Genomic DNA, 72,089 nt, shown 5'->3' on the forward strand with positions numbered 1-72,089 from the left:
TTGTTCATCTTGTATTCTAGAACACATATCTCTGCAAATTGCCATGAGAAAATCATTTAACCCATAGGAATAATCCTGGGAAGGTGATGGCAGTGCAAGCAGAGTCTGGCTATAAAGACCAGCCATGCACAAATACCCAAAGGTTAGGATTTACAAATATGAAGTGCTATGTCAGAAACAAATACTGTCACTAATTGATAATAAAAATATACACACGGAGCCCAAAACATGTAGCGAGCTGAATCTCAGAGTTCTAGGCAAAATGGATCAAACCAACAGAAACAGGAGAGCTGCAGTTCTGAGCTTTGTCTGCACGGCAGGATCGCACTCCTAAAGCACTGGTTTTGTCTCCTTTGTGGGGTCTCTAGAAGTCAGTGAGGATGTTGACAGTTGGTTTATGGTCTTAGGTTTGGTTAGGTGCTAAAAACAGTTCAGCCTCACTTGATAAGATAACTGAGTATATTAATTAAATTATAATGGAGAATACAGAGAAAGCAGGTTCCTGAGGTAATTGCCGTACTTTGTTCTCCTACACCTGCAGGTCCATTGAAAGCTCCTTTGTGGTATGTCCTGTAACATTCAGTGGAGTAAAGCAGCAACCTTTGAGACATCAGGAAGGTGGCAGATGTGGCTTAGTTCAGAGCACTTTGAGTCTGAATTCCTCTTTCAGTGGCTTTACCACTTAGTAGTTGTGAAACCTTCAGAAAGTTATATTACTTCCTTGTGTCTCACTCAGTTACATCTGCAAAATGCTAACCTTATAGTTATATGTGTGAATTAAATGAATAATATATATAAAAATCTAGAACACTGCCTGACCCATAGAAGCATTCGCTAAAGATTATATGCTTTTCATACCCATACTGGATAATCTGAGAGATGTTTTGAAGGACCCCAAATACTTTACCTGCTTAGAGGTATGAAGTAAAATCATATCTCTTTTTAGGATTCCAATTAAGTGGCTTGAACCGTTGCACCCATCTGAAATTCCAGCTTCCCTGTTTCCACCCTTCTGGGATAATCTTTGGGAGCTTTGATCTCCTAAGGGTCTATCTTGCTGCTGGATCCAGAGCTCAGGCATGACCCCAAAGAGTGACAGTCTGTTTTAACTGCCACTGGAAACCTGTTTCTGCTTGTGTCAATGCATCACCAAGCTGCAGATCTGGGGCACAAGGAAACCTGGGCGGACAAAAGGCCTCCTCATTCCTGGCATGACAGAGTGGCAATGTCTGAGGAAAGAGGCTAATGCCTCAAGCACCACAGCAGTCCCACCCCCAGGCTGGGGTTCTTCAGTGTCTAAGGAAAAATCATCTTCCACCCCCAATTAATGCTGGCCAGAGGAATTTCATATCAGAGTTGAGCAGATGGTCTGACCTGAAGGATTTTATTTTAATTCACCTATATAGCTGCTTCCCCAGAACCGCTATTCCTTTGACTCTCTGACTTCATATAGGGAATGGCCCCCTGACTCAGTCTCTTTATACTCCCCATGCTAATGTTCAGTAGCCTCCTTTTCTTTGTCACTGAACCTTATTTCAGGGGCACCTCTGACAGGTTGCAGTAGTTTTGAATCAGCAGGAGAAAGGTTATGTGTCTCATCTAAGAAAACTTACTGTCTTGTACAAATTTGCCCCCTTCTCCCAGCTCTGAATGTCAACAGTTTCTTTATTAGGAAAAAGTAAAGTTCTGCCTTTACTAGACATCCAGCTCTATACTTTTATTTTAAAGTCTTTGCTTTGCTTGATAATTGCTTTTTATGGATTATCAGTAGTAAAGGAATGTTTTGAGAGCTGTCAGCAAAGTGTCAAGTAGAATGACTGAACAGCACATATCATTTCCTTGTGACCTTTATTTGATTGTGCATTTGAAGAACTCTACTTTCTCAAGAGAAGGAAAAGAGGAAAAATACTTTCACAGAGAGGAAACATCTTTACCACAAACATTTATTGAATACTACTATAGTATTTTGAATCTATTTTAAGATAAAATTGGAATATATTGACTTTCTCAGAACAGAAAAATTCACATAAAGAAATATAGACATTATTCAATCTTCCTTGGACAGTTTGTTTTTTACAAAAGCCCAAAGCCATTTAAATCATGTCCTAGGGTTTCATAATACCACTCCAAAATTCAGTGTCTTAAGACAACAACTGTTCTATTACCTGTCACAAATGGGTTGACTGAACTCACTTGGGAGGTTCTTCTGTTCCACATGTCAGCTGGGGCTGTGTCATCTGGGGGCTCAACGGGGCTGTAATGTCCAAGATGCTTAGTCAGTCATGATCAGCAGTTTGTGCTGGCAGTTGGCTGGGAGCTCAGGTAGGGCAATCTACCAGCATGCCTTGGTTCTGTTCCGTGTGGCCTCTCCATGGGTCCTGGGCTTCCAGAGGGAGTGTTTCAAGGGAACAAGCCCTAATGTGCAAGCACTTATTGAGCCTTTGCTTGTATCTTGCTTGCTAAAGTCCCATTGGCCAAAACCATTCACAGGGCCAAGCCCAGAATATGCATGGAGGTTCATATTGAGGTTTACCAAGAAATAGGTGATACACCCAGGAATTTCTGAGTTCTAAGCAAAATGGCTGTAGAATTTTAGAGCTAGGAACTTTTCAGCTCAGCTTCTTTGATTTACAGATGAAGAGGCAAAAAGCTAGGGAAAGTGATTTGCTAACTCAAAGCAACAGTCCAAACCTGGACTGTTTATTATAAAGGATTTTGAGTCAGGCTTTGGGCAGGTCCCATCTATGTCCTGGGCAGGCCCAGCCCCTGTCCTTACAATGCTGACAGGCTAGAGGCAAGCCTGCAGTTTAGATCTTTAGTGCCCAATGCCACATTTTAACTATGGTACTTCCCTGGCTTCCCATTGTTAATTAAGTGTGTAATGACTTTATTAAAGTTAGTTTCAGGTTCTAATTTATGACACAGTAGTTATATTTTAATGTACACTTTATGGTACATTGGAGTCCCTGAATAATCAATGTATACTCCCACTAATCTTGCCTGGTTTATAATACTTAAAGAAAATTTTACGATTTTCAACAATCATAAGGATTTATAGTTCTCTAATCTTTGCTTTTGTGAAATATTTTTGTTCATGTCTACTATTTACATGAAGCCAAGTCCTTTGTCAGGAATACAGCCTCTAATTATAACATTGTTCCTGTGGGAAAGTGTAATTTGCTTTTCAATGACCCACTTTATGACATGGTCTCCAGGAATATGCTGTTCTGTGATGAAAAGCAAGTAGAGACTGCATGCTCCTGTAACTTCTGCCCATTGCCTGGCTATGGGCAGGTGCTATAGGCAAGTTCTAATGTTTCGTTGACATGTGAAATCTGAGCTAGGAAGTACTGACAGATTTCACTGAGATGGAGTGGGGGATGTAGATGGAAACAAAATGGGAAATGAGATGGTTCTATGGCTTTCTCTAGAGTCATCCTGTCAGCAGCCAAGACCTGTCTATTGCCCACAAAGCCTCTCACTTTGGTTCTTCCTTCCCAGGAATAAAATGGCAGTTACAATAATGAGGGGCCAGTGCAGTCAGACGGGACACTGGGGTGCTGTGGAGTGACGAGGTAAGTTCTGGGTGGTCCCAAAGACTTCCAGTTAGAAAGGGCCCAATCATGCCTTCTCCAAGGGGAATTTCCTCATTGCTTTGTATAGGGATAATGTACAGAGAATTCCATTAACATGTGCTTGCAGAGGACAGGCATTAAGTAGAATATTTTCAATGAAAAGCTTCCTAACCATGGGCTGCAGCACCAAGGGCCAGGCCCAGTCAGCTGTTCTGTTCCCCACAGATGCTGTAATCTTGACTTTGGCTTCCCAAGTCCACAGCTCCATCTCTTTTATGATACCTTTTGTCACTTGGCCACAAGCATAGCATAGATCATGACTCACGATTAAAAGCACATACTGCACTGAAGAGTAAGGGATAGCATGAGAAATTTTAATAAAGACTCCCCCATCCCTTAACTTTGAACACTAGGCATGGAATCCAGAGTCCAGAGGCTAAGGCCTCCCACAGGATCCCCATGGGTCTCTCTCCGCAGCAACGGGTCTAAAACCTTTCTACGGAGGCCTGATTTGCCCCCTTCATTCAGACGGACTTCAGCCATCTTTCCTATCTGAAGTTCAGGCCACAGGGCATGAGCCCCAGAGAAGAGGGCCAATGAAGGCCCAGCTTCTTCCTCATGACTGTTTTTCCCTGTAAACCTCCACTGTTGGGAAAAGTTCTACCCACAATAAAACAATCTTTCACACAGTGGAACTGGATCTTTCCTGGGGAGTAGGTTCTTTAGTCAATGTATAAGGCAAAATTTGTGCATAAAATCAACTTTGGAAACCACTTGGAGGAGAGTCAGACTGCAGGTGTCACACCTTCCTCAGTCGGCCTAGCAGAGCCTGTCAAGTCTAGACTTGGTCACCATTTCCTCAGCAGAACTCCAGACAAAGCAGCTGTTTGGGTTTAAGGTTTATTTTAACTGCAGAATCCCCTTTACCATGGTGAGATGCTTGTATAGCTTAAGGTTCAGAGACGGAAAACGATGGAAAGAATAGCAAACTCTCAGTTCTCAGCCACTACTGGGGTGGAACTGTCCACACTGTTCACTAGTTTCCACTCTCTTCCACTGTCCCTTTCTCCCTCCTGTCCTCTCTAGGTGTCCATAGAGAGAATCTTGTGAATTTCATGCAAGCGCAGTGGGATGGCCTCATATTATTGTGCAAAGCAGTTTAGCATCTTATTGTGAAGAACTTTATAGTTCCAGAAACAGTATATTTAGATTTATCTTTGTAGGACCCAAAAGCCCATTAAAGTGCTTCCTTTTTCCTTCGAAAACACAAAGCAATATACTTTTAAAGGTAAATTCAAACTGTAGTCTGTAGAGAAAGAGCAAGGCCGCTGGCAGCTTTGAAATATGGCCCTGTGCCCACTCCAGCTTTTTGCCATGGAGATGTAATGGAAATTAGCTCCTATCCCATCTACCTTGTTACAGCCCCCTTTTCCCTGCAGTGTCCCCACTTAGAAACCCTGGCCTTCATCCTACCTCAAATGTGCCTCACACAGACCTGGCTCTGACCCTTCATTCGGGCAATTTGATTTGTCTGGAGTGCTTCTCCTAACCAGTGCCTCATCCCCTTCACTCTGCCTCCTCTGAGCCTTCCCAAACTTCAATCTCTAGATCAGAACCCCTGAGCCGCTCTTGACCACAATCTTTAGTGCTCAATCCCTTTCTCTGTTATTGCACCACAAGGTGTCTTTATGTTCAGCTAACATCAGGTATGTCCTATGTCTTGTGCCAAGCAATCTTCTAAGAATTATTGGCATATTAACAGATTTACTCCTCACAACAAGCTTATAAATAAGTACTATTATTATTCCCCTTTCACAGAGAAGAAAACTGAGGCATGGAGAGGTTATGTAACTTACCGAACGTCACTGGCTATTCAATGATATAGCCAGGATTCTGACCCAGGGGTATGATGCCAGGACCTGTAGTTTCAATCACAGTGTTTTCCTATCCCCCATTTGGTACTTACGCACTGACTCTGTTTCTAGTATTCTTTTTACATGGTGTACCTTTGCTCTCTCTTGTTTAAAGCCTCAAGAGAGAGCAAAGGTACCCCAGAATATCAGGTATTCTGATTTCCATAGCACTAAGGATTGTGCCTTGCATCAAATAGAAACTTAATAAATATTTGTTGGATGATAAAATAACAAAAACATAAATGTAGGTCTTATAAATTATGATTCTCTGGATGTGTTTTGGGTTTACTAAGAGGCCCCTGTTGTTTCTCATGAACATAATAATAACAGTTTACAAAACACTTGAATATGATTTGATTCTCAAGACAAATCAGGATAGGAATGGAACAGATGTAGTGTTATCCCTATTTCACACTGAGGAAAACTGAGACAGCTGCAAAGAAGTTGACTTACCTCCATCATATTTAGTGGTGATTTGGAGCCTTGACCCGTTCTTATGATTTCTAGTTCTTTAATATTCTATTTCTGACTTTGCCCAGGTCTAGCTCAGTCAAATGCAGGCTGTGGTCTGGCTCTAGGTTTGTTCATTAATAAAGCCAAGAAGTTCTATTTTAAACTGATACAAATGGTAGCATTGGAAGAATTGGGGTGGGGCAAGGTGGGGAAGGACACATTCCATTTGTACATTGGACTCAGTCTAAGAGGAGGACAATACCCTTGTGATGATCATGGAGACAGGTTTAAATTAATGCTATGCTATTCAATGATATCTTTATCCACTGTTGAAAGTCAAGTGGTGGGAAGTAGGTAAATACCAGAAAATACAGGAAATAATTTTAGAGAAAGGAAAAAAATGGAAGAATGAGTTATAGGGAGATTTCCAGAATGCAAATTAGAGAATTTTTGTTTGGAGGGATAAGGTAAAAAAGGGAAATATTTTTTCTAACAAGTGAAAATTCAAATCAAAGCTAGAATTTGAGCTGGCAGGCCTTGTTTGGTAACTCCCTTTGTTTATAATGTAAGTTTTTCCCCTTTATGAAGCAGATGCTTATACAAGCATTACCACTGTTGTCAATAATACTGTAACATTTGCCTTCCATCCCTTTGTTGCTCAGGGAACATGTTGGGTTTCGGCACATTTAACTTTGCCATTTACTTCACAAATTGCATCTGTGTAGTGCCACAACTAAGTTGAATAAAAATTGAAGAAAAAAATCCTCCTAAAAACCTTTCCAATAATCATACGCCTGAAATACTTTGGACTGTTTTTTTTTTTTTCTTGAACAACTTGGTTTCAATACAATGATGCTTCAGTAAGAATCTTCCTGCAAATTCAATTCAAAAGGGAAGGCTTTGTTGTTATTAAACACAATGGCAGTTTGTACATCTTCACATCATTATGTTGCTTCTCATTATGGTAATTCATTTGTTTCTGCTTTGTATGGATATCAAATAAAAATCACTTTTGCTTCTGGCAAGTGATTGACATTATGGAGTCACTCTGGGAGCCCTGCTAAGCGGTGCTTGGTGTCATAGCAAACACAATTAGCAAAATGGCATCCAGAGTGGCTTTATGGAGTTGCCCTGTGGTGAGTCTCCACATTTTCTATTTAGCAGGGCTGTAGGTTACTAGGCTTTGCCATATGCCTTCTCTATTTTCCTCTTTATACCATTTTCTATTCAAGTGGAACAGCATGAGGACTTTGTGTGAATTTCACTTTCTCTTTCTTTCTGATGGGCTCTTCCTCAGTACTTGCTGGCCTGAGAGAGTCCTGGGTTATTCTGCCTTCCTAGGAGCCCACATTTCTCTAAAGAAGGGTCAATGACAGTGTCACCAAATGTCCACTCTGATATCACTGTGGACTCCTTTCTTCATTTTTTTGTTGCCCTCTATTGCCACTTGTCAACTATTTGAGAGGTACCAAGTTTTGTATGAAGTTAAAAACTTTAAACTTTAAAACTTTAAAGGTCATTATTAATTATCTTTGTATTGAAAAAGAAAATGATTTACACTCTTCTGCAGTGGACAAATTTGAGGTGGGCGTCAACTATGGCTTTGGTGATTAGCCTAGGTAGAATAGATAGCAGCTGCTGCCTCTTTGAGATAAAAGATAGGCATTGTTTTTGCCTGAGCAAATCCAGGTCTGAATTTAGTTGGAGTGTTCTTTGTGGGGGCACTATGTTTGGTATTAACTCTTACTCATTCTTTTTTCTTTTAATTTAGGTGATACTTTTTCGCTTTTATTAATTTAGTGAATTACATTGTTTAATTTTAAAATCAACTTGTATTCTTGGGATACAGCCAATTTGGTCATAGCGCATTATACTTTTTTTTTGGTATCATTAATCTACAATTACATGAGGAACATTATGTTTACTAGACTCCCCCACATACCTCATTACAGTCATTGTCTATCAGTGTAGTAAGATGCTATAGAATCACTACTTGTCTTCTCTGTGTTGTATAACCCTCCCTGTGCCCCACCCTACGTTATGTCTACTAATAGTAATGCCTCCCTTTTTTTTCCTCTTATCCCTTCCTTCCCATCCATCCTCCCTAGTTCCTTTCCCTTTGGTAACTGTTAGTCCATTCTTGGGTTCGGTGAGTCTGCTGCTGTTCGGTTCCTTCAGTTTTTTTCTTTGTTCTTATACTCCACAGATGAGTGAAATCATTTGATACTTGTCTTTTTCCACCTGGCTTATTTCACTGAGCATAAAACCCTCTAGCTCCATCCATGTTGTTGCAAATGGTAGGATTTGTTTTCTTCTTATGGCTGAATAATATTCCATTGTGTATATGTACCACCTCTTCTTTATCCATTCATCTACTGATGGACACTTAGGTTGCTTCCATATCTTGGCTATTGTAAATAGTGCTACGATAAACATAGGGGTGTATCTCTCTTTTTCAAACTGGGCTGCTGCATTCTTAGGGTAAATTTCTAGGAGTGGAATTCCTGGGTCAAATGATATTTCTATTTTTAGTTTCTTGAGGAACCTCCATACTGCTTTACACAATGGTTGAACTAATTTACATTCCGACCAGCAGTGCAGGAGGGTTCCCCTTTCTCCACAACTTCGCCAACATTTGTTGATTGTCTTTTCAATGCTGGCCATCCTTACTGGTGTGAGGTGATATCTCACTGTGGTTTTAATTTGCATTTCTCTGTTGTTTAGCAATGCAGAGCATCTTTTCATGTGCCTGTTGGCCATCTAAATTTCTTCTTTGGAGAAGTGTCTGTTCAAATCCTGTGCCCATTTTTTAATTGGATTATTTGCTTTTTGTTTGTTGAGGTGTGTGAGCTCTTTATATATTTTGGAGGTCAACCCTTTATCGAATCCGTCATTTATAAATATATTCTCCCATTCTGTAGGATGCCTTTTTGTTTTATTGATGGTGTCCTTTGCTGTACAGAAATTTTTCAGCTTGATAGAGTCCCACTTGTTCATTTTTGCTTTTGTTTCCCTTGCCCGTGAAGATATATTCATGAAGAAGTTGCTCATGTTTATGTCCAAGAGATTTTTGTCTATGTTTTTTTCTAAGAGTTTTATGGTTTCATGACTTACATTCAGGTCTTTGATCCATTTCAAATTTACTTTTTTGTATGGGGTTAGACAATGATCCAGTTTCATTCTCTTGCATGTAGCTGTCCAGTTTTGCCAACACCGGCTGTTGAAGAAGCTGTCATTTCCCCATTGTATGTCCATGGCTCCTTTATCATATATAAATTGACCATATATGTTTGGGTTAATATCTGGACTCTCCATTCTGTTCCATTGGTCTGTGGGTATGTTCTTGTGCCAGCACCAAATTGTCTTGATAACTGTGGCTTTGTAGTAGAGCTTTAAGTTGGGAAGCGAGATCCCGCCTGCTTTATTCTTCCTTCTCAGGATTGCTTTGGCTATTCGGGGTCTTTTGTGGTTCCATATGAGTTTTAAAACTATTTGTTCCAGTTTGTTGAAGAATGCTGTTGGTATTTTGATAGGGACTGCATTGAATCTGTATATTGCTTTAGGCAGGATGGCCATTTTGGCAATATTAATTCTTCCTAGCCAAGAGCATGGGATAAGTTTCCATTTGTTAGTGTCCTCTTTAATTTCTCTTAAGAGTGAATGTAGTTTTCAGGGTATAGGTCTTTCACTTCCTTGGTTAGGTTTATTCCTAGATATTTTATTCTTTTTGATGCAATTGTGAATGGAATTATTTTCCTGATTTCTGTTTCTGCTAGTTCATCATTAGAGTATAGGAAAACAACAGATTTTAATTTTGTATCCTGCAACTTTGCTGAATTCAGATATTAGTTCTAGTAGTTTTGGAGTGGAGTCTTTATGGTTTTTTATGTACAATATCATGTCATCTGCAAATGACAGTTTGACTTCTTCTTTCTTACTCATTCTTTAACATACATCTCATTACCCTGGGGAGCTTTTCCTGATGCCTCCAGGCAGAACTGATCTCCTGCCCACTAGGCCACTTATGGCATGTCCAGTATCTCAACAGCCATGCTATTTTCTTCTTTTTCTCCTTGCCTTCTCCCTTCTGCCTCTCCTTTTCCTTCTATTTTTCTGCTTCCTTCCTGGTAAGAGAATCTAGAGCCTTGTGCCCTGGTAATGACCCCATTTTAGTTTTGAGAGGTGACTCATCATCGGTCAGAGTTCATCAGAAACTCCAGGTGATGAGTTTAGGCATGGCCCTGAGATGCAAATATGGCCAATGAGACTTGAGGGGAAGTCTGCTGGGGGATTGCTCAAACATTTTCCCTCTTTGGTTAAAAGAAAAATGTGTTAAGAAAAACAGTTCTTATTTCTGCTTCTGTGTGAGGATGTGATGCCTGGAGCTGTGGTAGCAATCTTGTGGTGGCGGAGTTAATAGTGAGGATAATAGTCGAGATTCTGAGAATGACCAAGTGGAAAGGTAGAAATAATCTGGGTTTATGATGAGTTGTTGAGATTCTAAATTAGCCTACCTGAAACTTCTTTTAGATAAGATAATAAATTTCTTATCATTTAAGGCATTCTTAGTCAGATTTTCTCCTATTTGTAGCCAAACACTGTAACTAATACACTACTACTCTACTTTGTATCATTAAAAATAGTTTTACTGGAAGATGCTATAGTTATTTTTTTGAAGACTAGCTCCTGATTAGATGGCAGTTTCTTAAGGGTAGGTCTTATTTTGAACCCCCTGTTACCTAGCATAGAACCTGTTGTGTACAGATTCTCAACAAATATTTGTTGGGTAAACACAAAATATGAGAAATGCTCATTGTGTGTCAGGTAATCAGACTCACTGGCTGAGCACTTCTCCATTTTTAGCCCAGACTTTTCAAAAAAGGAAGAAAAGTCAATTGAAAGTTCCCTCACACCTAAATACAGAAGTCAGATACAATCTTCTTTCTGGGCTCTCTTTTCTGCTGAAACTGGTCAAAGTCTCTCTAGATGAGTTACACCTGGGAATATTTAGCTTTTTTACCTTTTTCAGAAAATACATTCTTGAAAAGTTATTTATAAATATAAATTTTGTAAATATAGTTTAATTATGATTCAGTCAATATTTAAAGGAGTCCCATGTTTTTTTTCCACCCTGGAAAAAAAAATGAAAGTGAAATCTGAATAATTATTCCCTAATTTATCCTGGATTATAATTTAATTTATCTTGGATTTTGCATATGTATGTGCAGGGAACTCATTTTTATAAAGAACTCAAATAGTTAAAGTTATTGCCCCTTTTGGGAGCTTGTTCTACTTTTATTAAGAGAGAAGAATGTTAAGCAGGCAAGCTATCATGAAATGGGTTTTCAAAAATTTCCAGCTACTGTCATAGGATGTGTACACATTCAGCTCGATTTTCTAAGTTTTTTAACTACAGTACAAGCCAACTGTATGTCAGCGATGCATCTTTTTAAAACGGGGATAGTGTTCAGAGGAGGGGCTGTTCCCAGGCTGACCCTGAAAAGCCCGGCCAAGCACACCCCGCCTACAGCGAAGGAAAGGAGCGCGTAAGGGCGGCCGCCCCCAAACCCGGCGCTGTCAGGGCTGTCAGCGGGCGCGGAGGCCAGGGCGCGCTTCCCGTTACTGCTCCCACCTCTCGGGGTTTTCTTTAAAATTAAGACAAAACCTTTTTATTTTGTCATTTAAATTTTTTAAAATAACGCATTTAATTTTTTTTCTACCCGGATTGAAGTTTCCTTTCCAGGTTCCTGGGCTCCTCCCTTGCTTCCTGTCTCACCCTGAATGAGACCGGGGTTTGGGTGAGGGCAGAGGGAGATGAAGCCCTGCCAGTCCTGCGCCTTTGCCCCTGCGGGGGAGCCGGGGCTTGCGTGCCAGCGCTGCCAGGCGCCCGTGCTCCCGCGTGAGCTCTGGCTCCGCGTTTCTTCTCCTCGCCTGTCTCTGACGTCCACAGTGTTTTATCTCCTCCAACATGCACTGTACTATACAGTTTCTTTGAAAGGCAGGGGAAACTCACTCCCACCCTTGGAACACAATCAGAACGTCAGGCAGGGTCCGTGGGTAATGGTGGTGGGTGAGGCTGGTCCCTCCCGGTCTCTGCTGGTTGCCTTGCTCTCTCTTTCCTGGTGAGTGAGCTGAGGAAGGGGATGCTGCTCAACGTGGATCCCGAGTTTGTTGAGGGCCGCAGTGCTGTGCTATTCATGCTCTGCATAAAGGTCACGGACTAAAGGGTGAGGGAAGGCTAAAAGCTAGCCTATAATCTGCTCACCAAGCATGTGTCTGCTGGAAGAAGGGGTGCCTTATTCAGCCAATAAACACACCATTTTCAGCTGGCTCAGCTATGCATGAAAAGGCAAGATGCCATTTCTAGTTTGCACACAGGCTCTGGAATGGCTGGCAGAGGTGCCGGCACTGCTGTTATGAACCTGAGACCTGGCCTAGGAATGTACGAGAGGGGGTCATGCCCTCCAGCTCTCTCTCTACCAGAGCTTCTGCTAGGACTTTCCAGACCAACACAACCTGCACTGGCTCCTGCCTCCTACTACTACTGGTTGCTAGAGGGATCACATGTTCTGATTTGAAGAGCGTGTAGATTTTAAAAACTCAGCACAGTGTGGGAGGGGGATCGTGGTCACACTCTTTCCTTTGTACTGTGCAGTGGAAGGACCCATAGACTTGGGTCTCTGAATGCTCTCCCCCCAGATCTCTTCCTTTCCACACAGTCCCTCTGGAATTCCCTTGTCCAGTGCTCCGGTCCCTTCCTGGGGACAATTTTGACCTTCTCCCCTGCAGACACACAGGAAGAGAATGTTTAGGTCTGTCCTTCCAACACCCCTTAGGTCTCACACAGTTGAGAACCTCAGGCTTTGGTCGGATGGAAACAGCGTCTCTTCATCTGGCCATTATCAAGTGTGCAGAGTTGGGAGCTGGTCACTGACCCACGAACTGAGGGTGCTTTGGTTCTGGTTTAGTCTGCCCATGAGCATGAGCTGCTTGGCTAGTTTTCCTAACAGACCAGAGTAACTTTCCAAGCATAGCATTGATGTTTTGGACATCCATACTGTTCAGTTTCATATGAAGAAAGTGTATTTTTCTTGTTAGCATGACTTTGACCTTTTTTAATTTTAAAGCTATAATCCCTGACATTATTGTCCTAAGGAACATTTGACATTTTCATGGCTTATTTAACAAGGGGCACCATACTATCTCTAAAAGGCTTCCTCTTTCTTATCCAATGGTACCAGTACTGATTATATTATTTATTATTTCAGATCTTCACTTACCTCCAACAGAAAGTCAACATGGGGTTCTGTTTATCAAGTCATACTGGCATCAACTTTCAACCCCAATATGAAATGAAAATGAAAATTTGGACTGGCATAGAAGGAAGCCTATTTATCCCTGACATTCCTTTACCTTCATTGGTAGGAAAATCTCTGAAACACATTGTGCATTTCCAAGGGAGAGGAGACTGGTTGGTAGTGACAGCAAGAATGACTTAGAATCTGAAATGCACATGTGAGGGGTACAAGAAATCAGACAGTCTTTTATCCCCCTCCTCTCCTTCCATCCAAATCCTCTCCACTTCTTTCCATTGTATTTCTTGTCTCCTTTCTCTTTCTTTCCTCTCTACCCTTCTCCCAGTTGTTTCCCTTTCCCTTCTCTCTTCCCTCAGTATCACCAGAAGTTCTCCGGAGCCAAGTGAGCAACTGGATCCAGGGCTTTTGAGATGGTCCTTGAATGTTCTACAGTGGCAACTGGAGAGCAGAGGGTGAAGAGTAAGGAGCTCTTTAGCAGCACTGAGAAGGGACGTGGTCTTACTTTCTTTAGCACCTACCTGGGGCCAGCCTTTAAAAGCGTATATAAGTACAGTGCCTGTATAATGTGAAAGGTTGAGGTTTGCTGGTGTGATAAAGGCAGGGAGAATAGAGACTTGGTTATCCTGAGAAGGTGAGGAAAAGGGGAGGGAAGTGCAAGGGAGAGACTGTGAATCCTCAAACTCCTCTGCATCACAGGCTTTGACATCTGAGTCTAATTTCTATCATGAGGCCAGAGGAAACTTACTATTGGATGTTTTAGACAAGGATAAGGGGCTAAGATGGGGATCTGTGGTTGGTTGATTATAAAGAGCTTTTGCTTAATAAAAAAGGAGAGGAGAGAGAAAAAGGAAATTGGAGATCTTCCTTTTCTCTTTTATTTAAAGATCATATACTTCTTGATAGGCCTACTGCAGTTCTTCCTACTCTTTTGAGTTTTCAGGCTCTTCTGTATCAGAGGCAGGGGTTTCCCAAGCTGTGAAGAAGGAAGTGTCTAGAGAGCAGTCCTCACCAGAGGGCTAGTGCTGTGAAGAGCACTGTGATGCTGATTCAGAGATAAGCTGTTTCTTTTTTGGTTATTTTGAAGCATTATTTGTAAAGTGTAAAAATGAGTACAAATTCCCATAAAGGAGTTATTTGCAAAAACAAAATTTAACAGGACTTTAAATTTTGACATGCATGTGAGTTGTACCTATTGTACCCAGCCATTTCTCTCCAGCCCACTGCTTCTCCAATCCCTACTTATTTTCACTGCCACCATACTAGTTTAGGCCATCACTGGTTTTTCACTGCATTATTGCCTCTATTCTTTTACCCTCAAATATTTTTCTGAAATGTCTTTTACAGAGAAAGATCTTTCTAAGAAGAATATTGTATCATGGTACATTCTTGCTTAAAATCTTTCAAGCTCCATGGTTCTGTTAAGGTGAATACCAAAGTTCTTAGCATGAAATCATTCTTAACATCCTGAGACCAGAAAACATGCCTATCTTCTCATCACATGTCTTCAAACCCAGCACATGGAATATGAAATAGTAGGATTTAGTAACTTTTTATTTTTAGCTACCTCTCCCCAAGGTAATTTTAGCCCTCTTGGGCTGCTCCCTTACAAGAAGTGACTCAAGCAGAAATACTATCTGCAGAAACTTAATTTCTATGACCACAGCGACAGAGGACAAGAGAGATGATGGCGATTGTATAAGCATCTTTCATTGTCTGAGCCAGGAAGATCACACTTACTGGCCAGACTGGACAGATGGTTCCAGCCTAACTACAACAGAGCCCGGGAAATGTGATCTTGCATGCTGGGGAGGAGGAAAGTGAAATGGAATTTAGAGACTATGTAACCTTGTATCTGCTCCAGAATTAACTAAAAAGAAACAACCCAGACAATGGGAGATGCACTGTTTGCATCGTGACAGCCTTGTCTATGTCATGGAGGTTTTCTTTACAGCTTTGAGTGAGTGTGAATCATTCCCCTAAATGTCCTGGCTGTTTCCACTCTCAGTCATGCTTGTGAAAGAAGTATTGGCCTTGAATTTTGGGTAGGAAATGACTATTTTTACTATTTGGACCAGGGGAATAGGAGCCCATGACTGTGGGATAAAATAATCTAAAGATTCTCATCAAAGGTTTTGGGAAAGAGTGGATCCCACCATTACACAGGAGTCACCTGAGAGCAAGGCAGGGCTTCTGAAGTTGTCTTTTGGGTTTCTGAGCTCTAGAATTGACAACAGCAATGGAAATGCAGACGGTTCTTAGTACTCACTTCTGTACATTGGAAACTTTCACTACGTCTTTGGCCAACAGCACTGACTGGTCTTAGCCATGTCTGTAGGGCAATTAGAGAGGAGTATCCCTGCTTGGATCAAATCTTCACAGACAGCAGAAGTACGTTCTGTGATACAAGAGACACGAAAGGTCGGGATTGTTGGGATTGTGGAGGGCAGCATGGGAAAAGGGACAGTTAACCTCTAGAACTGATTTGTAAATCATGTACCGATGGTTTAATAGGTCCTAGAAGTTACTTGGATTGGGGAAAAACCTACAGAAAGTTCTGACTTCCTTTCATTGTGGGTATTTGAGAGCCTAGAGTCTCTATGGTGAAGACATGCAAAGAAATATGACCTTATTTTGTAACTTAGTTGGTGAAGCAGGACACTTAAGTTACAAATATAGCGAACATTAGAAGAGCCCTTCACAGTCTGTGCTGACATACATTAGCCCTGACTTTTCTCCTCTGATAATAGAAATTACACTTAGCAAAAGAGATAGAGGAGCACTTTGCAAGAAAAGTTAAACAATGTTATTCATCATTGTTAATGATGAACAGTAACCACAACAATAACAATGACAGCAAACTTACCATGACAATAACAAACACTGCCAACTTATTTGTTCTCAATATTTTCTGGATGCCTACTTCTCTTATTTTAATTCTTGTTTTGCTTTTAAAATTATCTAACTCATTTTAGTGTCAACTTTAGTTGCTGCATTCATCAACTTGGAAAGCCTGTAGCCTTGGACAAAAGTGTCATTTGATATGTTTGATATATTCAGCTCTGCATCAGTAATCTATTTGCAACACGGTCCAATTTGAAAGTGACACATTTGATTCACCTGACTTTTCTTTTTCTAGCACAGTGAAATTTGAAGGAATTCACTAGGTGCTGGGCACTAGTCACCAAGAAGAAAGGACAATAAAGGTGTGTGTAAAGTACTAAAGAGAAAATTGGGTATTGCTTGTAGTCGGACAGAATGAAGAGCCCTATGAAGTTGAACTCCAAACAAAAGGCAGTAACATCTGGAGAGGAATAGGATTTTTCTAAGTTTTTTATGTTTACTGGTTGATTTAGATTTTTCAACCATTTTCTATAATTTATTTTAATAATTTAAGCATGCCTATTCTTTGTAGAAATTGTAAGAGTTTATTTAACATACAATATAGAAAAATAAACAAAAAAGAAAAGAAAGATTCATAATTCTGCCTTCAAAGAGAAATATTATTCTTACTTTGGTATAATTCCTTCCATGTTTTTTGCAGTGTAGACATAAATTTGTTATTGTAATTATTTTTATAAAAAGGAAATAACTTTTACATAAAATGGAAATCCTTATGCTAAGAAGAATGGTGGCAAGTTGAACTTCCACTGTATATTTACGATCTAACTTTTGTCAGATACCCCTTGAATTTCTCTAGTGAAAAGCATTACACTAATTTTTATATCAAATATAAAGGATACCCAATCCTAGCCTCAAGTGCTTATTATGATCTGAGGACGGAGCCAAGGCAGATACATGTTCAGTTAAATCAAGGAGTACCTATTGAGAATTTGTAATTTGACGAGCACTGCATCAGGTAGCCAAGTTGTGGGTACCAAGGAGTAAGTACCTGGATCCTGCCTTCCAAGGCCCTTACAGGATCATGGATGACAAGAGACATGACTCACAAACAATGCAATAAGCAAAGATCCTAACCATTGTTACCAAAGATAAATACCTCAAGAGTTCAGAAGAGAGAGCAAATCATCAATGGCTGAGGCCACAGGGAACATTTTATTAGATGGGTGATTTTTGAGCACATTTTTTAGGATTAGGAAAGTATAAACAGTGAGTGAGGTGACAGAGCACCTCAGCCAAAGGCCACCAACCATCCTACCAGGAGCACTGAGGGAGAGCAGGGGTAGCAGGGATGGGGGAGCCAAGGAGAAAAGTAGGTTCCGTCAGAGTCATCCAAGGCAGTGCTTCTCCTCTGCTATCCATTCCTAAGTGCTAAAGAATAGGTTTCTTTTTTGAACCTCGATCCCAGCAGTTTTACAAGTGATCCGTTTTTTGTAAAAAGATTCAGTCTCATTTATTAAATGAAACCCACAAGAAACTACAAGGATCATTGTAATCTAGGCCCACAATTTATTTTTGACCTTGCAACATTTTTTCTCTTTTTTTTTTTTGTTAATTCCACTAAAACGAACATCCAGTAACAGTCAATGTTCAGAAACTTTATTTTTTAGATCAATCAGAGAGACTCAAACCAATGTAAATATATGATTAGAACACATTACAGGAAGTTTTATAGAATGAACAGTAAGTAAGAGTACAAATGTCAGATTCTGCCGCTGTCCAGCTGGGTGACCTTGAATAAGTGACTTCATGTCTTTGAGCTTAAGTTTCCTCCTCTGTCCCACAGGGAAAATGATTCCTACTGCATGGGGTTATTGTGAGGATTAAATGACACATATGTAACAAAATCCCTAGCATAAGCAATGTGCTTGATCAGTGGTAGCAACTACTATGGTAGACAGAGAATACATGAAGTGACTCACAGCTTGCTACTGGGTTAGTAAGGATTAGAACTGCCTGGAAAGTAGAGCAATTTGAATGTGCTGCAAACTCCACTAGAGCAGTGTTTTAAAATGGTGGTTGGACAATGTAAATCCAAGAATGGTATAAACTCCTAATGAGTAAGCATTAAACTCTTGAACATAAACACCTGGAATTCAAAACTTATTAGATGATCAAGGATATCCAACCACCCTCAAAGAACTGTCTTTTATCATGAGAAGGGTTTATTGCTCATCTTCAGTATTACAATAGGAAGACACTTTGACGTTATACTCTAATGAGAATTTATAGCATTTATTTATGTTGCAGATTAAGGGAAGATAAAATAAGTATCTGTTAAATACTAGATAAGTTTGGAAATTTCTAGAAGCTCAACCAGTTAATTGCCCAGATGAAAGACCAGTTCACCAATACAGAGATGGACTGCAGAATTTTGAATATTTTCTGGACTGTGAAAACTTTCTACATGTTCTATTTGCTGGGATATAATCTGTCTCACTACCCCTTCCTGTTAAAAAATCTGGCTAACTGCTGTTCATCCTTTGGGGGCTTCTCTGCTCCCCCAAACCTTGGTTTAGGGGGCTCTCCTGTGTGTCTTCACAGCATTTTTTCTTTAGTTAATGCTACCTTTTTTCACATTTAGAGAGGCTAAATAGTGGGAATGTAGCTGAATGGTATAAACTGTTTATACATGTGTGCTATAAATATTTAGTATAAAAGTACTTTTAGCTAAAAGAAGGATTCTCCTCTCCCCAGAGCCCCAGGTGTCTCTCAGCTTTTTGTAAAATATAACTTCTGCATCTCAAAATTAGGTAAGATCAAAATGTTCCAGGCAGTTTCATCAGACCTTATTCCTATTCGTTCTGAAATCAGGTTTTCAGTCTGACAACAGTATAGGCTCCAGATGGTCTGTATAATTCAAGTAAACCATGCATGTCATATAACAAACCTAAAAAGTATATTTGAAAATGTGTTTTATGGCCATTACCCAGAAGCCCTTTGGCCAGACCAGGTCTGATGATTTGGATTTCTCTCACTGTACTACTGATTAAATGATGCCCCCTTACCACCTGCTGCAACAGGAGTAGGAGGGGTATTTCCATGGTGCTCTGGGATGAAATTGCCTATTTGTGTATCTGTTTTCCCTGTGGGACTGTGAGTTCTGTAAAGGCAAGGACCACCTTGCTTTCCTGTATCCTCTGAGCTCAGTACAATGCCTGTTACATACTGGTGCTCACAAATATTCATTCAGTGCAAGAATGAAGACTTCATCAGTAATGTCCTGGGTAGTCCTTTAAGCCTGAGCCTAAATTATTAGAAGCTGAGCGCTGACTTCCTCTTCTTTAAGGTTAGGAAAGTCTCAGACTTCAGGATGTTATCATTGCTGAATCACTTCTCCAGGGAGGGAGGACATCTGGCTGCCCTGCCTGGAAGTGTTGGCCAAAAAGTTTTTTTAATGCTGCTAAGAAATCAAAGCAAAGCAAAGCAAAACAAAATGAAACTGTTCTTCCCATATCAGAACTACACTTTAGGTTTAAGACCTTCTGAAACTGTATATAAAATGTCCTTTCTTCCCTAGAGAAAGTGTGCTTTATTTTTATGAGATTATCAGATTCTACAACCCATAGAAGGATAAGAATCATTGCTCCAGAGCCTTCCTTAAAATGGGCTCAGAAGGATCCCTTTCAATATTATCTGCAGGTGAAAAGCAGTGAAGATGCCACTGTTAGAATATTTTATTTTTGTCATGTATCTGTGTCATCTCTGTGCCTGGTGATATTGTCTTTGCTCAGGGGAGGTGTGGTGGATGCAACTCCACTTTTTCTTAATTTTACAATAGAGGTCAATGGCCTGCTTAGCTGTCCTGTGCACCCTCCCTCTTCTATCATCTTCCCTACTCAAAATTGAGAGTTAGGATTCTGGTTTTACCACATCGAAGCTTTGTGCTTCAGCAACTTGCTTACCCTTCCTAAGGCTTGATTTCTTTATGTCTGAAATAATGTTTCTCTCCTCTTGGTATAATGTTCTTAACTCACAAGGTTGTTCATTTGTTAATTTATGCTCTCAGCACATATTTATGGAGGGCCTACTATGTGCCAGGTACTGTTCTAGTGGTGAACAGTACAGCCAAGGAGCAAACATTCCAGGGTAAGGAGTCAAACATCAGGATAATATCAGGACAGTAATGAGTGCTTTGTGAAGAACTCAAATACAGTGATGCAATAGACAGAAAGTGACTGGGTGGCTAGGTTAGACTGGGTCCTCACTGAATGCCTCTCTGAGCAGGTAAGATTTAGAATCTGGAGATCAAGGCAGAGGAAGAAGCAAGTGCCACAGTCCTGAGGCAGGCATATGGGCTTGATGTGTCTGAAGAATGCCAGTGTGACTGCTGGGATCCAAGTGGTCAGCAGGCATGGCTTTGAAAGTCATGGTAAGGGACTTTGGAATGGATTTTAAGTAAAGTGGGAATCTTCTGGAAACATTTTAAGCAGGGGAGTGATGTGCTCTAAAATATTTTGTAAAAGATTCTCCCATTGCTGGGTAGAGAATAAACTGTAAAGAGCCAAGAATGAAAGCAAGGAAACTCATTAGGAGGCTTCTCTAGAAGTCCACACTACCAACAACAGTGGCTTGGACCAAAGTGGAGGTGTAGAGATGGGGAAAAGGGATAGATTATCAGTATGTATACAAAGCACCTGGGCCCACACCTGATGCACAGTGAGCACTCAATACACTGTAGCTATATTATCATCATTATTACTACTGGCTTGGTAAAATGAAATTGGACCAATTAATGGACCAAAATAGCTATGGTTTAAAGACTGTTATTGAATTTAGAGCAAATTAGGTAGGGTGAGCAAAATATTATTTCTATGTGGAGATTTAATTAATGCTACTTTCCTGACACTGTCTTGGGTGTGATGTTTTCAATATTTTTCTTTGTGTTTTGAAAGAAATCCATCATCTGCTTTTCTCAAAACACACTGTTTAGTCATTTTGTAGTGAAAGAATCCTGATTATCTTCAAATGACAGATGTGAAACAGTGAATTCTAAGTTGTATGGAAGAGGTAATATATTGCATTGCTCTGTAATTTATTATGAGCAAGGAGTTGGAAAAAATTAGGGAGTTAGTATCCAGGAAAAAAGCAAAACTAAAAACATGACATGGATAGATTAATATATTTATGCATACATGTCATGCAGGTTGATGCCAAAAAAGCCAAATGAAGAAGAAAGATTCTGAAAACAACTCACAATTACCACGACCACTAAGCTCTGAGTCAGAGAAATATGAAGACAAGCAACATTCATACATATATAGTTGCTGTGGAGTTATTTCAAGTTAGGAGAGAGAGAGAAAAAAAGAGTGAGAGAGCTGTTCTTTTTCTTCTTTCCCTTTTTTGGAAGTGAGTCTTTAGCTCTACACTTTAACAAATGCACATATCTTTCAGTCTCCCCTTATCAAGCAAGCTTGTATTTACAAGCTTAATTATTCTGAGACACAGAAGACTTAAATGAAAGACAGACATCATTGCAATCCTTTAAGGTCACACTGATCTCTTCAAATGTTAGAATTCACTAGAGTAAGGTTGGCTTTTCAGCTAAGTGACCCCGCCACTTTAGAGTCATCTCCATAATGAGTATAAGGGTAGCATGTGCCTTGTAAGAAAACACTAAGTTCTAAATGATAATAGTCTACTAAGCCAGAGAGAGTTTGTTTTCAAAATGAAGGCACCAATACTCCCCAGGCAGTGTGGCTTTTATTCAGGTTTACTGAGTACCCACAGTGGGACAACAATTTTCACAGTAAATTTTTGCTACCTTTGAAATTCTTCTTTTTTGGGGGTGAAAAGTTCAGATGATTAAAAAAAAGTGTCTGTTTATCAGTAACATAATACAAAGATAGCTGCATCATTAGAGATATACCTTTAAATCAACTAAACAAAATCATCTAATGCAAGAAAAACCCAGTATCCCCAAAGGTATGTTCTGTGTATCACTAGCTCTTCAAGGCATCACTTGAAAGAAATCTCAGACATAATGATTGCTGTCTGACCCTCTCATATCTGCTAAAGTCCCACATTAAGCCCATTCTACCACTATGGCAAGGTCATGGCAGCCACAATCTCATTAAAACAATATACGTAAGTTAGCAGAACAAGTACAGTACCTGCAGCTACAGCTGGTCCCCAGGCGTAATTGATATTTATCATCTCCCTCCTCTGCCACCCACTTTAGCTAGGTTCCCTCTACCTTTGGCCATCACTTTGCTGCTTTAGATTGCTTACCCGATGGAATTATTTATGTTCACCTTTATCTCTGAAAGTCTGATTCCCTGGTTATCATGCCCTTGTTAGGCTATAATTGCTATAGTTTCCCATTTCTCATCACCATCAGGAATAGAAGTACCATGAGATGCCTAAGTGGATCTCCTGAGTTCCTCCCTGCTTCCATTATGTAATTGCAACCCTAGTGCCTCTTGATAATTAAGGAAGATTTCTCCAAACAATATAGTAACTTCTTCCCCTGGTTGCTGGTCCACAGGCATGAAAAGTTCTGAGTGACCAGGTGGCAGTTGTGGCTACAGGTTCTGTGGAACCCTCACCTTACCATCTTCCCTGGTGGAAGGGCAACCACACTGGGAACTGGGACCTCTAATCCAGAAAAACCTAAGGTGTAGGACTGGGAAGCACAAATATAAAATGAGTTGCCGGGAGTGATGGAGAGAAGGGCTAATTTTATCTCCATCCCTTCATCCCTAAACCCATATATTTTAGCTATTGGGTGCAGCACCATATATCAGTTGTCGCTCAGTGCATCTGAAGTTGCTCCCAAACCTGAAGGGTTTTGTTTCTGAACTGCTCTCTTTTCTGAATCTTTATTTAATAGGCTATTCCAGTATTTTATCATATCTTCTGCTTCTGGATGAGTTGGCTTTTGTAGGACAAATGGACCCTGTGGTCATGTACTCTTCCCATTGGCATCCTTTGCTGTAAAATATGTCCCTTTATCAAAGAAAAGTTATGTGGGAATCCCATGGAGGTAAATTAGGAGTTCTAAAAGTCCTCAGGTAGTGGGCAGGGAAGGCAAACACATAGAGGAGGTTTCATTTCTGCTGTCTACAAAGTGGAATGTCTCAGACATGAAGAGTGGCACTAACCTCTGTAATTCTACCTAAGCTGTGAAATTGCTTCCAATTTAAGCTGTCTGCTTAACTGATTAGCTTGTTTATTGTTTCTTAACTATCGAATGTCCACAATGTATTAAACTTTAAAATTTTATGGAAAAAATGTTTACATTATGCAATGGGCTTCTGCATTTCAACACTCAGGCTCCAAAGTGAGATAAGTGCTTTCATATAATTTTGTATTTTTGAGGGTGCTGTTTTTACATAAAGTCACCCTAGGATATTGAAGATCTGATGAGCATACAATGAAGGATTTGTTTTGTTGTTGTCTTTGGAACTAATTAAATACATGGACAAATGAGTCAAATCAGAGTGCTCTTTAATTCATCTAAGAAATCTGAAGGGAATGAGTATATTGACGTCTTAATTGCTATAACTCACCCTGGCTCTCCCAGATCTAGGTACATCATAATCATAATGCATATAGTTTTTTTCATTTTGTTCCTAGACTGGTGACCCAGAATTAATTTTTTTTCTTCTATTTGGGAATAAATTCATATTCCTATATCTAAAAATACCAGAAAACTTAGTATTAAGTTTTTCTACAGGTATAAAAATAAGAATGAATTGCTGAAGATAACATCACATTAGAGGTTCAGCCTGTGCAAATCAACATGCTGGCTGTATTGCCTCCCAGAGACCCATGTGGTGAGGCTCATGCATGTTTCTTTTCACATGGGAGGGGAAGTGGGGGCTGACTTGGAGATACACATGACCATCTAGATAGTTCCTTTCTGCATTTGTTTTTGGGGGATTAGGTGGGTGAAGATTGTCCTCTAAATCAGGAAGCTCCACATGCCTTCAGAGTAGATGAGGCTAGACTAGGAGGATGCAGCAGTGGCATTTCTGCTGGGTGCCCTGCTCCAAACCAACTAAAGTAACCTCTTTGTGCCTCTGTTTCCTCACCTGTAAAATGGTGACAATAATAGGAAGCTTCCTCATAAGGTAGTCATAAGGACTAAGTGAATTAATACCTGTGGAGTATTTAGAATGCCCTCTGGCTCATCATAAGCATCAAGCATTAGCTGCCATCGTCATCCCTTTCATCATCCTCATTACCATTATCTCATGTGTATCCTCCAGGTGATGAAAGTAAAATGAACTTTAATAAATATGACTCCACTGACTTGTACTTTAACAAATTTCAGGTGGCCTACAATGATAAATACTTCCAATAACTGACTTTTGTAATTATACACCAATTTTCCTGTATCTTTCTTGATACTATTTCTGATAGAAGGTGTATGGGTTGAACTGGGTCCTCAAAAAGTTGTATTGAAGTCCCAGCTGCTTGTACCTCAGAATGTGATCTTATTTGGAAATAGGGTTATTGTAGATGTGATTAGTTAAGATGAAGACATATTGGTGTAGGGTGGACCCCTAATCTGAAGTGACTGCATCTTTCTAAGTAGAGGGGAATTTGGGTACAGGGATGCCCCGAGGGAAGATGAAATGAAGACACACTAGAGAAGATAGCTGTGAGAAGGTGGAGGCAGAGATTGGAGTGACTCATTACCAAGCCAAGGAATGCCAAAGATTGCTGACAAACACCAGGAACAAGAAGAGGAGGGAAGGCTTCTCCCCTGCATAAGCCTGCTGATAATTCTATTTCAGACTTTTAGTTTCCAGAACTGGGAGACAACACATTTCTGTTGTTTTAAGTCACCCAGTTTGTGATACTCTGTTACGGCAGCCCTGGGAAACTAATACAGAAAGGGATGGAAAAAATACCTTCAAGGGACTAACAGAGCACTCAGACTTAATCAGTCAGTCACTGGAAGCCTAAGGTGATGTTCAAAGGCTGAAGTTATTACTTTATGTATTCTCTGACTGTTTTGACAAAATCCTACCAATCTTATCTTTTTCTCCTTCCATTCTAATTTAATCCAAGATCTGCTTTTTATGGGAAGACCTTCCTCACCACTGTAGAAGTGGTAGGCTATGGAATACATTCTTTCCGATCAGACATTTGAAAGAACCTACTCAAGTTTTGTGCTATATTTTGTTTGTCTGTTCGTTCATTCATTCATGTTTGTTTGTTTGTTTGTTTGTTTGTTTTCATCAGAGCAGAGTGCCAAAGCAACCGGCAACCTTGTTTAGATTGCCCAAAGTCGCAACCACTCCTGCACACGTGTGTCTTTAGAAAAGAGGAGACATAACTGGTCTTCTGTGCTGATTTCCCCACCATGATTCTCCCTCTCCCTACTCCAATATCATTCAATTATCTTCAGAGCAAAAGCAGCCTCTCTTTGTCCTGCAGGCATCAATTAGATTCCCCCACCCACCCAGTATATTTATACCACTTAAGATTTCCTAGTTACTAGTTCTAAAAACAGATACTAGGTACAGATAATTTGTTAGGGCTAGTCTAATCTTCCCAGTTATCTCAGATCTGGGGTGGCCAGGCCAAGATTTATTTGTTTTCAAATACTTTTTTTCCTGATGACCTGGAAAATCATCAGAATTACCAGTAAGTGCTATTTTCGCTTTACACAAATGGCCATACAGTCAAATTCAAAATTTCACAGATGTCTAACTTTATAGTAATAGAAGAGAGAGGCAGAGTTTATGAAAGTATCTTTCAGTCATTTGGTAATTTTCTTTTGAGTCATGTTTACTTCCCCCTCAAGTTTTACAGGATGATAAGGTTTTGTCCAAGTTAGCAGGCACATTTTTTTTTTTTTGGTGGGGTGGTTTTCATGACTGTTCCCCAAAACACATTCTTCAGAAAATTTGTAGTAAGCATTATATTATTTTCCTCAGTGAAAATGAGTGACCATTCATGCTCTTGATTCCACTGTGCTATTTTGTATACTATATTGAATACAAACGTGGCCTTAAAAATATATAGTATGCTTTTTCAGAGGTCTCAAACAAGGGCATGAACAAGGGCACATGCCTTTGCATCAAGCAGGATCCTGCTTTGCATATTTTTAAAAGAGAGCTGTTAGAGTAGCTTGGGTTCCTCTGGTCCTTGATTAAATCTTGATTAAAATCAGGGTTTAGAATGGGAAGCAGTCTTCTCCTTCCTTTCCCTGCTGTAGGTAACATCACTTGATTGCTTGAGACAGTTAAAGGTGCTTTGGAAGTAAAAGGACAGCAAGATTAATGGGCAGGCATCTCCATAGTAACAGCAAAGCACTCTGGGAGACAGAGCCACTTGGGGGCGGAGCTACACATGCCTGGGATTTCTGCTCCCATGGCAACAGCAGAGTGTGCGGTGGGGGTGAAGGCGCTACAAAATTTAGAAAAGGTCCTCTTAGTGGAGACAATGTATAATCAGAGTTGTCAATCTATTTTAAAATCCGAAGTTAAATAAATCAAATTTGAGACCACAAGCAGATGCAAAACATTTAAAATACACTGTACATCCACTGAAAATTTCTGAAGCATAAGCACAAATATTGTAAGAACTATCCAATTGTGACAACTTGTTAGTTAAAAAAAAATCCAATTACCAAGATTTTTGTCCCAGAGTAGTTGCAGAAAATTACACAATTAGAGCAATTTTTCTCAGCTGTTCCACTACAAAAAATGGAAGTAATTATACAAAAATAGTGTAAGATACTTTTCACAACTGAAAGTTAGATTTTTGCTTTCTTTAGAAGAAGTTGTTTTCACTGTAGATAACCATCTCAACCAAAAGTTGAAGAGAGACATCAGTAAAAAGAGAAGGCAATAGCTGAAAGAAGAATAAAGAATAGAGCCAAAGGGGAGTGAAATACTAAGTGATTTGGGAGAAGCTAAAAAGAATTCATAAAGCCCTAAGAACCTGGCATTCCAATTAAAACTAGTAAAAGAAGTTAGACACAAAATCGTATTTCTCCCACTTTTGTTAATGTCAGAGTTAGAGTCTTGAAAATCTCCTTTATTCTACATAAAATTATAATGTGTTCAGCGAGCTAACCGTCTATTTAGGAATGGCATAATTTTCTATTCAGGCCTTTTGAGTTAGGTCTATACAGCCGATAAAACAGAAGGTTGGAAATTACCCGATGAATTGGGGATAGGTTAATTACTAATCAAGTCCATTAAGGTAAATCTGTATGCTTATATCTGGTCTTTATTAAGAATACTTGTTTCCTGAAAGTATTAACTGACTTTTTACTGAATGTTTACTATGAATTTAGAAGACAGGTATTAATGATTAAACCCAGTTTCTGCTCTGGGTTGTATATTCTTTAACTGCACTTTGTGCCCCATAGGATCTGGATGCCAAATGTCATTTAAGCATGGGAAGGATGTGCCAGTGTCTCAGAGAAGACACCTACATCCTACATCTGGAAAAGATTTACTGTTGAACATCTACGGGTTGTCTGCCTAGCATCAGCACCCACAATCTAGGGGCTGTCCTCCTCCCCTACCATCCACACAGTTAGCATTATTGTGCTATAACCCTGATTCCCTGTCCATAGTTGATTGATCTAAGAATGGACACCAAAGTCCAACTTGGCTAGTCAAAATCTACCTAGGATTTTGGGATTTGGAATTCAGAGAGTTGAGTCAGTTTCTCACCAGTGGCTAAAGCTGTAAGATGTAAAACTCTGGAGCTGTTAGTGACCATATTTTTATCATGTGGATAAAACCTCAAGAGAAAAGAATAAAAGCACCACAGAAAAGCAGAGACAAGAAGTAGAGACTTGATTTAGAGGGTGTTCAACCACCAGTCCAAATGTTTCAGAAGTACAGCAGAATCTGCGTTTCCTGTGACTTGGTTGAATCTGCCCAATAAATCTAGAAGCAAAACATATTAGTGGGAAATTCAGAACACTAGGAACAATGAGAGAAAATTAAATATCTCTAGAGAGGTGGAAAATAATCAGCCAAAAGTAAAACTTTGCAAGCTTAAGGTCAAGTGAATGAGCTAATCATAGAATTCCAGGCATAGGCCAGGGAGTAGGAGACAGTGTGCCAAGGGTTTTAAAAAAAATTTTTTAATTTTTATTTTGGTATCATTAATCTACAATTACATGAGGAATATTATGTTTACTAGACTCTGCAAGGGTTTTTTTTTTAAATAGGATCTCTAAATTCTCATAAAGTAGGCAATAGTTTATGTCCTCTTAAGGCTAGCCTCTACAGAGGTATGATTGGGCATTAATATGTCACCTGAAATCTTTATCATTAAGTGAAAATGTATGCTGCTTCCTCTCTGGTGTTGGGAGATGCCTGGAGGAGGGAGAAGAAAGAGTGCTGGGGAAAGGTATTTGGCTTTCTGCTTGTGATCCATGTGAGTCAACCATGGGTGGTGGCTCAAGTTGGCCACCCTTAGCAAAGGTAGAATCCGAGATATAAGGAATAAAAATCTCAGTATTGAACTAATCATTAAACTGGCCTAACAGATAACAATGAATTTCCTATAAAGACCAGAATTGTGCCACTGGAATGGTTCCAAGGACTATAGGGATGAGTGCCAGACATGCTGTGCTCTCCAGGTACTTCTGGGACTCCCCAGGGAAGCTCTCATATCCCTAGTGATTAGCTCTGGCTGTTGCATGACACAGTCTAGTTGGGCTGCGTCCATAACACTGGGAGTGAGAGAGTACTTCCCCAGAGTGCTTCTCCAGGGCTAAATAACCTCTGCTCCATCAGTTCAGATGTCACCATTGTCGCCACCTGGACACCACTGTACCCAGAAATCTCCAGGTCTGTGGAGCCAGAGCTCACTTACTGTTTCTCAAGGCTTGCAATTTTTAATGTTTTACTTGCAAATTGAGAAGAATAAATGCTCCGTACGTGCTATGCTTACCTGCAGGAAGTGCCACATCAAGGCTCCTGTGCTCCCCAAATTATAGGGATGGATATGATAGTTCTTTAGACTTATACATGAAGCTCCTTTCTGTCAGTGGGCACCCAGCCTCTGAATGGGCTGTGTCTAGGTGAGTTCAGGTAGCAGGCATTGTGCTTTCTTAGAAGGACCACCTACTAGTGGCAATCAGGATCTGTTGCTGAGTCTAACCTCTTTTCTTCTCTCAAGAGGTTTCTTTATTCCTGGTCATCTTTGGGCTAGCACAGACGCATCTATATGGGTCTGATTTGCAGTGGAGCAATGGAGTCAAGTCTTTTTTTTCAGTGGATGCTCCTTAGCAATTCTATATATCAAAAGATGAAAATGGGCATGCCCATACTATTCAAAACTTTAAAACAATCACCCAATGCTAAAGGTAGATACTTTTGCTTCAGAACACACACACACACACACACACACACACACACACACACACATTTTTTTTAAATTTTTTATTCAGGTATGATTGATATACACTCTTATGAAGGTTTCACATGAAAAAACAATGTGGTTACTACATTTACTCATATTACTAAGTCCCCACCCATACCCCAATGCAGTCACTGTCCATCAGTGCAGCAAGTTGCCAGAGATCCACTGTGTCCCTCCTCTGTGATACACTGTTCTCCCCATGATCCCCCACACCACAGAACACATATATTTTTAATAGGATTTAACCTCTGCCTGATGGATCCCTGTCCATAAAGCACACACTATCAACAGGACTAGGCCCTGAAATGAAATAATCTGCCTTAGTTACTCAAAGTGGCTGTGTGTTGGTAGTGGTGGGTAGATCCACTTAGTCTAACACCTTTTGCCTACCAATGAATCTGAATAATTTAAGGAATAAATAAATAGGAGAGGCAGATCAAGAGCCAAAATATTTCCACTATTCCTGATGGAGATCATATAGGAGGGTATGACTTCATGTCTATTGGACAAGACTATTAGGTAGACTTAACCTGCCAAGTTACTACAGTGCTGGGCTGGGGCAGGCCAAGAGAAGGAATGGTATTGCTGAGCTAAGCATCTCTGGTTTTCTTTCCAAATGATTTGACCCCATGAATCATCCTCCTGCATTAGAGGTGGTATGAGTAAAGGCCCATTGACAGCCAGGGGTATGTTCAGAGGTGGAACTCAGGAATAGGCGGAGGCCTTTCCTTCTCACTCTTGTCTGCTGCTTTAGAGCTGGTGGGGGTAGTTCTTGTACTGTTTGGCTTCAGATTGTGTACGCATTTGTTTGCTTTTCTGCCTTACCTGCACTTTCCTAGATTGTGTTCCCTCCTCAGGACCTACATTCTTCATTCTCATGCTCCCGTAGTAATCATAAAGTACCAGTTATTGTTAAGTGTGGCTCTGATGCTGGCAGACACCATCTTCCCCTCAAAATATTTTCTCCCTCTGTGTCTCTGAGGAGAAATCTTCCCATTCAAAAGTGAGCTCCAAAGTGGAGAATGTAGTAAAGTGGATTAGCAAGAACCTGCAGGGGCCCTAACCAACTGCAGTCCACTTCAAAGACCATTTGCCCACTGAGTCCTCCTTCCACTCATGGCCTTGCATCTAAAGATTATGCTCCCCTAGAATATTCTGAAGTGGCTACTGAAGAATCTTGTGAAGTCAAGACACAAAGAGCCATTCTGTTCTCAGAAATGCCTACATTATACTACTGAGAGTCTCACACTTAAACATTGTATCTCCTGCTCTCTATCCTGCTGATTTCTCTCTGGCGGGACTGCCACATGTCTTTGTGCTCTGTGCCGCCCATGTGCATATGGTGCATGCTAAATATAAATGCTGTTTGGCAGGATCCTTTTTTCTTTTCCTTTGTTTCTGAAAATGTAGTGAAGAAAATGTGTAATGTGTGCCCTCTTCAAAAAGAGAAAGACTTTCAGAATGTGGATTTAGCTTGGCAGCAAGCACATATTTTATGTTATCATTTCAGTGTGTGGCAGTAGTGACAGAGTGACTGTACGCTGCTTTGTCAGGTTAAACGCAGGCCATGGAGCTACTTTGTATCCTCTCTTCAAGGGAGGTCAGGCAACTTCATGCACTGCTAACCCATCTGACTGAGTTTTGAGGGGCTGGTTTTCAGATACTGCCAGTCCTTCTTTCTACTGGCTTCCTAGGTCAGTTCATGCTACAGTAACAAACAACTTCAAGCTCTCAGGGGCATGACACAATATATCTTTACTTCCTATTCATGCTGTGTGTCCAGTGTCAGTTGGCAATGGGGCTCTGCTCTGTTCATCACAGTCACCCAGGCCCAGGCTGATGTACGTTTTGCCCTGAAAAGTTTCTCCATCACAGCATCCATTGATCAGGGTGTGTCAAGTCACCCTCTGGCTGTGAGAAGTGACATGTGTCACTTCTGCCCTTTCTTAATTCAACAAAGTAAGTCCCTCGCTAAGCCTAGCTTCAGAGAAGAGCAGAGAAATATGTTCACAGGTACCTGAAAGGCAGAGAGGTATAAGTATTTTGCCACAGGTACTAATGACTACCACATCACCTCCCAGAAATGTGAAAAGAATGGGCAATTACTCATATTATTATTGAGGTGCCCAGATACTTTCTAGGTGCACCAGTGGTGCTGTTGAGGGAACAGAGCGAGACACCAGGGCTGAAGTTCTTCCATAAAGGCATCTCACAGAATAGCATTGTCTTAAAACAGTGCTTAGATTTTTATAGAAGTTATAGCTTCAAGAAACTTGCATTAGGGATAGTAAGGTGAAAGACACACAGTACACAGATGCCTGCTCCACTCTCAGTCTCTGGAGCTTGGCCAAGGTCTCTCTCCTACACACAGTGTCACGTGCAGAAGGGAACAAATGTGAAAGCCAGTAAAATGCTGTTTGAGCCTTTTAGGAGCTGACCTGCATCCTGCTCCCTCTGCCAGGCTTACCAGCATCCCTGTGGGCTCTCCTCCTGCCACTTCAGACTGTTCTGATTTCTTTCTGGTGGGATGGACCTCAGTAAAGCCGTGATTGCAGGGAGTGTGGTTTGTTAGATCTTAAGGACTGTGAAAAGTCCCAAAGCCACTTAGCAGGTGAAGAATCGTGACTGTGTCTGTGCCAACTTCAAGGGCCTAACGTCTTTGGACTGATTTCGGTGAGTATAGGAAAAACCTGAAAGAGGATCTCAGATTCAGAGAGCAGTTGAGAGGGCTCTGCCTAGTGACACTGATCATAGCTGGCAGGGGGCCACTTGAGGGGAGGCAGCCAGCTTATTGCTTCTCATCACCTGCTCCAGACACATCACTCCATGTATTTATGGAGGAGAGCTAAAGAGAAGAGCAGTGGGCTCTCTGGAGAAACTGAAGAAAGGTAGCAGGACAGATTTGACTGTTTGAGACTGCATGGCACAATGTGAATCTCAGCAATTTTTAGCAGGATTCTGCTAATGAATGTGGAACCGAGGGACTGGCAGCTCCATTTCCTGTGGTATTAACATTTTTTTCTTTATTTTAATGAGGAAAATGAGATTCTTCTCAGTTTCCTATCACTGAACCCGGTTTGGGAGGGCATGACATTTAACAGCAGTGCTTTGAAAAATATTAAGCATTATACAAATATGAGGAATTGTTGCTGTTATTATTCTGATGAGGCACACATGCAGCTTTGAATCAACCTTAATATTGAGGGGTATTTAAGGGATTAGGAGGGACTCTGTAACTATTGGGTAGTGAGTCAGGGTGGCCTTCGTAAAAAGGCCCAACTAATCTGGCCATATTAAATCCATTTTTAGAAGCTAAATACCCAAACTCTGAGTCAATAAAGTGCAAACGCAGACATAGATCAAAAAACTTGATCATCTCACATCAGAAGCAACACTCTCATATATTATAAAATATGTCAGGCAGTTACTTCTAATTTGAGGCTGTAACTTGATTATCTTCTGGGTGGAAGGAGGAAATGGCTTTGGGCAGCAGAAATGGTCCCAAATTTCTTCATATGTAGGTGCAGCCCAAGTGAGTGGGAAGGGAGGACTGCCATGATATGGGGCACTTGGGGAGGAATCCAGATAAATGAGCAGAAAAAGATGTGGGTATCTTAAAATCAGCCCGCAAAGGCTTTGTAACTACAGAGAAGCCTTATTCATTTGGATGAATTGGGAGTTAAGGTCAGTATGAACTCATGAAAATCTGAATTATAGTTTTGAAAGACATCTACTTTTGTTGTTTTTCAAGTATTAAGAAATGCAAAACTAATGGATAAGAGAATGGAACCAAATGTAGGTCCATCAAGCCAGCTTAATTGTTCTAATTATTGTCTGCATGCAAATGATACTACTCTAAAACACTTCATTCTTATAATAGGTATACTGTTTGACTTTTATTTTTTTAAAATATTAATTCATGTAGAAAGTCCTTTTTTTACTGTTCAGAATAAAATCTCAACCATGTTGAGGAGGATATACCCCGTTTTTGATGTGCTGGAACATGTTGGAGCCATCAGGAATCAAACGTCTGTCTCTACTGTCCTATTTGTCTTATTGGTCCATGTAGTGGACAGAGGCTGCATAGCTTTTTGAGAAATTCAAAACCATCCTCTAAATCCTGGATAAGGAAGCCAGATTTGTTTGAGAAAATACCTCAAAACTATCTAACTCTTTAATATACACTGTTTTCTCACCTGCAAATTCAACCAGGCCAGTTCTAGGCAATAAAATAAAGTAGATAAGCTCTCATTGATATCCTTTATGCTTCCAGCTTCTCGTTGCCTTGCTTGGTCCTTATTTCCCTCTGTATTCTCTCTACTTTCTCTCAGGCAAGTATACAGAGAAACTTCAAGTCCCCAGGAGGCAAAGCTCATAGACATTTGACTCCTTTCAGTAAGCGTGTTGTTCTGAAGAGTGTCTGGGACCTAGTGACGCCTCAGTACCTGATACCACCAGAGTGAATCAATGTATTGGTTAGCTATTAGGGCTGAAAAACAAATTCACATTAAGCAATAAATATGGATAGTAAATTAATGTGTTGGCATTATAAAGGGAATAATCCTTAAACCCAAGGGAATGGGTTCTGCTTTGGATTTTAGACACTGGAACAGGCAGGTGAATACCTCCACCCGAGGTGCGTGATTGCTGACCTTGCTTACCTGGGTACAAGGTGGCTCTAAAAAATAACAGCAACAGCAACTAGTGACTACCAGTTATTAAGAACCTACTCTGTGTCACGTGTGTGATGTACCAACACTTTATTTTGTGTGATCATCACAGTAACTACTTGAAGTAGTACTACTTTTGTTGTTTTTCAAGTATTTCTCTCTTTAGAGGCAGGGAAATTGACACTGAGCAAAGTCAAGTACTTGCCCGAGGTCACACTGAGATTAAGTGTGGGTTTAAAGAACCAAGTTCTGACTGATTCCAAATCAGTATTCTTTTCATGTCACTACTCCACCTATTCTTTCTATAATTGGAACTTAATAAATGTTTGTTCAAGTGAGTGCACCTTTACCCTGTTCCATTTGAGATCCCAAATGGAATCCCAAATATTTTAATTCCATGTTAATCACTATCATCAACAACTGCCATCTATTGAACACTGATTACAAGTGAGGCACTAAATTCTTCTAAAACAAGCAGGTGTTCATATTGACTTTGTAACCTACTGCTGTCATGGAAAACTGGATTCCATCTGTAATTCCTATTTATTAATTGTACAATACTTATCTTATGAATACACCCAGAAATCAGAAACAAGTTCTTTTTCAGACCAGGTTCAGATTATTATTATTTTTTATTAAGGTATTATTGATATACACTCTTATGAAGGTTTCACATGAAAAAAACAATGTGGTTACTACATTTACCCACTTTTTGATCAAGTCCCCACCCATACCCCAATGCAGTCACTGTCCATCAGTGTAGTAAGATGCCACAGAGTCACTGTTTGCCTTCTCTGTGCTACAGTCTTCCCCATGACCTCCCACACCATATGTACTAAACATAATACTCCTCAATTGCCTTATCCCTGCCTCCCAAACCACCCTTCCCCACCCCTCCCCTTTGGTAACTGGTAGTCCCTTCTTGGAGTCTGTGAGTCTGCTGCTGTTTTGTTCCTTCAGTTTTGCTTCATTGTTACACTCCACAAATGAGGGAAATCATTTGACCCTTGTCTTTCTCCACCTGGCTTATTTCACTGAGCTTATATCCTCCAGCTCCATCCATGTTGTTGCAAATGGTAGGATTTCTTTCTTTCTTATTGTTGAATAGTATTCCATTGTGTATATATACCACCTCTTCTTTATCCATTTATCTACTGATGGACACTTGGGTTGCTTCTATATCTTGGCTATTGTAAATAGTGCTGCAATAAACATAGGGGTGTATATGTCTTTTTGAATCTGAGAACTTATATTCTTTGGGTAAATTCCTAGGAGTGAGATTCCGGGTCAACTGGTATTGCTATTTTGAGTTTTTTGAGGAACCTCCATATTGCTTTCCACAAAGCTTGAACTAGCTTACATTCCCACCAGCAGTGTATGAGGGTTCCCCTTTCTCCACATCCTTGCCAGTATTTGTTGTTCTAAGTCTTTTTGATGCTGGCCATCCTAACTGGTATGAGGTGATAGCTCATTGTGGTTTTAATTTGCATTTCCCTGATGCTTACTGATGTGGAGCATCTTTTCATGTGTCTATTGGCCATCTGAATTTCTTCTTTGGAGAATTGTCTCTTCTCTGCCCATTTGTTAATCGGGTTATTTGCTTTTTGGGTGTTGAGGCGAGTGAATTCTTTATATATTTTGGATGTTAACCCCTTGTCAGGTATGTCATTTACAAATATATTCTCCCATACTGTAGGATGCCTTTTTGTTCTGCTAATGGTGTCCTTTGATGTACAGAAGCTTTTTAGTTTGATATAGTCCCACTTCTTCATTTTTGCTTTTGTTGCCCTTGCTTAAGGAGATGCATTCAGGAAGAAATTTTTCATATTTATATTCAGGGGACTTTTGCCTATGTTGTCTTCTAAGAGTTTTATGGTTTCATGACTTACATTCAGGTCTTTGATCCATTTTGAGTTTACTTTGGTGTATGGGGTTAGACATTGATCCAGTTTCATTCTCTTGCATGTAGCTGTCCAGTTTTGCCAACACCAGTTGTTGAAGAGGCTATCATTTCCCCATTGTATGTCTATAGCTCCTGTATCATGTATTAATTGACCATATATTCTTGGATTTATATCTGGGCTCTCTAGTCTGTTCCATTGGTCTATGGGTCTGTTCTTGTGCCAGTACCAAATTGTCTTGATTACTGTGGCTTTGTAGGAGAGCTTGAAGTTCAGGAGTGTAATCCCCCTCGCTTTATTCTTCCTTCTCAGGATTGCTTTGGCTATTCTGGGTCTTTTGTGGTTCCATATGAATTTTAGAACGATTTGATCCAGTTCATTGAAGAATGCTGTTGGTATGTTGATAGGGATTGCATTGAATCTTTAGATTGCTTTAGGCAAGATGGCCGTTTTAGCAATATTAATTCTTCCTATCCATGAGCACAGGATGTGTTTCCATTTATTGGTATCTTCTGTAATTTCTCTCATGAGTGTCTTGTAGTTTTCAGAGTATAGGTCTTTCACTTCCTTGGTTAGGTTTATTCTTAGGTATATTTCTTTTTGATGCAATTGTGAATGGAATTGTTTTCCTGATTTCTCTTTCTGCTAGTTCATTGTTAGTGTATAGGAATGCAATAGATTTCTGTGTATTAATTTTGTATCCTGCAACTTTGCTGAATTCAGATGTTAGATATAGTAGTTTCGGAGTGGATTCTTTAGGGTTTTTATGTACAGTATCTGCAAAGAGTGACAGTTTAACTTCTTCCTTACCAATCTGGATGCCCTTTATTTCTTTGTGTTGTCTAATTGCTGTGGTGAGGACCTCCAGTACTATGTTGAATAAAAGTGAAGAGAGTGGGCATCCTTGTCTTGTTCCCAATCTTAGAGGAAAAGCTTTCAGCTTCTCATTATTAAGTATGATGTTGGCTGTGGGTTTGTCATATATGGCTTTTATTATGTTGAGGTACTTGCCCTCTATACCCATTTTGTTGAGAGTTTTTATCATGAATGGATGTTGAATTTTGTCAAATGCTTTTTCGGCATCTATGGGGATGACCATGTAGTTTTTGTCCTCTTTATGTTGATGTGGTGGAAGTTGTTGATGGATTTTCTAATATTGTACCATCCTTGCATCCCTAGAATAAATCCTACTTGATCAGGATGGATGATCTTTTTGATGTGTTTTTGAATTTTGTTTGCTAATATTTTGTTGAGGATTTTTGCATTTATGTTCATCAGTGATATTGGTCTGTAATTTTCTATTTTTGTGGTGTCTTTGCCTGGTTTTGGTATTAGAATGATGCTGGCCTCATAGAATGAGTTTGGGAGTATTCCCTCCTCTTCTACTTTTTGGAAAACTTTAAGGTGGATGGTTATTAGGTCTTCACTAAATGTTTGATAAAATTCAGCGGTGAAGCCATTCAGTCCAGGGATTTTTGTTCTTAGGTAGTTTTTTGATTACCAATTCAATTTCGTTGCTGGGAATCTCTCTGTTCAGATTTCCTGTTTCTTTCTAGGTCAGCCTTGGAAGGTTGTATTTTCTAGAAAGTTGTCCATTTCTTCTAGGTTATCCAGTTTGTTAGCATATAATTTTCATGGTATTCTCTAATAATTCTTTCTATTTCTGTGGTGTTCATAGTGATTTTTCCTTTCTTATTTCTGATTCTGTTAATGTGTGTAGCCTCTCTTTTTCTTGATAAGTCTAGCTAGGGGTTTATCTATTTTTTTCATTTTCTCAAAGAACCAGCTCTTGCTTTCATTGATTTTTTTCTATTGTTTTATTCTTCTCAATTTTATTTATTTCTGCTCTAATCTTTATTATGTCTCTCCTACTGACTTTGAGCCTCATTTGTTCCTGTTTTTCTAGTTTCATTAATTGTGAGTTTAGACTCTTCATATAGGATTGTTCTTCTCTCCTGACGTAGGCCTGTATTGCAGTATACTTTCCTCTTAGCATGGCCTTTGCTGTGTCCCATAGATTTTGCGGTGTTGAATTATTGTTGTCATTTGCCTCCATATATTGTTTGATCTCTATTTTTATTAGGTCATTAATCCATTGGTTATTTAGGAACATGTTGTGAAGCTTCCATATATTTGTGGGATATTTCATTTTCTTTACCTAATTTATTTCTAGTTTCATATACATTTGTGGTCTGAGAAGCTGGTTGACACAATTTCAGTCTTTTTTAATTTATTGAGGCTCTTTTTGTGGTCTAGTATATGATCTATTCTTGAAAATGTTCCATGTGCCCTTGAGAAGAATGTGTATTCTGCTGCTTTTGGTTGTAGAGTTCTGTAGATGTCTGTTAGATCCATCTGTTCTAATGTGTTGTTCAGTGCCTCTGTCTCCTTACTTATTTTCTTTGTGGTTGATCTGTCCTTTGGAGTGAGTGGAATGTTGAAGCCTCCTAGAATGAATGCGTCACATTCTATTTCCCCTTTTAATTTTGTTAGTATTTGTTTCACATATGTAGGTGCTTCTGTGTTGGGTGCATAGATATTTTATAATGGTTATATCTTCTTGTTGTATTGACCCCTTTATCATTATATAATGTCCTTCTTTGTCTCTTGTGACTTTCTTTATTTTGAAGTCTATTTTGTCTAGTACAGGTACTGCAACTCTTCCTTTTTCTCCCTATTAGTTGCATGAAATATCTTTTTCCATCCTTTCACTTTTAGTCTGTATATGTCTTTGGGTTTGAAGTGAGTCTCTTGTAGGCAGCATATAGATGGGTCTTGGTTTTTTTTTCCATTCAGTGACTCTATGTCTTTTGATTGGTGCATTCAGACTATTCACATTTAAGGTGTTTATGATAGGTATGTACTTATTGCCATTGCAGGCTTTAGATTTGTGGTTACCAAAGGTTCAAGGGTAACTGCTTTACTATCTAAGAATGTAACATAACTCACTTAGTATGCTATTACAAACACAATCTAAAGGTTCTTTTTTTTTCTCCTCCTTTTTCTTCCTCCTCCATTCTTTATATATTACGTATCATATTCTGCACTCTTTGTCTATCGCTTGACTGACTTTGGGGGTAGTTGATTTAATTTTGCATTTGCTTAGTAATTAACTTTTCTACTTCCTTTACTGTGTTTTTATTACCTCTTGTGACAGCTATTAAACCTTAATACTTCCCTCTATAGCAGTCCCTCCAAAATGTGCTTTAGGGATGGTTTGTCGGAGGTAAATTCAGCTTTTGCTTTCTGGAAATTGTTCAATCCCCCCTTCAAATTCAAATGATAATCTTGCCAGATAAAGTAATCTTGGTTCAGGCCCTTCTGCTTCATTGTATTAAATATATCATGCAACTCCCTTCTGGCCTGTAAGGTTTCTGCTGAGAAGTCTGACGATAGCCTGATGGGCTTTCCTTTGTATATGATCTTATTTCTCTCTCTGGCTGCTTTTAATAGATGGTCCTTATCCTTGATCTTTGCCATTTTAATTACTACATGTCTTGGTGTTGTCTTCCTTGGCTCCTTTGTGTTGGGAGAGCTGTGCACCTCCATGGCCTGAGAGACCATCTTCTTCCCCAGATTGGGGGAAGTTCTCAGCAATTACCTCCTCAAAGACACTTTCTATCCCTTTTCTCTCTCTTCTTCTTCTTCTAGTACCCCTATGATATGAATATTGTTCCATTTGGATTGGTCACACAGTTCTCTCAATATTCTTTCATTCTTAGAGATCCTTTTTTTCCCTCTGTGCCTCAGCTTCTTTGTATTCCTCTTCTCTAATTTCTACTTCATTTAGATATGTCTCCTCCACTGTATCTAATCTGGTCTTAAAACCTTCCATTTTATGTTTCATTTCTGATACTGCATTCCATAATGATTGGAATGCCGACTGGAATTCATTCCTGAGTTCTTGAATATTTTTCTTTATCTCCATGAGCATGTTAATGATTTTTATTTTGAAATCTCTTTCAGGAAGATTGATGAGATCATTTTTGTTTGACTCTTTCTCTGGAGTATATATGATTTTGCTTTGAACAAAGTTCCTTTGATGTTTTATATTTGTATATGGCGCCCTCTAGTGCCCAGAAGCTCTACTCTCTGGAGCTGCTCCAGTCCCTGGAGCAATGTTGGGGGTTGCAGGGGAGTGGTGTTGGTGCCTGGGGGGAGAAAAGAGCTGTTTCCTACTTCCTGGCTGCTATGCCTGTATCCACTGCCAGAACCAGTGGGCGGAGCACACAGGTATAAGCCTCTATGCTTTGTATTTGTAACTGCTTAGGCAGAGCTTCTCTCTGGCTGGCCTAATGCCAGGGAAGGGTTTGCCAGTTTGTTAGCCGGGTGCGGGCTGGCGGGAAGGAAGGTGCAGCAGGCTGCATATCACAGTGGGGGCCTTGGAGCTGTGAAGCCAGGCAGGGGGCTGGACCTCTTGAAGATTGTGAAAGTTCCCAACCTGGTGGGCAGAGTGCATCCTGAATATTTTGTCTACCTGTCCTTTCTCCTGAGCAGTAAGCTCTGTGCAATCCATGCCCCTTTAGCAGCCCTCATGCTGTTAGGAAGTCTCTCAGACTGCCCACCTTTCTTTTGTCCCAGAGCAGCTGGATATCAATCCCTGTTTTCCACAAATGGCTGGAATCTCACTCTCTCCAGGTATTCTGTCTGTCTTAGCTTTCCAACCTCCCCTAACACCAGAGCACAATGCAGTGTAGGTTTGTTCTCCCACAGCAGATCTCCAAAGCTAGGTGTTCAGCAGTCCCAGGGTTCCACTCTGTCCCTGCTCTGTTTCTTTTCCTCCCGCTGGTGAGCAGGGGTGGGGAAAGGGCTTGGTTCCTGCCAGATCATGGCTTTGGCACATTACCCTGTTCTGTGTGGTCTGTTTTTTTCTCCAGGTGTATGCAGTCTGGCACAGCCTTCTTTCAGGATTAGTTGTATTAATTATATTTTCACATTATATGCAGTTTTAGGAGGAGGCCTCTGTCTCACCTCTCATGCCACCATGTTTAATCCTCTCTTCCCACATTCTGATTATTATTGTAGCCATACCATACACCATGGTGCTTGCTATCCAAGAACCTGCAGTCCACTTGGAGGCACAGCATTTATGTTTATCAGGATGTAAATAATAACAATGTAAATGCATTTATGACATACCCAGATTAGAGGTGCCAACAATAAATATCAGAGTTCAGAGACAGGAGAGTTTAATGGACTAGAGCAACTGGAGAGGGTTTCTGTGGTGGAACTGGTGACAAGAATGCAGGTATGACGGAAGGCAATGAGTAGTTTTTTCTCAACAGGTTCATTCACTGGACAGTTTCTACTCAGTTTTGGCTTGGACCTGGCCACAGAGGGCCCTCTAATGGCAAATCTCTGTGCCTCACATTTATTTTGATGTTAAACATGTGAACTGTTATATGTTTGTAAAAAGGAAATAGTACTTTCTCAGCTAGAGGAATTCACAATTACAGGATACTGGAGAGTTAAATCCTATAACTAGCTGGTTCAGAGCCCTGGATAGAATTTTCACTAATAATAGATTAGCACATCAGTATACATCAATCAAAGAGAAACACATCAATATAAAGAGAATCAAAGGTTGGTCTTTAACTTGAAACTTTTATGAGAAAGCACTTTATGATCAATTTTCTAGCTATCTAAATGTCTGAAATTGTCACCAAAATGTTGGTACTTTCTTTTTAAAAGAATGGCATCTATTCTCCACTTTGCTGTCTGTGGGGGCCTGGCCTGAAATAAATGTATTGTAGTAGATCTCCCAGGTTATTCTGTTTTAAATAGAATCTTCTATTGTGCATGATGTTATGGGTTTTGCTACTGATAATAGAGAAGTTTTTCTGGGAGTCCCAGGACCTATTATTTGAGTCCAGCATTTCTGAATGTTTGCCTTTACAGCATTAATCTCATGACATACTTCACACTGGACGGGTTCTATACTCAATTAAGTTTCAGCAATGTTTTTCGCTTGGAAACTTGCAATGCACCATAGCATATGCCCAGGCTCTGGTAAGTCCTGTTGCAGAAAACCTTTAAAATTTTGCTTAACTTAGTATTTTTTAAATTTATTTGACCACAAACAATCCCTGTTCCCTCCTCCACTTTTTCCCCCAAGAAAACACCTATTACACCCAAGGATCAGTCAGTTCTTGAGAAATGGAAACCATGCTAGCTATTTTATTGGAGAAATGCAATTTAAGAAATTGGTGATAGGTGTTACAGTACTGAAAAACATGAACGAGAACAGATATAACTGAGAGCTAATAACTGCAGTAAGGGAAGAAGGTGGCACTATCAGAACCTAAATCTTGGAGGGCAACCTAAAGCCTTGCAGGGCTGGGACTGCACCTCCCAGGAGGGAGCATCACCCATCTGCTGCGTTAGTTCAGGACCTTGAAGCGGAGCTCCTGACAGCCAGGAGCTCAGAGAAGGGGCCTTAGGAGGCTGGGATTTTGCTGCTGGCACTTCAGAGTGGAGTGTGATGAGGCTGCTTCTGGAAGTGTGGAAAGAAGCTGAACACAGGAAACGACAGCTGCTGGAGCCAGGCTTTGCAGCGGAGCGAAGCTGACAGGTCCAGCCAGCAGGCAAGCTGGAACCAGTAAGTCTGTTCTCCCTGCTCCTGCCTGCCAAGCTTTCTCTAGCGCCCCCTGTTGGCAGGATCTACGGCGGAGCCAGCAGACAAAGGAGGAAGGTGGCTTTCCCAATGTGCCAGTATTGGATTGTGGGTGTGGAACTCTTAATAAGAACAATAATACATATTATATATAATGATATGATGGTTTAGTACTAGTCACAGCCCTTTCCTTTTGGTACTCAGAATCCACATATACCCTTCTACACTTAGTTGAACTCCTGCAGAGAAACAATGACAACTTTATGCTTTTGCCTAAGATGTGAATATCCTCCTTATGAATGAAGATAGTTCTGCTCTCCCAAAAGGGGTGCTGAAAAGTCCTAACAGGCAGTGTCTCCACCTCTGAGAAATGTTAATTCTTTCTCAAATTCAGTCATGGACCCATCAGAGTACTTGTTAACCAAAGACTAAATTACAAAGTTACCCACCACAAATACATTTATATAAAATAGAAAAGTAGAAAGGGAAAAATAAATTTGCTTAGCAATATTCAAAAACAGGTTGGCACATTTGTTAGGAAATATTGTATTTTTAACTACAACTGTTTAATTTTCTTCAAGGTTAACTTAGATATCAAGCTTCTCCATCCTATTTGAGCCCAGTTATTCATAGGATGGAGTAAAGTGGAGAGCTGCCATTTCATCAGTGAATTTAAGATGTGTAGATAACCAGAATACAAAATTTATTTAGGCCACTTTTTTTTCTTTGCCTCATGCTTATCACAGTTGTTTTAGATGGAAATTATCTATTATTGATTAAGTGCATTTAAAAAATCCAGTATCTATCTCAATATCTCGCCATTGTAAGTTTTCTCATTAATAATGGGTCCTGAGTTACAAGCTAGAGATTTCCACTGGTGGTGCTACTGATGTGTAGAACCCTGGCATTAGATGTTACAAAATGGAGGCTTTTGCACTATCTGGGTGTCATAATGTAGGTTTGAGATTGGCAGTTGCACCAGCTTTCAAAAACAACAAGTGTGACCCTTGCAGGCTAGGTTCCCACAGCATTCTAACTTTCTTTGGGGGACTAATAGATGTCTGAACTTGTTTAGGTAGAGAGCTAGCAACCAAGGGAGTGAGGAAAATGGTATAATAAAATCATAGAATTTGGTTCAGCTATTACTAATAGCACTGTATCCCTGGTGGCAAATAATCTGCATCTTGATGTGCCTCACCTAAGAGTATGGTTCTTCCTTGTAGAATTGATCTCAATGATTGCACCATGCCACCTTTCTCAACTGACACAAGAAACTTAGCACACTACCTTCTGTGTGGGAGTTTCCAGTATCACAAATCGCAGTCTTTTAGACCTTCATAGTGTCATTTGGAGACAGATATGAAGTTTTAGCTATTGTCAGGTTATCTCATCAGTCATGAATTTTCTGTTGGGGGCTGTAAATTCTAAAACAATAATGGCTTTTAGGTCTTCTGGATAAAAGTAAATGTGGTACAAAAAATTACGTTGGTAGAGCCTCTAAAACAAACACTTCATATGAAAGTTTGAGTAATATAGACCCACTTAATATATAAAATGAGATTTTAGGAAGGGAGTCAAGAGGATGTAGGTCCTTGAATATAAAGATCACAAAGAGGTTGGTTCTGTCATGGTGTATTGCTCACCAGTTAGTTCAAAATTTTGGGAGCTGGATTTTTAATTCTTCCTCTGGATTGGGAAATCCTAATGAGTTTAGGGACCTCACATCCTGGGGGAGTTTCTAGCTCTTCTCCCTCCAGTAACTTGGTGTGAGCTGATCTTCCCTGGCTTAGATCAGCACCTACTGAGAACCCAGCTTGATTGACCTCTGCCTGGGGCATTTGGGGAGTGTCCACAGCCTGAAGCAATCTGTCTCCTACCTCCTTGTGTAAGGGGGATGCTTGCTTAATGAATAGCCATTGTAGCAGGTGTAGCTGCTATTCCCAGAACTCTATTTCTATCACTTTAGACTGTAATCCCAGGATTGTATGTGTCAGATCCAACAACCTTTATACAAAATCTGGGATGGAATTAAAACTGAGTTAGAGAAAGAGTGTTTAGCACTGTGTCTGTCACATGGTAGGTGTTTAATAAGTATTACTACTATAAGGCACAGATTATGTTGTTACATTATATAGATGATGTATTATTATACTATGTTAACAATGTATCAGTGTTATCTGTTACATGTTATAAAATGGTCAGAACTTCCTAGTGGCAGAATAATCTAGAATAATCAGAACAATCTAATAACCCTCCTGGCCTATCAAGCCCACAGAAGCCCATTCTTATTGGATGCTATCTAACAACTTTGGCCCAAATTCTTGTAGGATTCCTAAGGAATTACTTGGAACTCGGTGACCCAGCAGAATTTCATCACAGTTCATGGATGGTGTTCAGGGGGCCTTGGTTTGGTGGTTTGAGCATGTAGAGTTGGACAGAAGTTCTGTATCACAGGTCCTTTTCAACTTTCTTACCACAGATTGTCCTCTGTGAGTTTGTATAATCATTGAGTCACTTTCTCAGGTACCATGGCAAAGTGTTTTGGGTCCTCTCAAAAAAATTTTTTTTTCTTTTTGGTATTCTTGCATATTTCAGGTTGGATGAACAAATTGGAGAAAGGTAAGTTCCTTTTTTTTTTGAAACTGTGATCTCTCATTTTGAGAATTATTACAGACTTCATTCTCCAATCATAAGTCCCTTTGGAGGTACGTAGAACTTTGGCTATGTTCATGAAAGAAACTCATTAAAAGAAGTGACATACCCACCTATTCATTCATTCAGCCTCATGAGTCTCTATTTTCCTTTGCCTTTTCCCCCTTTTTCACAGTTTTGTGAATTACCAATGTTGTTTAATTATATGAATATAACTATATGTATAACACTGTTGAATTAACAATGTACTCAGCACCCACTGCATACCTGGCCCTGTACTGGGCACTGGAAATACCGTGGTGAACAGGCCAAAGTCCCTACCTAGCTGGCGAAGACAAAGAGTGAATGGCAATACCTAGTGGGGGTGGGGGTGGGAGGAGCTATGAACTAAATCAACAGGGTGAGATGACTTTGAGTGATTGCTGGGGATGGGCGTGACTTCTCATTTGGTGACAGGAAAGAGTCTTCTGAGGATGTGAAACCTGAGGTGAGATCTGGAGCAAGAGAAGGAACCTGCCTTGGGAGGATCAGAGGGTGAATTCTCCCATCAGAGGGAAACAAACTCAAAAGCTTTGAGGTAGCAGCATGCACTTCCAACCCACAGGCTCTCCTTTCCTAGATGAGATGTGTAAGCAGCTCTTCTCTAAATTCATGTGAGGAGGATGGATGGGAGAAGGCTGGGATATAGCCTCTGGTCACCTGTGAATGCCTGTGGATATAAGTGGTGCTTCTTACTGATAGATGTGCTTTAAGTGCTCTATATACAGTCAGGGGACTGGGTGATTTTCTGGAAATATCCCTCCATAGTCAAATTTTTCAAGAACTAAAGATAGCAAATTGGCATTCTACCCACACGTGTTCTTTTGTAGCATCCAAGGACACTACCATAACATGATGGATAATATTATGACTGTCTCAGTTATTTGATGAGTTATGTTAGGAAAGTGAAGCAGGTTTTATCTTGGTGAAATGCTTGGTGGAGGCAGCAGTATTTCCAGTCTGACTATCTAGTTACATTTTGTTTTCCTGTTTCTCAGTTTGTTTTTCTCTTCATGCACAGGTGAGTACAAACAACATAACATCTTTGAAAGAATTAGGACCTCTGTTTGCTTGTTATTACCATATAGGAGGGACTCTGGCTAGAGAGGAAGGGGTTCTGATAGCCTTTTCTCAATCTCAGTACACAGGCTAGTATGAGGAATGAATATTTATGGGACCTTATATGGCTGATGGGAAGAAATACTGCAACAGCCAGCTTCCCTTTGGCCTCCACCCCTACCCAGCAACATCCAAAGGAATAGACAAAAAGGCCCGGTAAATACATGATCTTCATTATTCTTGGGTGCTCAACCAAAAAACTGATATGGTCCCCTGGAGACCTAGAGCTGACCACATGGTAGCCTCTTACTTGCTTCTCATTGTCCTTTATTTCTATTCAGCTGTAACAAGGCTATACTTCTAGTTTATTTGCTGTGGCTAGAGGCAGGCTTTCATGGCTTAGAACATACAAGTTATCCTGAGTGATCTCTCTGGTCCTAAACCCAAACCTGAGTAGTTTTCACTCTGTTGGTGTGAAAGGTCCAACCAACAGGAAAGGGGAAGGAGAAAGAATATTTCTTCCTAAGGGCCCAATGTAGAGCTAGTCTAATGTGCTCAGCCCATGCCTCTTCCAGGGGCACAGCTCCCAGGCAGTAGAGTTGGTCCACTTAACCATTGCAGCAGAGGCCGATTAACTCTGATATTCACACACTTTGAGCTCACTGCCCTTCAGTGGCTTGAGCCCTTTCTAAATAAATATTCACTTTCACATCTAATTTTGAATTTGAAATTTTTCATTCTTTTTCGAAAGGAGTGCTCCCCAAATTGCATAAGATCGAGGTCCCCCAAAGCTAGGGCCTGCTTCTGCATGCCAATGTACCACCACAGGAAACCACTGAAGGCCAGTTCTTTGAAGACATGCAGGTGCAGAGAGGAAAAAGTGGACTATGAATATAAAATTAAAATATCTGCAATGCCAGGGCCAGGGCTCCAGGTAATTCTACTGTGGGACCCTTTAAAAAGCATGATATAGGGAAGGATGAATAGGTGTAAAAATAGCACAGAGAACTTCTGCATATGTTTCATCCAGATACCCCAGCTGTTAATTTTATACATTGGCTTTATCATTCTCTCTCTTTATGCACACACATACACACACACACACACACACGCACGCACACACACATACATTCTTTCTTTTTCTCCTCATCCACTTCAGAGTGGGTAACAGACAAATGATCCATTACCCCTAACACTTCAATGTATGTTTATTAAACAAAAGACATCTTCTAATAATGGACACAATGTACCCATCAAAATCAGGAAATTAACACTGATTTTATGCTAATGTATAATTCAGAGATCCATTAAAATTTCAGCTATTTTCATAATAATGTTTTCTTATAGATTGAGAATCCAAACAAGAGTCATGTGCCGTATTTAGTCATTTTTTTAAGTTTATTTCAAACAGGGACAGTTCTTCAGTCTTTTCTTGCCCTTCAAGGCCTTCATAATTTTGAAGTGCCCAAGCCAGTTAATTTGTAGAATGTCCCTAAATTTGGATTTGTCTGATTCTTCCTTAGGATTAGATTAATATAATGAATTTTTCCAGGAATCCCTACAGAAGTGAGAATATGAACATGATGTTGATTTGTTCAGTTTCTGGTGATGTGAACCTTTTCTACTTGGTTAAGATACTATCTGCCAGATATTTCTGCTGTAGAATTAATTAGTGTTTTGTGGGGTACTACTTTAAGACTCTGTAAATAACCTGTTTCTCAACAATTTTTCTCCCACTAGTTTAAGCATTCATTGATGATCCCTGCCTAAATTAATTATTACCAAGATGATTCCCCAAGTAACAATTTTTCTAATTTCATCCTTCCTTGTACATATATTAGTTGACAATCTACTATAAGGTAGACTTTTTTCTTTATTCACTATGTATTTATTTATATTTGTGTAGATCCATGGATCCCTATTTTATTCAATGTGTTATAATTCAATACTATCATTATCTAAATATTCAATTTGTCCCAGATTTGGCTGGTGGAAGCCCCTTCTGGTTGCCTCCTATGTCCTTTCAACATGTCCCTATCATTCTGTGAGAACTTCCTTACATTCCAGCACAAGTTATTCAGGCTCATCTGTACTTTTATTATTCCAGCTCTGGAATCACTGTTCTCCAAGGATGCCTGATGCCTTTTATTGGAAAACTGTATTTAAAAACCAAGATCTGGGACTAGGTGTGCTCATTGCTATGGGGGTATTGCTTCTAGGCCCTTTTAGCAGAGCTAGAAAATATATGTATTCACACACATACACATCTATAGTTACTTTCATATTTTTTATCCATATAAATTAAAACCATTTCTTTATACAGATACTGCCAATTGCAATCTGACATAAATAAATAAATAACAGTTTATTCTGGCCTTTCCCTTTTCTGTATTTGAAGACAATAAGAATCCTGCCTCTCATTAACCTCAGTCCTCTACTTTCACACTCCTTTGTAATATTTTCAGTCCCCTGTATGTAGTCAGTCTCTAGATCACATGTGCTGTCTCCTTAGCCCCATGCTACTAGCTCATGCCAGCTGAGAATTAGCATTCCCACCACATCCCTATTGAGAGTTCCCCTGCTCCAGTCCTAATGATACTTAGACTGAGAGCTGTCCTCCTCCTGGCCTTCACTGTTCTCTGGTTTAGAGCTGTCCACTGGCCCAGCAAGTGATGACACCAGTTCCTACTGGCTGAAAGTTCTTCCTCAGCCTTACTGCATAGAGGCCTGGAGTTCCCTTTGGCACCAATGATAATCCATTATGAATCGAGATTTTTTTCCCAACTAGTTACCCCATGGATGCTCACTGAGAACTCCTAATGGTCTTGGTGGCTTACTGAGAAAGGGTAATACCTGAGCCCCAGAACTGTGCCAACTCATACTTGTTGGGCACCGGACACAGGTTTAATATCAGATCAATAAATTAGGGGAATCTTCCCCAAATGTTAAGGTATCCTTTATTGACCAGGGAAGGAAGAGTCAACAGATTATGGTTGCATGTAATTATGATTGACATAAAATCATGTTATGCTTAAATCCTGCACTCTTCATTGTCTACTTGCTCTCATATCTATTCCCACACTCTTTCCCTGCTTTGTCAACTTAATTCGAATGAGGTTTGTCCAATGTGAGGCACTGACGAGACTAGAGAGTGGGGGAAGAAGCCAGGGTAATTTCCCCTTTCCCTGTACCTTGGGCATCATCTCTATGAAGTGTCTATATTTCTTTTCTGTGACCCTAGTTTCTGTTTGATAGACTTGTCATGGTTCTAGATTCTTCCAACTGACCTATGTTCCTGGGTTCCAATAACACTAGCTTCTCCCTTTGTCCTACAAGCTGCAAGGGTGGTAGTGGCCTCCTGATATTTCTAATTTCTTGATTGCCTCCTTTCTGGTTCTCAGTTCTTGCCTCATCCATGTAACCAATCCTTGAATTAAATTCCTTCTGCTTTAAACACCTAGAGTGTTTTATGTTTTCCTAATAAAATAAATAAAATAATTACATAAGCCTGGAGCTGTTGTAGCTAATGTTCCTCCCATTTGGAGAAAGTCTGTCTAAGAATGAAACCAACACAAAGGAAATGGAGCCAAAAGGCATCAAGATTCTGGTGACTTTGAATAAGTCCTTGATCAACCAGTACCTGCCTGAAGCCAGAATGACCCTGGGACTTTCCATTTACTTGAACCAATCAAACCATTTTTTGTTTTAATCACGGTTATTACATTTCTGCTTAGATATATTGACTGTCAAATTAATTACAAATTACAAATTAGAGGCCATTTTCTCTTTGATCCATGCAGATGACTCAGGTTCCATTTGAAAATCATGTTTCTTGATGGAAGACATCTCATTGTATAATTTACTTATTTGTATTTTTTAAAGAATATAATTTCTTATAGTCTCTGCCTTTTATTGGTCTTTCTGTCTTTTAGTGTGTGATGCCCCTTTTCTCTTCTGAGCTGCCACATTCTGACAGGGTCTCATATATCCGCTGTCTCAGTGGAAGGGACAAAATAAAGAATTTATGTCATCCACATGACAGACCTGAAAAACTAGCCTCTCATTTAAATATTGCAAAAAATTGAGTTATATTCTACATAAGTGACAGGAGAATGGGACTCTTAATCTATGTGAAAGGAAATTGGATTCAAGTTGTTTTATGTCTTGCAGATGTTCAACATTATTTTTGTCAGCTTGTAGTTAAGTTGAAGAGAGACATCTTTCTCAGAATAGAAACATAAAATAATAATGTCCTCCAGCATCATCTCATCATGTTAAGCCATGAAATGGATGATATCCTGATGTGAAAGATGCAAATGATACCAAGTTTTGAAGTATTTGTTGGTAATAGAAGAAAGGCTGAAGTTTCATTCGACAGTACACTGCTTCTGCATGAAAAAGATAAGGCATCCCAGGGAATCTTTTTCAAAAGGGAAAAGAGTGATTCTAGGCCACAGTTTCCTAAGAGATTTATTTGGACATGAATTCAGTAAAAATTTGGGTTTAAAATGTTCCTGCAGAAGGTTGGCACCAGGATAAATGAGGACTCAGTGTCCATGGAGGCTCACTCTTGACACAAAGGCTTTTGGGCTTCCCTGGGTGAGCTAGTCATGGTGTGCAGTGGCCTCTGGCCTTCTCCACTCTCTTCAGTAAGTGCTCTGGCTTCTCTCTCCTGACTTAGGTCTATTCATCACCCTCTGTGGCTCTCAATGTCATACCTCAATCATTGCATATCTTCTAGCTACAAGTTCAGCTCTACCCTGAATTAATCCAGGCAAGTTGGGAAGCTATCTCAGCAGCCCCAGATCTAATCATTGAGAGCTGTGGTTAGTATGCTGCTTGAGTGGCTGGCTAGGGCTGGCTGGTGGCTGGAGGGAGAGTATAGAGCTCCCCCTGAGCTCTGGAATGGTGGTTTCCCCTGAGGACTGGATTGTTGTCTTAGTTTCCCTATCTAACACTGCACTGCATGAACTAGGGCTGGGATTCCAATCGACTTAGTTGGGGCCTCAGGAAAGACTAATGGATTCTACTTCCCCTACCAGCCTCCACAGCTTCTTAGAGGACCGGGCCTTTGGGCCACAGGCCGCCTTGCTTCTCTTCATCTTCCTGTGTTGCTAATGTATCAGCATGCCATACATCTGATTAATGACAGTCTGACATGTGCCTCAGGACTTTGGATTCTCCTGGACTATATACAAGCATGAGAACATAGTTAACCCATGAGTGAACTACTTTCTACTTTCCCCCTAAATCCTATGCTTCAGGAACATTTTAATGTTATGATGGCTTGATTTAGAATATATAATTGGCATTTCTAATAATAATATTACTTTAACTTATTCACAGATTCTGTACTAAGAACTTTACATTCATTATGTAATTCAAACTTGCAGGAAGATACTCATTTCATCAGAATTCAGATGAGCAAAGAGTCCCTAAGAGGTTAATTTCCCTCAGATCATATAGAATTGGGGTTCCAATCCATGACTGATGTTAAAAACTGCTTTTAACCGTAACATTATCTTGACTCATTTATACAATGGGCATGTGACTTATGACTTTTTATAATAAATCACAGTACAAAGGCAATCTCACTTTGGGTTAAAATGAAAATGTTGGGTTTCTATTTTGTTTATAGGAAGGAATGGGGAAGGAGGTGGAAATGTTATTCTATTTAAAATTTATTGTGTAGTTGTATTTATAAAGACTTAAAAAATATAACAAGAAAGGCATCCAGATTGGCAGAGAAGAAGTTAAACTGTCTCTGTTTGCAGATGACATGATATTGTACATAAAAAACCCTATAGAATCCACTCCAAAACTACTAGATCTAATATCTGAATTCAGCAAAGTTGTGGGATATAAAATTAATACACCAAAATCTGTTGCATTCCTATACACTAATGATGAAGTAGCAGAAAGAGAATCAGGAAAACAATTCCATTCACAACTGCATCAAAAAGAATAAAATACTTAGGAATAAACCTAACCAAGGAAGTGAAAGACTACAAGACACTCATGAGAGAAATTAAAGAAGATACTAATGAATGGAAACATCCCATGCTCATGGATAGGAAGAATTAATATTGTCAAAATAGCCATCCTACCTAAAGCAATCTACAGATTCAATGCAATCCCTATCAAAATAACAACAGCTTTCCTCAACAAACTAGAGCAAATAGTTCTAAAATTCACTTGGAACAACAAAAGACCCAGAATAGCCAAAGCAATCCTGAGAAAGAAGAATAAAGCTGGGAAGATTATGCTCCCCGACATCAAGTTCTACTACAAAGCCACAGTAATCAAGACAATTTGGTACTGGCACAAGAATAGACCCATAGACCAAAGGAACAGACTAAGAGCCCAGATATAAACCCAAGCATATATGGTCAATTAATATACAATAAAGGAGCCATGGATATACAGTGGGGAAATGATAGCCTCTTTAATATCTGGTGTTGGCAAAACTGGACAGCTACATGCAAGAGAATGAAACTGTATTATTGTCTAACCTCATATACAAAAGTAAACTTGATCAAAGACCTGAATGTAAGCCATGAAACCATAAAACTCTTAGAAGAAAACATAGACAAAAAATCTCTTGAATATGAACATGAGCAACTTTTTCCTGAATGCATCTCTTTGTGCAAGGGAAACAAAATAAAAAATGAACAAAGGGGACTATAGCAAACAAAAGATTCTGTACAGCAAAGGACACCATCAGCGGAACAAAAAGGCATCCTACAGTATGGGAGAATATATTTTTAAATGACATATCTGACAAGGGGTTAACATCCAAAATACATAAAGAACTCACACACCTCAACACCCAAAAAGCAAATAACCCAATTAAAAAATGGGTGGAGGATATACAAAGACACTTTTCCAAAGAAGAACTCAGATGGCCAATAGGCACGTGAAAAGATGCTCCACATCACTAATCATCAGGGAAATGCAAATTAAATCCACAATGAGATACCACCTCACACCAGTTAGGATGGCCAACATCCAAAAGACAAACAATAGCAAATGCTGATGAGGATCTGGAGAAAGGGGAACCCTCTTACACTGCTGGTGGGAATGTAAACTAGTTCAACCATTGTGGAAAGCAATATAGAGGTTCCTCAAAAACTTAAAACAAAAATACCATTTGACCCAGGAATTCCACTCCTAGGATTTACCCTAAGAATACAGGAGCCCAGTTTGAAAAAGACATATGCACCCCTATGTTTATCACAGCACTATTTACAATAGCCAAGAAATGGAAGCAACCTAAGTGTCCATCAGTAGATGAATGGATAAAGAAGAAGTGGTATATACACAATGGAATATTATTCAGCCATAAGAAGAAAACAAATCCTACCATTTGCAACAACATAGATGGAGCTAGAGGGTATTATGCTCAGTGAAATAAGCCAGGTGGAGAAAGACAAGTACCAAATGATTTAAATCATCTGTGGAGCATAAGAACAAAGCAAAACTGAAGGAACAAAACAGCAGCAGACTCACAGAACCCAAGAATGGACTAACAGTTGCCAAAGGGACAGGGTTTGGGTGGGGGTGTTGAGTAGGAAGGGAGGGATAGGGGGAATAAAGGGCATTATGATTAGCACACGTAATGTAAGGGGGGCACGGGGAAGATGGTATAGCACAGAGAAGACAAGTAGTGATTCTGCAGCATCTTACTACGCTGATGGACAGTGACTGTAATGGGGTATGTGGTGGGGACTTAATAATGGGGGGAATCTTGTAACCACAATGTTGCTCATGTAATTGTACATTAATGATACTAAAATAAAAAAAAATGAGAACATAAATGCACAAAGAGGCTGAAGGAGAAGAAGCAAGACAGAGCCAAAGGATAATGGAAGAATGCCAAAATGGGAGGGAGGAAACCAAATAAACCCCCATAAAAGACACAATGTAAAACCCAGTGAGCAACTGCCTACCTTTGGGGTTAGCCCATTCCTCTGTCTCTGGAACATACTTTCACTTTGCTAAATAAAAAACACCCCTATGGCTTTCACTCTCAAAAAAAAAAAAAGAACATACAAGAATATCTCATATATTATCTAGTATACATTGTCTTGGCAATCAGTTTCATCCCCATCAAGTTGACTATAGATTCAATGAAACAAAAAAAAAATGACGTGAAATGTTCTTGGGGTGAAAGCATTTATATCCTACTTTATTCCCATGCTGGCAGATCAGTCACTAGAATCCTGTCATCTCAGAGGAAGTCTGCATGCAGCAAGCCAGTCTCTGCCTCTAGGCCTTTCTACCCACCAGCCATCTCAGTCTCTGTCCTCAGCTCTGCCACCACTCCAGACTCTGCTCTCCTGCAGCCCTGCAGCCCAGAGCACTTGGTGGATCTCTTTACATAAAATCAATAACAACATATTGCCCACACGAGTGTAGTGAGCAAGCCGAGCAAGGCCAGGTGAGAATCCTGGCCATAGGAACCTTCACTTTTTCCACACTCCACCCCTCCAGGATGCTCACCTCTCAATCTATATCCCCTCAATCTTCTTCAGTGGTCACTGTGTGAGAACACTGGAACACTGTCACCAAATTCCACAATAACAGAAGCTACAACAATAGACAATTAACAAAAATTCTGACAAATTATTATAATCCTCAAGACTGAGGGGGATCCATTGCCACCAAGTGGTCATCATGGCTGTATTCAAACCAGTTCTACTCAAATGAGTTAACCAAAAAGACCATAGGTGGGCCTTACAATACCCACCTTCTCCATCTTCTCCAGCAGAAAGTCTTGCAGACACACAGGCCCATCTTGTTGCTTTGTCTCTGACTTCTGCTTCATCCTCAGTGGCTGGAACACCTGCTCCAGTCTCAATTGTTGCCACAGCTCCAGTAAGATTCTATTTGATTTTCCATCCAGTTTTTCTCTGTCTGCTCCTGTCTTCATCAAATCAACCCACATCTGGGTCCTCGTGACCTTCACGGGGCTCTTAATATTCTTCCTTCAAGTAGCAGACCATATTTCCTTTTGTGCTTTAATTGTTTGAGCCTGCATATAGGAGCAGAGCATGGACTGGGGAGGGGGCTGCACCTCTCCTGGAGGAACCCGAGGTTGCCACCTCTTTATTTTCTTTCGGGCTTTCTACCAGTTTTCAACCAGGTGGGGTTTCAACTGAGGAGAGGCTGATGCCTCTGGCACTGGCAGGGCCTCCACCCTGAGCTGTTCATCAGACCTCTGCTCCTCCATTTCGGGGGCTGACAGCTCCACTCCATCGTTCACCTGTCCCAGGGCACCTGGCAGCCTGCACCCTTGGGCTGCTGCTTCTTGGGCCACTTCCTGTGAGGCCACCATGACATCCCTTACCATTTCCACAGCACCTCATAATGGCGCCATTTCAGTTGTCAACAAATTTTTTACCTCATCTCTGACACCTTGCAGCTCACATTCTCATGCTGCCTTTTCTCGTGCTTCCTACAGGAGGACATTTTTCTCCTTTATGATTTTCTCAATATTGTGAGAAAAAACCACCCCGCAGCCTCACGGGCACTCTGTTTCTCTAAGGAATTCCCTGTTTTGTTGGGGTCAACTTTACTGCCTCAGGTGTTGCCTCCACCCTTCCCAGTCTTGGGGTCGGGCCCAGTCCTCTAGGAGGCATGTCCACTGGGGGACATTTGACTGTCTCCCCACCCACAGGTGTAGCTCACTGAAACACTCCTCCTAGGAGGGCAGCCTGCTCCATTCTTCCATCTACAGCTGTGGATAAAGTGAAGGTTCCTGTGGGCAGGACTCTCACCTGGCCCTGGTCAGCTAGCTCACTACACACATGTGGGCAATACGTCGTTACTGACTATAGTGAGTTTGGAATTATAGAGGTGAGGGGCACTTGGTGGAGCTCTATACATAAAGTCAATAACAACATATTGCCCACACGAGTGTAGTGAGCAAGCCGAGCACATGTGGGCAATTCGTCCTTACTGACTATATAAAGAGCACTGCTCAGTGCTCTGTGCGATACAATGGTACAGCTGCAAGGCTGCAGGAGAGCAGAGCAGAGGCTGGAGTGATAGCAGCACCAAGGACAGAGGCCCAGAGGTGGAGACTGGCTTGCTGCATGCAGATTTGCTCTGATTGACCTGCCACCGTGGAAATAAAGCTGGGTATAACCCTTTCACCCCAAGAACGTTCTACTGTCATTTCTTTGGTCACAATGAATCCATAGGAAACTTCCCAGGGCAGAAACCCATTGGCAAGACAATTGGTGAAGTCATCAGGGTTCATCGGTGACCAAGGAAAAAGAACAGGCTGTCCTCATGGAAGGAGTGTTTCAGTGGGCTGCACCTATGGACAGGGAGACATTCGAGTGTCCCCTGTAGACATGTGGTACTGTGAAGGGTTGGGGGACTGGGGTCCACCCCAAGAGAAATAAAATTTGTTGCTGACTGGGGTGGCGTCACTACTAAGTCCTGTGGAAATAGTAAAGGCTCGACAGGAGGCAGCATGAGAGAGCAGAGGTCTGAGAAGGAGCAGCGCAAGAAGCAGCAGCACGCAGGCTGGCAGGTGCCATGGGACAGGTGAAGGATGTAGTGGAGCCATCAGCCATAGAAATGGAGGGGCGAAGGTTTGACAGTCAGGTGGGGGTGGAGGCCCTGCCGGTGCTGGAGGCATAGGCCCCTCCTTGGTTGAAACCCCACCTGGTTGAAAGCTGGTGGAAAGCCAGAGGGACTCGGCAACCGCGGGCTCTTTCAGGAGAGGTGCAGCCCCCTCCTCAGGTTGTGGAGCACTCCATGCTGTGCTTCTGTCCTCAGGCTCAAGCACAAAAGGAAACATGGTCTGCTTCTCGAAGGAAGAATTTAAAGGGCCCTGTGAAGGTCACGAGGACCCAGATGTGGGTTGGTTTGAAAAGGCAGGAGCAGACAGTAAGAAAGAAATTGGATGACGGGAGCTGTAGCAACAATTGAGACCAGAGGAGTGGTTCTGGCTGCTGAGGATGAAGAAGAAGGCAGAGATAAAGCAACAAGATTGGCCTGTGTGTCTGCAAGACTTTTTGCTGGAGAGGCTGGAGGAGGTGGGTATTGTGAGGCCCACCCATGGTATTTTTGGTTAACTCACTTGAGTAGAACTGGTTTGAATACAGCCAGGATGACCACTTGGTGGCAATGGATTTCCTCAGGTTTGAGGGTTATTATAATTATAAGTCTGATCAAATCATTGTCTGTGTTTTGTGCCATTTCTATCAAATTATTCCAAGAGAAGGACTTTGCTATAATACACTTTTTAAATAGATACAAGAGGGAGCCTTGGCAAGAATTTTTAGCTTCTGTTCTTGTAATTGAAGGGAGAAAGAGAGGGGTCAAGGGAAAAAGAGAGGAAGAAATAGAAACAGAAGAAATGATTCATTATCAGACCCTCTGCAAGCCTAGGATATTTCTTTTCTCTCCTGGTCATTGTTTTTGCCACAATCCTTCCATTCTTAGTTTTGCTCTAGAAACCCCTCTCCTGTCACAAACCCTGGCCTCCTGGAAGGTCCAACCCTGCTTCTTTCTATTAACTTCTGCCCCAGCTACCGGAGAAACTTCAGGCAGCATGGTGTTTCTGCAGGGAGATACATTCCTGGGATTCAACAGATGCTTTTATAGCTTCACCTAGGGTTCATGGGGAGAATTTGGGGGAGAGAGGGTCAGTGAATTTGGAGGGGAAATATATACTTTTATATTCACCAATCTCTAAACAAAATTTATCATTTATTTCCATTTTGAATGTAAGCCAAAAAAAAGAAAAGCTCCTCTAAAAGACACCTGATGGAAGTGATTTGTAGTGGTATGAGATTTCCCTTGTTAAGAACTGGGTAGATACTTCTCTGATAGTTTATTTTTCCTGTCATTTAACAAGGATAATACCTTGTTCCCTTTATTCCCAGCTTTCTGTGGGAAGAAGCAGCCCCTGATGAGGTGGAAGAACCCTCACCTGGGGATCAGTCAGTTTGGGTTCCTACCTTTGTTCTGGGTATTGGTAAGTTGAAGGGTTGCACTTGGTGATGTTCATCCCTATCCACTTTGTCTTCTGGGAATTTTTGAATGTTGGATGAGAAATGCCATTCAATAAATGTTTCATTTCTGGTGAGAAAGTTATAATATTTCCCTCACCCTCTATAATTCCAATATATGGATGAAGTGGAATACTGGCTGTGGGGAAAATGGAAGTTCTGATGACAAGTATCTTCATCTGACCGTAAAATTATTTGTGACGTGATTGGCCTATTGCTAGGCTAATGCTACCACACCTGTTGGCAATTACTGACCGAGTCACTAGGTAAAGTGCTCTGCCCAGTGCTCTGCATGGAGGCAGAGGTGGAGTACGGGCCTGCAGACTGCTGGATGCAGACATGATTCTACTGCTCAACCCGCGATCATGAGAATAAAGCCGGGTATAAACCCTTTTATCCCAAGAACATTCTGTTGTCATTTCTCAGTCTCACTGAATCCATGGTGAACTTGCCTGGAGCTGAAACCCTCAGTCAAGACACTGGCCATGAGAAGGATGGCATATAATCCTTCCTCCTCTGCACCCCCAACCTTTCTAAAGTATAATTCTATGTAGTACAAGCTGGCCATGGAAAAATACCACCTGGCCTATTTCTTATAAGTGCAATTCTTACAATTTCTTAAAAGTGCTAGGGAGACCTGTGGAATGCTTTGAACTGTGATAGCTAATATTAAGCAAAAAGATGCCCTTAATGTAGTCAACAGAGGGATCTAGTGGAGTTGGTTCTAAGTCCAGCACAGGCACACTGCTCTCACTGCTACCATCTCAGGCACTGTGGTTGAGCTGTCCTGTAGGCAGACAGAGAATATACCCATACATATACACTTCTCACTATAACTTTGATTTCACACTTTTTATTTCTAAAAGCCGAGAGGAAAAACTGATTGAAGGTAGTTTTATGGATTTCTGAGATCTGTTAGAGATGGGGAAGGAATACTAAAATTCATAGGCTAAAGCAATTGTTTCACTGCCTTCTCATTATCTTATGCTATGAACCTTCACTTTTAGGTTAAACTTACTCACAAATACAGTTCTCAGTGTTCCTTGAAAACCTCCAATAAATGTTTTAAAATCCAGGTTAAGGGAAGATTCAAAAGGTGAGTTGAAGAGAGCAGTGCCCAGTCAAAGTTCCTGCCAGCCTAAAGCTGAGGGGAGAAGTGCCCCAACGCACTGGAAATAAAGATGTAGTGTGATTATGGGACTCATAGCACATTTTTCAGTGAAATCACAGATATTCTAACACAGAACCAGCAAATCATTTAAAGATTCAAAGATGACTAATAACCAGAATGGAGCTCAATGGATAAACTGCAAAATAAAAGTAATATTACTACTACTACTATGACTAATAATAATAATGAGAAAAGAGTGGGGAAGAGAGGAACAATTTTTTAAAGTTGATGTAAAATGTAACACAAGAAAAATTGCCTATAGAACTGGAGAAAGAAAGGGTACAGATAAATAGTTCCTAGAGTCTTAGACAGCCTGCCCATAACAGAAATTTACAGAGAAAAAGAAGCAATAGAAAGTTTTAGAGAAAAATTAACAGCTACAGAAAAAGATGGGAAATGAACTAAGAGAAATGGAAGAGAAAAACAACACAGAAAGAATAAATATGACTGCAAAAAGTTATAGTGGCAGGTTTGACAACATCTCCCAAAATGAAATGAAAAAGACCAAAGATATTAAAAAGCTTATAGACAAGATACTGGATATGGAAGAAAAACAAAGGAGATCCAATATATACTAACTGACATTTCTGAGAAAGGGAGCACAACAGATGGAAAAGAAATGATTTCAATAATATAAAAGAAAACTGTTTCCTTCAATAAAAACCTGCATCAGCACATTGATGGGTAACAGCATGATCCAGTAAAGGCTGGCACAACACAATCAACACCAAACCATATCCTTGGAAAGCTAGCAAATAGGAGATAAAGAAAGATTTATATGGGCATGAAGAACAGAAATTAAGTCACAAAGAAGGGGAACGTCTGGCTGATTTCAGACTTCTTCATAGCACTATTCAGTGCCAATGGATGGTGAAGGAATGCCAACAAAGTTCTGAATAAAATAAACTTACTAAATAATTTATTAATCATGTAAATTCAAGTCTAAAGGCAATAGGTAATCTTAATAATGGAAGTACTTAGACAATAGATAGGAGTCCTTGGAAAAAATAATTCCTGTGGATCAAGAGATGATTCATAATAAATGTAACCACTTTATTGAATAGGTTGAACTTGAAATATCCAAATATAAAATCTTCATGTTCTCCAAACAGTCTTCAAACTGACCCAGTCACATCTTGCTTTCTTGCTCTTTTAACAGTATCTTGGCCTGATTCCATCACTTTTCCAGGAATTCAAGTATTCAAAATCCAATGGCTTCTTTTGCCTCATATTCAATTTAACTCTCACTTTGTTTCCACTCCGAGGTTGGGCACCCATGGCAGATGAGCATTACAGAGTATACCAGAATAAAATATACCTCTTTGACATATGAATTATTTTGAGCTAAATGCAAGTGCAAACCAGCTGATACAACTCTTTACCTTCCCCTAACTGCCTAAAAACAGGGGACAAATTTTCTCTTTTGTGAAAAAATTTATAAGGGGAATTTCCACTTGTAAAGATGTGTCTTTACCAGAAAGAGAGCTACTCCCAGAGACAAGTCTTATCACTTGAGAGTCTTATCTGCATAACAAGATGTGTCATTTCCTCCTATGACTTCTTCCCACCCCAGAGGATTAAAACCTCTTTTCCTTTCTTTCACCTAACATGGCATATAAGACTCAATTGTCCACCCCCTTGAGCCACATTTTACTTTGTGAGCTTTCTTCTGTAGTACATAATTAAACTTCTTTATTGTTAATCTATGTTTTATCAGTTTTATTTGCAGGTTCCAGCTATTGAACCTAAGAGGGTAGAGGGAGAAAGATTTTCTCTGCTCTATACAGAGGTCTTTCTTTCTTTTTGCCCTGCTTCATATCTCTTTCTTATTATGCTCTTTTTCTTTTGAGTCCTTTTTCCTCGGATGTGTTGTGAGAAGGAGAGATAGGAGAAAAGGGGTGAAAGTCACTTAGATGGTGCTTTTTGGTAGTTTTAGGTTGTTATTACCTCTGATTTACTCTGTATGACAGAGATTCAAATGCTGGTGTTCTCAGGAGGTGCATTAGTTCTTTGGAGTCCTTCAGGGACTCCTTCTTCCCCTGACAAGTAACTGTTGCTGTGACGAGACTTCTCTGATTCTAGCTCAGCTCCTGCATCTGGTGATCTACTCCACAGTCTCCTGCTGCTGGAATTCTCTTACTTCGCAGGCTGTCCCCTCAGATGGGATACTACTCAACCAGACTACCTCCTGGGCACCTGACCACCAGGAAACTCATGCTACTAAACGTCTTGCCACTAAATATCTGGGCTCCAGGTTGCTTTCCTCTCTGATGCTTTCTTTCTCCATGTTTCTTTTTGTCAACCTCAGTTGGGCACAGAGTGAAAGATCAGCAAGTGCACAGATGCCCAAAGAGGAATGAGAAGCTTATCTCAGATTTTTTCAGGCACGGCAAAGCTCTACAAGTGATTTTGGCTTGCTGTGTGTGTGTGTGTGTGTGTGTGTGTGTGTGTGTGTGTGTGTGTGTGTGTGTGTGTGTGTGTGTGTGTGTTCGTGTTTGGAGAGGAATGCAGAGGAGGAAAAGCACAGCATAACCCTAGCTGATCCCCCAATTTTCCTAGTGGAGCAAGAAATGATAGGATTGAAACTGCTGTACATCTGGACAGTTCAGAGGTTGCAGAGTTCCTTGGTACTTCTCTCTAGAATGGGTGGGAAATTTCATATGTATGTATAATTTGGAGGCTTTATTTCCAATTCTGGAGATGTTCCACTGATCATCTGCTTCACGAACTCAGGAATGAATGCAGAAGCTGTGTTAAAGGAAAGGACATGGGGATACCTGGATTTATTTTAATAGGTTATTACTTGTCAGAATTATAGTTACAGAGTAAAATGTAAGTTTTTTAGACCTTGAAACCCTAAAAATAATGGCTAACCAATGTTGGGAATAGGAAGGAGGAAATTTGGAAAGAGATAAAAAAAAGATTTTTTAAATCTTTCACAGCAAGGAATAGGCATTGTTCAAATTCAAATAGTATGGTTAAAAATTACGATTTCAGTCTTTCACTGCTTTCCCCTTTAATTCTACCTTTTCTTTTTTAAACTTTATAGAGTAGTGGTTCTCACCTAGAAGCAATTTGGACCCAGATTCCCAGAGGCATATGGCCATTTATGGTTATCTCCCTGTGGAGGAGAGTGTTGCTACTGGTGTCTAATGGGTAAAACCTAGGGATGCAGTTAAAAATACTGTGAAAAGATTAACAGCCCATCAAAATGATAGGAAAATTATTTTACACTGACAACATCTGAAAAATCAATAGCCACACACACACAAAAAAACATTACTGAAACTTAGGCAGAGCCTTCTGGAAGTAGAGCTGCCATTGATCCTCCTGTGAAGGAGTTCTTATTTGGGAGAAGACTGACCCTTAGCACCAGGAACTTTGAACTCAGCTGTCCATTAGCATCTAAAAGACCAATAGACTTTTCCATACTTTTCTGTTTTTACCCAATTCTCTCTCCCTTTCTGTTAAGTTAGTGTATGAACCTTCACTATAACCTTTATTTTCTGGCTACTGAGTACTCCTGAGGACATATATAAATAAACCCAAACTTTTCTCCTGTTCATCTATTGTCAGTTAATTCACAGGCCCCTCAAATATGTGGACCTAAGTGGGTAGAGGAAGTTTTCCTCCTAACACGGACAGTGCACAGGTCAGCCCCCAGCAATGGAGACATATTTTAAATATTAAAATAATTGACTGGGGAGAAAAGTTTTTCTGAAGGTCAGTAATTTATTCAATATCACTACAGGTTCTTTTTTTTTTTTTGGTTGTTAAAGTGAAGTAACATAAAATGGAATACTTAAGAATATATAGCTCTTATACTGTGGTCCTAGTTTTATAGAATTATCTGTATTCCTTATATCTATATACGTACACATAGAAATGTTTGGAGTGGTGTTCAGAGGATGATAAATGATGGACTTCTCTGGGTAGTGGAATTTGGAGTGACTTTTTTTTCCTTTTCTTTGTTTTTTTCACTTGATTATTTACAGTTTATTTTTTCATAATGATGAACACAGTGTTTACAAAAGCAATGGATTTTTCTCTTTCGTATAAGAGAAGCAACAGAACAATAACAAAATCTTTCCAATGGATCCCACGTGGCTCACGAGAAAAGCCCAGCTCATGTCCTCAGTCCCTTGTCCTTGCTAACATGAAACGACACAGGTAGCAAGCAGTAACTGAGGCCAGCGATGCATGGCCCTGCATGGTTGAAGAGCCTCTTGGGGACTGCTTGAAGTTACCTTTCTGTGCTGCAAGGGGCAAATCAGTCCTATTTTAACCTCTTTATTCCTGTTTTCCTCCATTTTCAAGAGCAAAAACACACACTGAAAAAAAGCCTCTGCATCCGGGCTTCTCCTTCCATGCCATTCAGGTGAGGGTCTGTTCGTGTCCAGGTGATCTCCTTGTCTGCTTCATTTCACCAGTTCTGATGTGTCTTTTGCACATGCAATGGAGACACACCGTGCAGTGGAGGGAGGGAGGGCAAAGGCCTCTCTTGCAGGTGCTGCCCTCTTTCATGGAGGAACAAAGCACTTTCATCTTGGCATCTTTTGTTTGCACAAAAGTTACAAACCATTTTTTATGGCTAAAAACTTCCTTGAATAATTTCCACCTCATTCGTGAAACAATGGTTCTTTTTCACTTTTAAAAGCACTAAGGAAGAAAAGAAGTAAATATCCTTTCTTTATGAGCACCAAAGCAAAGCATATGCGCTCTATTTGGAGAATGCAAAAGCCTCAAGCTGCAGCATTTCTTCCACCAGCTCTCAGCAAGTGGCCATTTAGGCTTAATTGCTCCTCGCAGCATAGTCCAATTAAGAATGGGCATCAGCAGGGTAAGGGCTATTTGTTAGTCCATAAAAGGTAGGAGAGACAGTACTTGTTTTGCCTGCGGTTTTTATTCACATGTTTGGGTGAAAATCTAAACAGCTGGAACTCTCAGTCAGTTATATGTATATGTATTTAATCTGTTGGTATGGGCAAGGCAAGTGTATGAATGTACTCCACAAAAACCAAACTTTTCCTTCCAATACAAGGAGACTTCCGTCAGTTACTGCTGGAACCTACCAAAGCATGGCATTTATTGTTAAGAGCAGTGGGGGCCGGGGCCAGGGCCAGTGTAGGGAGAAAACCCGGGAGACAGTGGGGGGCGGGGTTCCTGGCAATGTGAAGATGCTTTGGTCCCTGGGAAGGCAATCTCCTTATTGAAGCACAAAACTCTATCAGAACATATTTTGGATTGTTGTTTTTCAGCATTCTTTTTTAATAGAGGTTTTATTTTTGGGAATTTGCTTCCCGTACATCATTTTGATGTACAGGAAGAATTGCCATTCTACACTGGGGTAGGATAAAATGACAGGAAATGCGAAGCGTGGGAGTGATATGATGAAAACAGGCAAACCGGAAGAAACATATATTGTGCAGCGGATAAATATTCTCAGCTAACTCAAAGATTTCCACACTTTCTTTTGTATGAAAAATAATCTGATGAGTGCCAGCCAGGCTCAGGGGCTGCCTATTGGTTTCTTACAAGTCTAGGGGCTTTGGTTTTCAGAGAAGGGGAAGGTACTTGCCCTTTAAGACTGCTCATAGAATCCTGGGGTTATGTGACAAGATATTTTGTCTGGAAAAGTTGGACTTAAGCCGTGTTGGGAATTTGGGAAGGTAGGAAGAAAGGACATTTTATACCTTTGCCTTCCCAGAGCAGAGTGAGATTGGATCCTGTATCTTCCATGATTTACATGTTGGTTGGGCTTTAAAAACAGGCAGAGCCATCAGTCCATTTACTTGTTTCTTCTTCCCCAAGTTCTTTCTTTCCTGACCTCCAATCCCTGGGGGATTCTGCTCCATTCATAACGTGTCTGGTCTTCGTGACATTCCCTCTGCAAGCAAAGAGGGAAGGCCTGAGCAATTATTCATGCATCTGAGCCCGTTTATTGGTCAATCAACTTGATGTAGCTAAGGCAAGAGATTTTCTTATTCTTCAGCTAAATGAAAGCCAATTTTTTCCTCTTTGGCTTTGTTTTTACCTTACTGTCAATTGTTAATGAACATAACCCTGATGAGTAAAACCTTTGCTGATTTCAGGGCTATGCCTACCATCAACTTAATGAATGGTTCTCCTCTGGAAAATGTCCACATCCACCTGCCTCTCAGTCTGCATACTGGCTAGCTGCTGGCTTCAGGTAATGATATTTACCAGGCTCATTGAAATGTCACACTTAGGACTGAGTCCTATAAATTATTATTGTGCTCGTGTTATATTGTAAAGATAAAGGTCAGATCTGAGCTAGATTAATTCACACCCATGAAGCGTTTCTGAGCGTTAGCAGAAAAATAAACTATTGGGTCTTTCAGTTAAAAGTATATACAAGTGAAAGTGAGCTTTTTATTCCCAACAAAGGAGTAGTGGTAACTACAGAATCTGTAGTGTTTGGAATAAATAAAGGTAAAGGAGAGATTGGCTCATCTAAGGTCTATAAATACTACCTCTGATTTTCTGCACAATTTTTGATAGTCCTTTAAAAAAAACTGGACAAGGTAAAAGGTCAAGGATAAGTTCAGGAAGCCTAAGAGAGAATTTAGTAGGTTACTCTTTCCCTCACAGGACTAAGATGGCCCTCCAGTTCCCTGAGGAAAATTGTTTGCTGGCTGGAAAACCTGTCTTTGGAGCGGAGTACCTTTGTGCACAGTCGGTCACAAAGTATGTGGCTTTTTATCTTGGGCTGCAGATTTCAAAGGTCGGGATTGTGAACCGCTACTAGACCCTGCTGGCCCTAAACTCAAGGAGGCAGCGCAGTGAGGAGGGAATGATGAATGGTGATACTGTGGCTGGAGGTGGTTCTGTGATGTGGACCAAAGGTCAGCACTGGGTAGCGAGAAGAGCACGTTGCTGGTGCTTTTTGAATAAATCATGAGTTGAGTGTTGTTAGCTGTCAGGGCAACAACTCTAACCAGCACTTAAAGAAAGAGTCCCAGACCCCCTACTTCAAGTGATTTTTCTTCCATAATTGGCTTTTGAGCTTTGAAAGAACCTACCGGGTTCACTCTTACTGTTCTTGCTCACCTATCCTTTCAAAGATTATCTCTACATGGAGAGTGATATTTGAAGGGGTTAGTCTTCCAAGCTATTTGAACAAGAACTGGTGGATAATCTTTTCCTTGCCTCTCTCAATCTTTTATTCCTTTTCCTCCTTCTTACATTTCTCAATTAATTTCACAGTCTGTATTTGAATATTCTTCTTCCTATGGCCTCTGAAAGTTTTGGTTTTTTATTAATTCATAATAATTACCACTATGAACTCTAGATACTTACTTGGTGGTTGGCTAGCATTAGACATAGCAAAGAAGGGATGGTTTGTGAGAGATATTATTTGAAAGATTTGCTAATCTTTATTATATTAGTAGGAAGAAATGTTTTAAAAAACCTTATAAATAATACACAAATAAGGGAATAATAAATATGTATTTGGTTCTATCCTATATTATTACACGCATAAAAAATATTACCTTATTCACTTTCATATTTAGTTTTAATATTTCTTGCTCATTCTTCCCAACATTTACAAAAAGAAACTGGAGAAATTGTCTATGGGTCTCTACCACTATTAGTTTTTCCTTGGTCCTGTTTGAAAAAAACTTTACTTTCAAAAACAGGCATTGCTTCCGCTAAGAGGTTTCTCTGAATGGAACATAATTGTCTTTAAGGAAAACAGCCAGGTAATAGGAAGTGCAGACAGCTTGTCCCTGGGCTGACAGGGAGAAATACACTGACACTCTTCTCTCTCAGCCTGGACACTCCCTTCCTCATTTTTTCCTGTGTTCTTTCTATTTCCCCCTAGGTGGAATGTTTTAGACCCATCAGAGAGTCTACAATCCTTCCCAAGAGACATTGATAGTGAGTTGTATTTCTTCACTCAGGACTATGATGCTTAGTTTCAAACCCAAAGCTGGAAGATAACTTGTAAACATAAGTTACTTGCAAGTCATCTTTCCTTCAACAAGCATTTCTCAGGTGACTACTTTTCCAGGACTCTTTTAGGCATTTGGTATATGTGAATGAAAAAAACAAACCAAGATTGTTGCCTTTGGGGGTCTTAGATTCTAGTTGGGGGAGACAAATAAATAATAAATGTAATGAATGACTTCACTATCCAGCTATAGGGGAGAAAAAGTTTCTTTTTCCTCTATCCTTCTGAGGTTTCTTGGGCAGGGCCTTTTAAGTTGGACAGACTAAAGATAGATTAATGACAGGAAAAAGCAAACAGAGTTAATGAGCATGTGCATCACACATACCCATGACAGTATTCAGTGATGAGTAACTCAAAGGGGTGGTTAGAACTTGGGCTTATATAGCATTTTAACAAAAGAATAATGCTGCTGTTTTGGAGAAGTGGCAAGACAAAGGAAAAGGGCTTTGAGTTTTAGGGTAGCAAATTGTGGGAAGGTAAATGTATGGGGGAACTAATGGGAGATAAGGGCTAATTAGTAAAATTTGTTATGGAAGTTCTTCTGGTGCCATCTCTGGGCTGATAAGGGTCTAGAGTTGTCTCTGGTGATTAATTTATGTCCTTCCGGATGTGGGGTGGGGGATGTCTTCATAAACTTATGTCTAGCTTAGGTAAATTGAGGGATGATAGAAAGCTTCTTACATTTGCTTCTTCTCAATTGCCTTCAGCTCAAAATAATCCTTATGCCAAAGTGAGATATTTTGGGGTGACATATTCTGCTATCCTTAACAGCTTATTAGAGGATGTTAAATACTATGAAAAGAAAGAAAACAAAGCAAAATAAGGGGAACAGAAGTATGGGGGTATTGCAGTTTTAAAATAAATGTTGCAAAGTTGGCCTTGTTGAGAAAATGACATTAGGTAAAGACTCCCTTCCTTCCTAGATCCTACAAATGCTCATAAAAATATTAGGAGGGCTGGGCCACAATCACCTTTGCTATAAATCATCTTCTTATAATGTGGAAGGAGCTGCTGTTTTATAAAATGACCTACTAAGAGAAGAGTGGAAACAGGGCTACAGTTTTTATATAATTCCTCCTGGTGTAGGGAATATACCAGTGCAGAGAAGAGTTATGCAGATAAAGACAGATTATAGATTTAGAACGTTCTATGAATTATGTGTTCTCTATTTCTTAGTACAACTCTGATGTAACTGTTTTTAGCTGATGCCTCATTTCTGAGCCACTAGGTGGTATCCATATAAAACTGTAGTTTTAATTTAGAGATGCCTGTGCAAAAGTGTGTTGCAGAGTTTCTATAAAGAGCTTTTGTTCAATCCACTTGAGGTTTGTGAATGTTTGGGTGTCTCTGTGTGTATTTATGTGTATTTACATGTGTATGTGAATAGAATTGGTCTCTTGTGAGTAAAAGATGCTATCTCTATGTATTACTTTATGTAGATAATTTGTAACTATTGCCTTGTTCGTATATATTCAGTTATGTTGATAATTAGAGTCTGTAATATTTCTAAACTGTGAAACAGTTTCTCGTAGAAATTGTTTCCTCGTTCATAGCATTTCTAATGGGAGACTGACTATTTAATTCCCTTCTTTGAGGGACCTTGGAGTCTAATAAGTAATATGTCAGAAGTGATTATGGAAAAGCAAACCATGAATGTGTCCCAAAAGAATAAGTGTATCTTTGGGAAATGAAAAGACTCTCCTGCATTTCCATCCTGTCACATGTTAAATTGAGAGCCATTTAGATCAGATCACACCCTATGCAGTGCCCAACCTGGATGTTTTAAAACAGATTGTTCCCCATTTCTTCTCAATGTGCAGGTAAGAGTGCCTACTGTTTTCCAATAAACTTGCTGTGTGATTCAGCTGGGGGTGGGCGTTCCATAGAATTTGGAATAGGCCAGCAGTAACTTTTTTTTAAGAATAACAATACATCTTCTAGGGATCAGATTGTGGGACAAAGACATCCATTGGAGGGAAACGTGGAGCCACACTTTTCAATGAGAAAGTGTGAAGGCGGGGTGTGGAAGGATGAGCAGACACTCTTTCTGCCTGGAGAGAAAAGAAGGCCTGGTGCTAAAAGGTTTGAGCTCACTTCAAGTTTTCCAAGCATTAAATATGAACGAGAAGTAATCACAAGCTGCAAAAGGAGAAGCAGGAATTGCACAGGTCTACTTCTTTCCCTCAACATACCTTTTGCTGTCAGAATCAAACCCTGCCTTTACCAGTGTTTATCTGTGATGTCCAGGTTAGCCAGCCAGCCTCTCTGCCCAGGCCTGGGATCTGAACTCTGACTGGCATTCCTGCTCCCTCACTCCTTCACCATGTGGCTCTGGTCCATCTAGTCTCTCTTTCCATCTGAAAAGTGAAGATAGCACTATTTGTCTCCAATAAGAAAGTATGTGAGAGTTCTTTGCTTTAACAGGGGAAAGGGATTAACTGATACTCTGATTCTAGTCCTGTTATATGTAGAGAAAACTATGGGCTCTTTAGAAGATTACATTATTTACAAAGAACAGTTAAAAATGATATGAATTAAATACAAATATAATATCTTCTTTATTTTCACTGCCTCTATCTGCGGCATAACTTGTGTACTTTGAAGAAAACATTTGATTAAAATCATTAAAGGACCAGATAATATTTCAGAGATTTTTCTTTTTCTGATGGATATGTTACCTTGAAAGATAAAAGCTTAGAGAAAGTTCTGGATTATAACATTATTTTTGGCTAGAATGAAGATTGATGTAAAGTTTTCATTCTGCCTTTCTAAATTTAACAGTCTGTGTTATTTGTAGTCAGGCATGTAATAAAAAACTTAGTGATGATGAAAATAGCGGTTATTATTTATATATTTTCCTTTAATATTATTTCTTTGAGAAAGGCTGAGGTGGTCTTTGTAGCTCTCATTCTTTAAGAAAAGGCATTACATTTTTGTCCATGTAAATTGTCCAGGGGCTGATGATCAAGGAACTATTCAGCCTCTTTGCTCCTCTATTTTTCTTGACTCCTTAATTTTAAAGAGATTTGTTGCTTATGGGCACCTCTATCAGAGAAAGAACAGAGATAATAGAAGAAAAGGAAGCAAAGACTTTGCCATATTGTTACCTGTTAGATATAGCTAACATGAGGGAAGAGTGGAGATTGTATCAAATAAAGGAGGCCTGTAATATTTCTCTAAAACAGGTTTTTTTACTCCAAGGTTGAAAAGCAACCTTTATCAAATCCTAAATTTGTGTTTGGATGTATTTCAGTACTTTCTGTTCTGTTCTATTGATTTCTCTGTTCAAGTCCTTTCACTGTTGTAGCTTTATAATCTATTTAATGAAGCTAATAATTTTTTTAAAAAGTCCCTGGATATTGTTACTTCTTTGCTTTCCATTTGAACTTTAATAACACCTTATCTAACTTGCAAAAACCACTCTATTAGGAATTTTACAGAGATTGCATTATATTTATAGGGTACCGAGGGAGAACTGACATCATTATGATGTGGAATCTTCTTTCCTAAGAACATCGTTTGTCTTTATTTTTCAAGTTTTCTTTTGTGCCTCTCTGGAGCATATGAGTGTTTTTATATGGATCTTATATATTTCTTGTTTGTTGCTATGCGAATGAGGTCTTCTCTTACTTTATTTCTTCTAACTGATATTGTTTGTACATATAAAGGCTATTTATTTCTCTACATTAGTTTGATATTCCTGACATTTCTTATTTTTTTAAATAACTCTTCAGTTGCTTTTCTTGGATATTCAGGTAAAGAATCATATACTTGTAATAATGATACTTCTTCTGCTTCTTTTTCAATTTTTATATATTCAAGCTTTTCATCTAACTGTGTTATCCAGTCCCCTCCAACAATATTAATTGATAGTTATGATGGTGGAAAGCAAACTGTTTCTGACACTTGGGGCTGGGAATATTCTGAGATTTCCCATTAAGAAAGATGCTGAGCTTTGGGTTGATAATGATAAAACATGATAACATGTTGTCTATCCCATTTTATTAATCACTTTTAAGAATTAAGAATGCATATTGAAGTTGATGTTTATTTTAGAATCTATGCAGGTAATTATTTTTTTCCTTAGATTGGATAATGTGGCAAATTATGTTAACAGTATTATTAATATTTGTGGTAACTGGAATAATGTCTCCCAAAGATATCCACATCCTAATCCCTGGAACTCGTGAATGTTATTTTATACGGGGCTTTGCAGATATAATTAAGCTTATTGAGATGGGAAGATTGTTCTGGGTTACCTGGGTGGCCCTAGAGGTAATTACAGTTATCCTTATAAGAGGGAGACTGAGAGAGATTCGACACAAGAAGACAGTGACCACTGGCAAGGTGCTATGATGTTTGCTTTGAAGATGGAGGCAGGGCCATGAGCCAAGGAATACACGGAATTCAGCTCTAGAAGCTGGAAAAAGCAAGGAATCATTCTCCTCTAGAGACTACAGGAGGAGTTCAGCCCT

The sequence above is a fragment of the Manis javanica genome, chromosome 1 (assembly GCF_040802235.1).
Source record: "Manis javanica isolate MJ-LG chromosome 1, MJ_LKY, whole genome shotgun sequence".
In the NCBI taxonomy this organism is placed as follows: Eukaryota; Metazoa; Chordata; class Mammalia; order Pholidota; family Manidae; genus Manis; species Manis javanica.